The 60,948-nt window shown below is 38.2% G+C and overlaps 2 protein-coding genes across 4 annotated transcripts; one reads left to right on the top strand and one right to left on the bottom strand.

Annotated features, from left to right (window-relative positions):
- The first annotated feature begins 10,767 nt into the window (after positions 1–10,767).
- On the top strand, positions 10,768–43,370 carry LOC119782549 (phosphatidylinositol 4,5-bisphosphate 3-kinase catalytic subunit alpha isoform). 2 transcript variants are annotated; one of them, XM_038283559.1, is made up of 21 exons: positions 10,768–11,072; positions 17,934–18,338; positions 18,421–18,630; positions 20,153–20,403; positions 22,008–22,253; positions 22,607–22,692; positions 22,762–22,867; positions 27,608–27,760; positions 27,870–28,004; positions 28,079–28,203; positions 34,324–34,405; positions 34,489–34,653; positions 34,751–34,854; positions 35,067–35,238; positions 37,410–37,516; positions 37,733–37,854; positions 38,117–38,195; positions 38,342–38,512; positions 39,829–39,946; positions 40,029–40,180; positions 41,603–41,873. In XM_038283559.1, the coding sequence occupies exons 2-21, from the start codon at positions 17,987–17,989 to the stop codon at positions 41,871–41,873; spliced, it is 3,207 nt and encodes a 1,068-aa protein (XP_038139487.1). In that variant the 5' UTR covers positions 10,768–11,072; positions 17,934–17,986. The 2 variants fall into 2 exon arrangements, with proteins under 2 accessions (XP_038139487.1, XP_038139488.1); XM_038283560.1 differs by lacking the exon at positions 10,768–11,072 and having other exon boundaries at positions 17,987–18,338; positions 41,603–43,370.
- Positions 43,371–49,325: 5,955 nt separating this feature from the next.
- On the bottom strand, positions 49,326–58,183 carry LOC119782528 (calcium-activated potassium channel subunit beta-3). 2 transcript variants are annotated; one of them, XM_038283526.1, is made up of 4 exons: positions 57,963–58,183; positions 54,617–54,820; positions 50,561–50,732; positions 49,326–49,990 (listed from the first exon to the last, which is right to left on the bottom strand). In XM_038283526.1, exons 1-4 carry the CDS (start codon positions 58,046–58,048, stop codon positions 49,622–49,624), a joined length of 831 nt encoding a protein of 276 aa, XP_038139454.1. In that variant the 5' UTR covers positions 58,049–58,183; the 3' UTR covers positions 49,326–49,621. The 2 variants fall into 2 exon arrangements, with proteins under 2 accessions (XP_038139454.1, XP_038139455.1); XM_038283527.1 differs by having other exon boundaries at positions 54,617–54,828; positions 57,963–58,174.
- Between the last annotated feature and the right edge of the window lie 2,765 nt (positions 58,184–60,948).

Raw genomic sequence — 60,948 nt, forward strand, 5'->3', positions numbered from 1 at the left:
GACCAGACTGACACACTGAGGAAGAGGTAGGGAGAACATCTACAACAAATTAACAAAAAATAACTAAACAGTTAGCTTAAGGATTAAACTTAAATAACAATCAATATACAAATTAACAAAATGAGCAAATCACAAAAGTAAGAAGAAGAAATTATGCAACATATTTTAAAATGTGGAGTCCATGGTCTTCCCCCATAGTGGAACTCTAGATGGTACCACCCAATCAGTCCATGATCATGTCAGCCACATTCTCCCAGTTGATTGCACTCCCACAGCACCAGAAAAGAAAGCAGAAAATATATTAAGCATTTGACAAAATTAAATAAACAAAAGTTAACCAAATGTGCGCGCTACAATTGGAACTAATGTCTTCAAAATTGTCAAAAACAAACCAATATATTTATGCTACTGTGATTTAAAAAAAACTTATGAAAAAGTGGTGTTGTGTGGGGTTACTGACCATGTGACCATCACAGCCAGTAGCAGCTGATTAGAGGATCTCGGTGTTCTGGCCGGGGCATTGATTTGGAGAAGCTCAGTCAAATACTGGGGGGCTAGACCATTAAAAGCTTTAAAAACAAACAATAAAATTTTAAAATCTATCCTAAAAAGAACCGGGAGCCAGTGCAGTGAGGCTAGAACAGTTGATATGTTAGGAGACGGGCAGCTGCATTTTGTACCAACTGCAGACGGTGTAAAAGTGAGCGGTCCAAGCCAGCATATAAAGAGCTGCAGTAATCCAATCTTGTATTAATAAAAGCATGGATTACGGTCTCCAGATCTTTTTGTGGCAGGTACCCTTTCACTTTTGATACAATTCTTAACTGATAAAAGGTATTTTTCACGACCGAACTAACCTGGCGATCAAATTTCAACCTGTCATCAAATATTACACCAAGAGTTTTTACTGATGATCGAATGTTAGGTGTAAGAAGGCCCAAGAAGCCAGGGGGGAAAACTGCTGGACTACAAACAAACATTATAATTTCTGTCTTACTTTCATTCAGATTCAGAAACTTTGAGGCCATCCATGATTTAGTTCTGAACAGTTAAGGTCGGTACCCAACAGGGCTGCAAGATTATTCTGCATCGCAGCTGCTGACTTAAGAAAACATAATATGATGGTTTACTTTACATACATTTAAAGTTAAGGAATGGATTTGGAAGAAGGTTCTCTTGTTCTGATTGGCTCAGCAGAGCAGTAACTTCCTGGCACATGCGCATGTTGCCATGGCCAGAATCTTCTTCGTTGCGTTTGCTAAAAAAAAAAGGGTAGGATTTAATCTAATTAATCTGCTATCTAATATTTCAAAGTGATTATTGAATGATTTTCATGAACTGTATTTACCATCCGATGAATCATTTGTGCAGGTGCCTCCTGCTATCATCTACATAGAGTGTAGATGATTACTTTTTTTTCCAGGACAGAGGGGAATTGCTGCTCCGCTTATCTGGAACAAACTTCCAGAAAACTGTAAAAGTGCGGAAAGCCTGAGTTCCTTTATACGGAAGAGGATTAGGGCCACTGGAAGAAAAAAAAAGTTAACTGATTTTTTTAATTTTATTTCAGTATCAGTATAGTATGGGGAAAAAGTCAGAATTCTGACTTTAATCTCAGAATTCTGACTTTTTCTCAGAATTCTGACTTTAATCTCAGAATTCTGACTTTTTTTATTGTCAGAATTCCGTCAGAATTCTGAGATTAAAGTCAAAATTCTGAGAAAAAAGTCAGAATTCTGAGAAAAAAGTCAGAATTCTGACTTTAATCTCAGAATTCTGACTTTTTTCCCATGTTAAACTGAAATAAAATTTAAAAATCAGTTTACTTTTTTTTTTTTCAGTGGCCCTAATCCTCTTCTGTACCTTTAAATCAAGACTAAAATCACATTTGTTTAGGATTGCCTTCGACTGTTCTAGTTAAACAGTTCAACTAAATCATCATCAGTTTACCTTTTTTTTTTTCTTTAGTCCAACTTTTTTGTTTCTGCATTTTTCATTTTATTTTATTTTATTTATTTATTTTCCTACTTGCTTTGATTCTGTTTTATTTTCCTATATTCTAATCTTGTAAAGCACTTTGCATTGTCGTTGTACTGAATTGTGCTATACAAATACATTTGCCTTGCCTTGCCTTGCCTTCAAAGAGCAGAATTTATGAGGATTACTTACATTCAGGAATCAAACTAAATCCTTTTTGTGTGATTTTGATGAAGAATTAGCATTATAACAATGTTTAACCCTTTAAAGTCTGTACCATAAAATAATTATTATAATAATTTTAATCATAATAATAATTATTTTATAACAGTTGTCATTGAACTTGTATAAGTTAAATTAGATAATTTATTTCCATAAATTTTGATAAATTAGGCATTTCTGTATAATCTTTTATAGGCTTTCTGTTCACTACATGTGTCTGTTTGAGTAAGTAAATAAAATATATCAGACCTAAGATGCAAAGGTCTCAAAAACCATGTATTAAATATGAAACATTTGCCTCTAAAGGGTTAAAGCACAAAAAGGTCACCTGTGCATGACATAAGCGCTTTAGGCTTACTTTCAACTTTTCTGCAGGAAATATATTTGCACTTTTTAGTACAAAAAAAACATGTGGGTCAGTTTGTTTTAGTTTGTTTCTCACAGAGGCCTGCTCCAAAGCAGGGCTGAACCAACTCTACGTCTTTAAGAACAGCCACAGTCGGTTCCAAGAGCCTGGCCTTCCTCCCCCACATTCAGCCTGAATGAAGCACTGAAACCTTTTGCTTGACAGAACAGCAAACACTATGGAGGGAAGCAGCGCTCCTCAAAATAAAGTGTGTGTATAGTTGTTATCAATACGGCTGTGTGAGGAACTGAAAGAACCCCGGCTGTAACCAGAAGGAGCAGCTCACTAGTCAGATGGTGGAAAACTGTCGTGAGCAGGGCTGTTTGTTGTGGGTGTGCATCCAAATTCTTGTGGATTGTTTTAGCAAAGCGTGGGTTTGGAGCTAAAGGCCCCTGCTTTGGCTCAGACCTACATAAGGGTCGTCCCTCATTTTTCTTCTCACTCCTGCAGCTGGATGTGTGATGTAATAAGGAAATTACTCATCTAAAAAGAACTTGTTTTTTCATTATTATTATTCTCTCGTCAGCACTTTCTGCAACAGAAAAAAGGAAGGGAGCCTGTTTATTCAGCTTGTCACTCAGTTTTTCCTAAAATAAATGGATTTTGCTTTGATTTGAGCTATAAGTAAAACAATTTACCAATGGAATAAGATGGTTTACATTCAGAATGATTTGATTTCAAGTGGATAATGTCTTAGTTTAAGGGGAAAAATACTCATCTTCTTGGCAGATTATCTTATTTACCAGCTCAAATTAACAGCAGAAATGCTTATTTTGAGAAATGTTTACATTTTTTAAGAGCAGGCTTTGCAGCGGTGATCCAGATCTAAGCACACACTGCAAAAAACATCTAGAAATAAGTAAAAATGTCTTAAATTAAGTCTATTTACCCTTAATTTCAGCATGTAAATAAGATAATCTGCCAATGGAATAAGTATTTTTACTCCTAAAATAAGATAAATAGGTAATATACACTTGAAATAAGACAAAGCAATTGTTTTTTTCTTATTTTAAATGTAAATTGTCTTGTTCCATCGGCAAAGTGTCTCATATACCTACTCAATTCAAGAAAAAAATGCACTTAATTTGAGCTTATTTAGATTTCCATTTTTTTTGCAGTGCAGACACTGGATGTTGAGCCGTTGCTGTTTTACACTGCAAAAATACAATCTCATAGCCAAAAAGTATTTTTTCATGGTACTTTTTTAGATTCATATACTAAGGAAAAGCAGACTCTATTGGATTTAATCAAAAATGACAATGCAATAAAATACGGATAAGACCATTGCACTTGATAAGACTTCTTGAAATCATTGTACATTCTACAAACAGCAAGTCTCAAAACTGGCAGATTATTGCAGTTATTTCTCAGAAGAATTTTCTCAAAATGTTAATAATTTAACAGAATCTGCTCTTGCTTAGTGAATTCATCTCAAAGCAAGATCAAGAACACCTTTGGGGTTTAATCTAAGGTTATAAAATTTGGTTAGATGGACACTTGCAGAGAACTTTTTAGGATTCACACATTTTCCTCGCTCAAGGACTGAATTTTGCAAGCAAATATCATGTTTTTCAAATGAAAATAAAAAAAGATGTAATCCAGAAATACAACTTTGTAAACTTCCTAGGCTATGAGAGTTACTTTTTTTTTAGTTTTTTCCATTTATTTATTATTTATTACATTTTTTTATTCAATTTTCTCTTTTTCAGATTGAATTTTGTACAAATTGCATTCTTTTCTGATTGGATTTCATGAATTACATTCTCTACACTTCAAGCTGTTGTTGCTACACTGCAAAAAATCTAAATCTAGATAAGTCATTTTTTCTTAAAATCAGTGCATTTGTTGTTGAATTGAGGAGGTAAAAGAGACTTTTTGCCAATGGAACAAGACAATTTACGCTAAAAATAAGAAAACACAATTGCATTGTCTTATTTCAAGTGCATATTATCTAATTATCTTATTTCAAGAGTAAAAATACTCATTCCATTGGCAAACTATCTCATTTACCTACTCAAATTAAGGGTGAATACACTTAATTTAATAAATCTTTACTTATTTCTAGATCGTTTTTGCGGTGTAGCATCCATACAGACCAATAGAAATACATCTTACTCCAGAGGAACACTGCAAAAATGATCTCAAAATGAGTAAAAATGTATTAAATTAAGGCTATTTACCCTTAATTTGAGCAGATAAATAAGATGTTTTGCCAATGGAATTAGTATTTTTACTCTTAAAATAAGGTATCTAGATATTATGCACTTGAAATAAGACAATGCAATTGTTTTTTCTTATTTTAAGTGTAAATTGTCTTGTTCCATTGGCAAAGTGTCTCACTTAAATCCTTAATTCAAGAAAAAACGCACTTATTATAAGAAGAAATGACTTATTTAGATTTCATTTTTTTGCAGTGAAAGCATGCCCCCAGAAGTGAAGAATAAGTGGTCCAGAAATAGGAAATTTAAGAATAATAAAATATAAATTGTTTTGAAAAAAAATAAACTAGCTACTTTTCTCTCAAAACTTCCAAAAGTTTGGAATCCTAGATTGCATTTTTTCTCATTTACTTAATGTGTTCTTTGCTAAGAACAAAATTTTCTAGATAATTTTTCCTGCTGAGGGAAATGAAAAAATGGGAAGAAATACAGTTTTATGGAAAAAAAAAATGTAATGGAATTTAATTGATTTGAGTTCTTGCTGATCCAAAAACTTTAACTGACAACAGTTTGAAGAGAAACCCTTTCTGCTGATACAATAAAGGGTTTCCCAAAGCTAAAAGTCGGCAAAGCAGGAAACAAACATCCAAAGAAAAACAAATGGCTCAAAATAGACGTTGAAGCTGCTGAGCAAACGGAAAAGAAATGTGCCCCTCGACTATTATCAACAGCTAGATAGAGGAAAACATGGCTGCAGTGGGTTGAGTCTGAGCACGGTTTGCCTTTGAAACGGCGGGAAAAAACAATCCACCCATCAATTCATCCATTGTCTTCTGCAAAACGGTAAATGGTCCAGGATGGAAACCCAGACATCCCCTTCAGGAAGCATACAGAAGTTCCTCCTGCAAAATCTGGGTCTTCCCTGATTTTTCATCTTTTTTTTTTTTTTTTTTTTTTAAACCTTTATTTACTGTAACCAGGAGGTCCCATTGAGATTGAGAATCTCTTTTTCAAGAGAGACCTGGCCAAGGTAGCAGCCAAACCACAGAAAGTTCATACATATTTACAACATATTACATTTTGCAAAATAAAAAATAAAGAATAAAAAAAACAAAAAAAAAACAAACATAAAAAAATAAAATCAGAGCAGTATGTTAAAACACATTGAGCATCTCAAGAAAAACAAGCACATATCTCCATCACTACATTCTTCATGGTTGCTATTCATTTTTTTCCATTCAACATTTACTCTATAAGCTCTGACAATAAAGGCCATTTTTATAAATTGGGTGAACCTGCTGTGATCTGTAGCAGACTTCCCTGACCGGCAGAGACTTTCAAAACTTCCACTGAACAGTCAGGATGTGTTTGTTTATAAAAGTGGACTGAATGTTCCTGGCCGGAAACTGACAGACATGGAACCGGCTGAAAACGGGGAGTTTTTTCCCCCTCCTTGGTTTGAGACATCATTAAGCTTCTGAGAGTAATGAGAATAAACGTGTCTTAAACAAACAAAGTTTCCTGCAGCTGTATAAAATATTCAAGTTAAAATTCAATGTTCATTCAGACGTCTGCGGTCGTTCAACCAAGGACAGCCGGACTGTGCTCCAGTATGACTTTATCCCTGTACAGAGACTTTTTACCCCTGGGATAATTTGCAGAGCTTAAATCACTGTTGGAGTATGGAGTGAATGTTGTACCATTATTGCTGCAAGCAAAGAACAAGTTATGTAAGTTGAAATAAAAAAAAAAATAAAATAAAAAAAAACTTTTGTAAACTGAAATGTTGAAAAAATTCAATCATTCAATTGAATTCAAATTCTTTATCAAAAATTGGACATGAGAGAAACTTTGTTGTTTTCTCAGATTTAATGTTTTAAAATCCTTTTCATTTTTTTTCAAAAATGTTGCTCCCTCTCTAAAAAAAAAAGATACATTTTTTTTTTTTTTTAGAAAAGGCGAATATTTGGAAAAATATTAGAAAATTTAAAATCTATAAAGAAAATATTTTAGAAGAAACTTGAAAGATTTTTAAATCTGAATGATTATTTCTAAAAAGTAAACATGGAAAAGCTAAACTGAAAGAAAAAGATCTTAGAAAAAAACAAAGTTAAACCCTCTATTTATAATCAAAAGGTTTTTCAAAGTTTTTATTTATGGTTTACATTTTGTTGCATTTTCACTCATAAAACATGTTCTTGGCTTCAAACAATAATGGAATAAATTTGCTCCATATATTCCCTGAGTATAACTTATTTAGGGTGTTTCTACAAAGTTATAAAAAGCAAACAAAAACACATGACTGGTAGAAATTCAGAAATCGCCTCCATAACATTTGCTCTTTGATGCCATTTAGTGCGCGGTTAAAAACCTGTTACTTGAAGAGGGATGAACCGTTTAAACATAATGGAACAATTGTCTCACTTTTCTCTGAAGGATCAATTCACTCGTATGATTCAGGGATGACTCGATTTGCTTTGGGCCTTGCAATGATGTATGTTGACGGTTTCTTCTCTCTAATGCTGCCATTTATTAAAAAAAAATACAGGCTATGTTGTCCTCTCTCAAAAACACACAATATAATTTTGGTCTAATTTCGCCTGTTTCTTCATGTCATGAGGAGCAGCTGCTCTAGCTGCAAAATTGTGATTTTCCACTCATGATCTATAATAGATAGGGATAGATCAAGGCATATTTACTGGTTAGACCGGTGCAGACAGATACAGCTGTTTCATCAACATTATTATTATTTTTGAAATTATACATATATGACAGATGTCTAGAGTGGTGCAGATCAATTCATTTTACTATAGAAAGTATATAAATAATATACTGACGGAACCTAATATATAAATATTTACTACTGGTTGCACTGTTAATGTTGACACAATTGACACTGACTGTAACTATAGGATTAGTAGGTTAATGTGAAGTGAGATGGATAGATCAGGGGTTGAAGCTCCGTGACAGAGCTGAGAAATGGCTTCTTATCTGTGTCACATTTCTCAGATCCAAGAAATAAAAAAACAAGACGAAGCAAAACGAGGCTGAACATCATTCAAGCTTTCAAACAGTCTGGTTCATTGTATCCAACTCATCGCATTAGGAGTTTATAGATTGATTTTATAAAACCAGATCACTTTGAAAAATTATAAAAGGATGAAATGCTTGAAAATAAATCTATTGTTATTATTTGTTTTTCCTAAGTTTGGCTCTTTCATATATATATATATATAAATATATATATATATATATATATATATATAAATATATATATATATATATATATATATATATATATATATATATATATATATATATATATATATATATATATATATATATATATATATATATATATATATATATATATATATATATATATATATCCTCATGCAATTCTTAATTAAATAACGTCAGGAGCCTGTGCATCAAAACACAGCGAAGACAGGATAAAATATTCAAGCCTCACAACGTAAAGTCTAGGAAATGGACCAGATAAAATTCAATTCAATTTATTTCTATAGCGCAAATTTACAACACTGGTCATCTCCAAGCACTTTACAGTTCAACCAGATCATACAGTTAAATTGATTCAAAGTTTTCTATCTAAGGAAAACCAGTTGACTGCATCGACTCATTGACTCGAATGAAATCCCTTACACTAAGCATACTTGTAGCGACAGTGGAGAGGAAAACCTCCCTTTTAACAGGAAGAAAGCCAGCTCCCATGTCAGAGGATGAAGAGAGCACATCCAGCCTGTCACAGTCAGAGAAACAGGACTACACTGAAAAACAGGCCGATCTCCAGCATCTAGAAACAAAGGTGTTGATGGCAGCAGCTCAGCTGATATTTCTCTCCAGGATGGAGTCACAGCCAAACAGGAACAGACCAGATGAAGCTACTATGAGAAAAAGCAGGAAGTGCAGAACGTTAGAGACTGAACTAACAGATTCTGCAGAGTGGGAGAATAGAGATAGAATGAAGCAGAATGATGAAATAGGGGTCCCTATGTCCTCCAGCAGTCTAAGCCTATAGCAGCATAATTATAGAGATAACTCAGGATAAAATGAGCCACTCTAACTATAAGACTATAAAACAAAATCAAACATTAAACAGGAGAAAGAAAACCCCCCCGCTGTTCTTCAGTTAACAATATAACAACAATTTAATGACCAATTGTTGCAATAGTTTAACGTTTACCTTACAAGCAAGATTGATTGTCACAAGATTTTTAAATTCACAAAATCACATATAGATCTTATGCCAGGTTAGTATAAATCTACTGACAGGTATTTAAAAATTCTGTTATTTCTTTGTCCCACTGACTTATGTCCTTATTTCATCAGAAAATAGTTTCTCTACATTTTCGATAGTATGGAGATAGAAAATGCCAAATAATGACAGACATTCAAAATTATGTTTATTAACATGAAAAACTTTCCATTAGTCAAATAAGTGTGCAGATAGATGCCTATATATAGGGGAGTGTTGGCCTAGTGGTTAGAGCACGTGTGTTAGTGCGCTTGTGCTCTGAGAAAGTTGCGAGTTCCCGGTTCGACCCCCACAGCCTCCCGAGAGAGAATTTCCCCATTGTGGGACAATAAGGGATTTTTTTTAAATAACTGAAATATACCACAATTTACAAAACATTTTAATATATATATATATATATATATATATATATATATATATATATATATATATATATATATATATATATATATATATATATATATATATATATATCTATCTAGAGAGAAGCGACTATAACTATATCTTACATCTAACAGCTGACAATATAAAGTGGCATTATAAAAAAATATAATTTTTTAATTCTTTCATCTTCTTTGATATTTATCCAAAAACCCAGCCTATGTATTATTTAGTTCAAAACCTACTGACATTAATTACGTTATAAACAAATATAACTACAGTATTTAAGTTGGGCTAATATACCCAGATCCTGGCTTTGGTAATAATAATAACCCAGTGAAGAATCGTTCCGCTTCGGAATGTTTCGGCTCTTTTTAGATAAGTCGAGTCAAATGATCCGGATCTCAAAAAGGAACTGAAATTCCCATCAGTCCAGGCTATATATATATATATATATCTATATCTATATATATATATCTATATATATATATCTATATATATATAGATATATATATTTATAGATATAGATAGATTGATTGATGGCTACATAGATTGATAATTAAATAGATAGAAAGATGATAGTTCTACTCCAGTTCTACTGGTGGTTCCTTCTTGTTAAAAGGGAGTTTTTCCTCTCCACTGTCACTACAAGCATGCTTAGTGTGAGGGATTGCATTGGAGTCAATTAGTGGTTTTCCTTAGTTAGAAAACTTTGAGTCAATTTGACTGTATGATGTGGTGAACTGTAAAGTGCCTTGAAATGACACGTGTTGTAAAGTGGCGCTATAGAAATAAACTGAATTGAAATTGAATATATAGGCATTTATTTGCACACTTATTTGACTTATGGTAAAATTTTCATTTTAATAAACATAATATTGTACGCCTTTAGTTATTATGCCAACTTCCCTAAGCAGTATATATGTATAGTATATAAATATGTCATATCTATCTATCTATCTATCTATCTATCTATCTATCTATCTATCTATCTATCTATCTATCTATCTATCTATCTATCTATCTATCTATCTATCTATCTATCTATCTATCTATCTATCTATCTATCTATCTATCTATCTATCTATCTATCTATCTATCTAGAGAGAAGCGACTATAACTATATCTTACATTTAACAGCTGACAATATAAAGTGGCATTATAAAATTTTTTTTTTTTAATTCTTCATTAATTACGTTATAAACAAATTTAACTACAGTATTTAAGTTGGGCTAATATACCCAGATCCTGGCTTTGGTAATAATAACCCAGCGCAGAGTCGTTCCGCTCCGGAATGTTTCGGCTCTTTTTAGATAAGTCGAGTCAAATGATCCGGATCTCAAAAAGGAACTGAAATTCCCATCAGTCCAGGCTAGCTGTGTGTGGAGATAGCGCGCTATCAAACACAGCCGTTTGTTTTCAGGACAGCACAATGACCAAAATAACGAAGCTTGGGAAATGAATATAGGAACAAGATGTTGTTAGCATCGCCCGGAGCTAACAGGGGTTCCTCCTTCGTCTACATGGACAGAGGATAACGCTAACGCCGCAGTGTGAGGCTGGGCACGGATGGGATTAACTGGGTTAGCCGCAGCTAATGACGGCTGACTAGCTTCGCGGCTAACCGGTTTGCTTTTACTATCTAACTCAGGTTAGTTTGACATTTCTGTCCCCATTTTTCTCGCTTTTATCATCCACTAAACCAGCTATGGAGTTGTAAACAACCCCTAGAGTTTGAGCTCGTGGACATAAAATATTAACGTTAGACTAAAATTAGCTCACGTATGAGGCGAGGTTATCATATCACCAATGACATTGATTTGCTTAGTGAACTTGGCTAGCATGGTTCATCTGGCTCCCGGTGAAACAACAACCTTCTAAAGTCCGGAATGACAGCAGCAGATCTACAGAAAGCTTTTCATCCAGCTGCCAGAGCTAAAACCATGTTAGCCTTCCTAACAGCATGCAGCTACACTGAGGGAGCTACTCACTTTGTTTACATGTTGACTCAGCTCCACTAAACCGACTTTACTGGACATTTTCCGAGGTTCCTTAAATTAAAGCTCGATACAGTCATCTAATATCTGTAACACAACTTTCTGCTGTCCTTTATTAAAATCTCTTCCAAACTATTTTATGTTTTATCTATAGGAGTTCATGTAAATAAAGAACTACATCAGTTTTAACTGGAAAGAGAAGAATGAAGGCTTCATAGATTTCCATTCTATACATTATCTTTATTGATTTTTAACAGTACTTAAACAGAAAGTAAGTGCAGAGGTGTCAAGTAACAAAGTAAAAATACTTCATTACTGTAATTAATTCCACTTTTTAGGTATCTATACTTTACTCCATTACTTTTTTTTCTTCCTACTTCTGACTTCTACTCATTACATTTTCACACAAGTATCTGTACTTTCTATTCCTTACATTTTTATAACAATCGTTACTTTTTACTTATGTACGGAAGAGGATTAGGGCCATTAGGAGTAGTGATTAGTTTACCATTAGTTTACTGATTTTAAAATTATATTTCAATTTAGTTTTGGAAGATTAAAGATTAAATTCTGACTTTAATTCTGAGATTAAAGTCATAATCTCAGAATTCTGACTTTTTTCCTCAGAATTCTGACAGAATTCTGCAACAACTGCAACTATAGTTCCATTCTATTAAATCAAAATCTTTTGGACTATTTTATGTAATTCAGATTGATTTTATAACCAATAATCAAAGAGACAAGTCATATAATTGTGTGATGGTGTGCAGGCGGCACTTTTTTCTGGAGTTTTGTAAGTAAAAATAATGAATCTGTAAACAAAATCACATGATCTCAACAGGCCGAGTCATTCATAGCTTCCAGTACAAAGTTAATGTGCTCCAAAACATCAGAATACAGTTTGTCAGCTTTAGTTTGAGACTATATTTACCTTTGGTGAAGTACAGCGTGTCACATCAGGTGTATAGTTTACATTAGGGAAGCAACGGCTAATCTCTGAAACTGGTTTTTCTACTTATAGCAATGTTATATTCTTGTTTTTATTTAAGAATTTTAAATATATACTTTTCCTAATCTGTTGGGAAAAGTTGTATTTAACTGTAATTATCAAGTGTTCATTGTGAACACATTGAAATCTTTTTGTATGATTGGAAAGCAAAAATATTTTGTAACAGGTATTATTCTGTTTCCTATCCGGATTTGTTTTTGGCTGCTGTTTTGAGGCGACTTCAACACGTGCGTTAGGAGAGGCCGTCTGTGTTGCATAACTTTGCAGAAGTGGTGTGACTCAATTAAAATTTTTGATGGAGTTAATTACGGGATCTGTAATTTATTAATCTTAATTAGACTTAGACTCAACTTTATTTATCCCTTGGGATTACTGATTCAGGGAAATTCTGGTTCCAGTTGTTTATATAGAGCACAAAAAGTTAAAGCAAGATCTCATTAAAGATAGAAATAGGACAGCCAATATAAAAAGAGTGTATATAGTTAAAAAAAAAACCCATAAAAAGTTGTAATGTTCTGGAATATGTTTCCCTTAAGCCAGGCATACACTGTACGATTTTTTTTGCCCTTTTTTCTGTACAGTAGAGCAGCGGTCCCCAACCTTTTTTTGCACCACGGACCGCTATATGTCAGGGAGAGGGGGGATACGATCCAGTAAAATGATACGACTGGCATAAAATCAAATACAAACAGCATAAAAATAAAACAACAAGCCGGTCCCATCTAGGTGTAATCGGAGACAATGACAGACGAAGTGTGCTCCTGAAATCCAGTCTGCTCCGTAGCTTTGTTTTGGTCGCTGTAACCGCGGAAAATCCCGCTTCACAAAGATAGGATGTTATAGATAGGATGAGTCTTGAACTGAATTAATCTGCGTCAAGAGGCACAGATGCACCGACTGATGTAATTGGGAGAGAATACCGCAATTTTTTATATTTTTCAAAATAAAACATTACTCAGACTCTGATCGTTGATAAATTATATATATACTTTTTTCTGTGCGGCCCGGTGGTTGGGGACCGCTGCAGTAGAGAGCTGAGGGAAGACTACCTAGTAGTTGAGTTTGATTATTTCACTTGCTCTGCAAAAATGTACAGATAAATAACTGAAAATTAAACGGACTACACAGTAGCTGACTTGGATTATTGCATGGTACTGCAGAGATGTACTGATTTCATAAATATGTAAAAAAAAAAAAAAAAAAATGTTAAAATTACACAGGCTACACAGTAGCCTCGTGAGACCATCCTGATCTCGCAAGCTTTCAAGGTTTTACTCCCAGATCAGTCTGGAGACTCTCCGTTAAAGAAAATTTGGAGCCGTTCACCAAACGAACGTCCAATCAGCGTTGGCTTTGAGGCGGGTTGAGGTGTGACGCAACGAGAAGCACGACAGTTCAGTCTAAAGAACATGGCGGCTTCAGCCGATGAAACTAGCGTTAGTGTGGCTATCGAGCAAGTTTTATCGGAATTACAGAGTATTTCTTCACTGAAAGAAGAGCAAAACACTGCTCTGGAGGCTTTTCTCAGAGGAAAAGATGTTTTTGCTCTTCTCCCGACTGGTTTCGGCAAGAGTTTGATCTATCAATTGGCTCCTCTTCGTCGTCGCTCTGTTACGTCATATGCTTCGTTGATCTGATTGGTTTATTTGGCCCGTCTATCACCAACATAGGCCAATCAGCTAACCAGTATTTTCGCTCCTTCCCAAAATTACTTCAACGGAAGGTTTCCAGATGGATATGCGGAGCTACACAGTAGTTGGCATGTGTTATTGCACTGTGAGGTAATGTTTTGTATAAGATGTCCAAGGTGGGCGGTGCTGACCCTTGTCCCTTTAATTACGCATATTTAATCAAAAACTATAACAAAAAACATTTTCTATTAAAAAAAAACCTGTTTACTCCTAATCTATTGAATAAATAAACATGTTCAAAGAAACACACGTATATCTATTTTATTAATCCATAATTTAGGTTATTCAACCACCATATTGGCTGAAAATTAGAATCATTTAGCTTTTTTTTCTTTTTTTTGAAACCCCTGATAATTTATCCAACTGCTTTCAAAAGTTAGTCCTTTAAAATTTTGAACAGTAAAGGGACTTTATAGCACAATTCCTTCGATTGAATATGAACAATATAGATCATTAAGTCATACAATAGTTCACTTAACAGTTAAGTTAAAGCTCTATTTCTAATACTGTCAACAGAACTATGATAATAGAGCTGTGCTCTATGAACCGATACGCTCAGACCAGATATCGGGTTGGATCAGGGGAAAAACTGGATTGGTGCATTTCTACTTGTGTTGCTGCTTGTGCGTCAGATTTCTGGGTGTACATAAATCGGCAAATACAAAAGTTTCCCATTTGGGACTTAAATATGCATAAAATAAAAAGTAAATTGTTTCATTATTTTTAACACATTAAAATGTATTACATTAATTAATAAAACAAATGAATGTGTTAAATTTCCCGCCCTGCTTTGCAGCAAAATTAACTCAATATCGAGGGATTATTTTAACTATGTTACCAATATTTAATCCAGATTAAATATTGCTCTGATACGACCAAAAACTAAACAGTTATTTGAATATATATCTACCTAAATATAAAATCTGCACTATAAAGTAAAGCTAACAGAAACACTCTGCTTCTATTAGGGGTGTCCCAATACATTGTTTCCATTTCCGATCACATACCAATATTATAGCTTTGAGTGCTGATGAAGGTTCTCAGTCATCCAGGTCATAGTCATTCCGTAAAAATTCAAAAAATATCCACTGGACTTGGTTTTCAAGATTTGAAGACGTTTCGCCACCTCTCCAGGAAGCTTTCTCAATTCAATTGAGAAAGCTTCCTGGAGAGGTGGCGAAACGTCTTCAAATCTTGAAAACCAAGTCCAGTGGATATAGCTTTGAGTATTTACCGATATCAGGGGTTGATGTTAAGGATTTTTACCCTTCGGGCAATTGACTTTCACATTTCATTAGCCAAGAAACAATTTTTACTTGCCCAGTATAATGTTTGATAAATGTAGTTCCTAATATTCATTTTTTGTATTTACCGGTATATTGTTTTTTAAATGTTTTTTTGTAATTCAGTAAGTTTCCAGGTTCCTGGTGTGTATATGCATGCGTCAGATAATGAACTCAAGCCTACATTACCGTGTTAACATGCTTTTCAATCCTTCCTGCACATTCTTTTCAAACTAAACTTTGCTTTAAACTGTTGTGTGCTTGGAAAAATATAAATTGTAATGTTAAAAATCTAAAAAAAACTTGACAGGTTAAAAACGTACACTACTACTACGAGGGGTGTAAATCACACCCATCATGGCGATTCGATTCAGTATCGATTTCCTGACCCAATGATGCGATTATTTTCGATACTCAAGAATACACCACGATTTGATACGATTCAATTAATTGATTAATTTTTTTTTTTTTTTTAGACCTTACAGGCTTAGCAAAGTTTCAAGTTTGAAATAAATCAATGAAAGCTGTAATATCGTTATGCATTTTTTTTTTAGAAACAACAGCAAATAACAGAAGTAGAAAAGTTGCATCAAAAAAATACTGCAAAAATGCTGCACAAAATCAGTGCAATGAGTGCAATGAAATACCTTGGCTCCAGATGTCCCGCCCCCTCCACAGACGCTCCGCTGCACCTCTCCCAAATTGTAGCTGACCGCAGACAGGAGGCCGGCCTGTTTTGTTTTTATGACCGAAATTGCGGAAAAATACTCATGAAGTTTGACCCGCTAGAAGAGCAAGGTGCGCAAGAACGCTGGGACCCTTTTTCCACCTAGCTATCCGCTCTTTTTGGCCCTCATGTCCCTCCGTCGTCGGACTAAACTCGCTCCCGCTTCCTCGCCGCCTTGGCCGTATCTAGACCCACAGTGTGTAGCGCAGACCACGCTTCAATATTGAGCATAAATCAAAAATGTCTGCATCAAGCTCACTGCAACACACTGCTGTAAGAATATAACCAGGAAGCGGGGTAGGAGGGCAAAATAGGTTTAGCGCCACCGCAGCACGGGAGGGAGAATTACACCCAGGAGCAAAATGGATAAAAATAGACCGGAGGGAAATAAAAAACATGAATCAATTCTGTTGCGGACGTATCGATGCATCGGATCGTCGGCTGTTGGATCGATGCATCAACACAAAACGATTATTATTTACACCCCTTACTACTACTCACCAATTTAACATGTTTAGCTCTTTCAAATTACGCGAGAATGTGTACAAAACAACAAAAATGGCGCCGGCAACGCTTGTGGGTTGGTTTCCGCGAATGTCGCTGTTTTTAAAGTAATTTTCAGTGATAAATAATTTTTTTTTGCGATCATTGCACTTGCCCTGCGGGCAAATGCTAAAAACTACTTGCCCCGGGCGATGGTTACCATCGAGCCCTGGATATGTTATTGGAGCAAATCATATCTATTTTTACTACTTAGTTGGTTGTGTGTAACCTAAACAGAAACAGAATGTTTCAGTTAGCATGCTCTTATTGGAAATGATTGATTCAGGCCAACATTATACGATATTTGCTATTTTTCTGATATCAAACAGATTTCCAAAATCAGTATTGAATAGGACATCCTTAGCTTCCATTAGATTTTGTTTGAAGTTTCTGTAACCCATTGAGTATAAATAAATGGGTCCGTTTTTCTCATGCATGCTGTTTTTGTCGATTATTTCTGTTTAAGAAATATCACTTGACCAAACCTCCAAAAATGCCACACCACAAAAAAACACAAAAAAGGTTTGTGTGATCAGTGCTGAAATGGTATCTGGTTGGTATCCAGTATGTCATTATCAGGACACCCCTAGTTTTAACTTATTTAAAATCTTTTATTAATGATCAGCAGGATTAGCGGGGTTAGCGCTGTTAGCCGCCTCGCCGTCCTGAAATTGATGCCTTCTTGTGTGCGTTCCCTGCAGACTAAAATGATCTTTGAAAGGATAAAGCTGAATATTTTCCTGTAATATTTCCACCTTCCTGTTGAAGTCAATCAGTAACTCTGTCATTCTTGTCAGTGTGACCTTTGATGCTGAAGGAGGAAATTGAATCTCTTGAATTCAGAGCAAAGATTCCTGGATCATTTTATGCAGACACCTTTCCCGGCAGACGCTCGTTTATGCTTCGAATGAAGCAAGAGGGCAAAACTAAAGCCAGGAACTCTTCTTTGACTCAATTATGCTTTTCTCCAAGCAATTAGTCCTTTATTTTATTTTAATTTGGCCATTTTGAGAAGAAGGATTTTGATTTGTGTTTTGGATTTAACAGGAAGCCAATGAAGGGAAGCTAAAATATGAGAAATGAGAAATCTATTTAAAATTTTCATTAGAACTCTCGCTGCAACATTTTGGATCAACTGAAGGCTTCCTGATATTAAAGAATCAGAAACATTTAACTCAGATATTCACTTGAAGTGTTTTCTATCATTTATTTCCACTACAGCAACAGCTTGTTGCATAATTCTGTTTCCTTCTTCCTCACAGTCGGCTGATATCACGCATCTGGAAAGCACCAGGTAGGATTCGCTGCGACAGCCATGCCTCCCAGGCCCTCTTCAGGAGAACTATGGGGGATGCACTTGATGCCCCCCAGCATCTTAGTGGACTGCTTGCTGCCAAATGGCATGATTCTCACATTGGAGTGCCTCCGGGAAGCAACGCTCGTCACGATCAAGCATGAGCTCTTCAAAGAAGCCAGGAAGTACCCTCTCTACCATCTGCTGCAGGAGGAGAGCTCGTACATCTTCGTCAGCGTCACGCAGGAGGCTGAGCGGGAGGAGTTTTATGACGAGACCAGGAGGCTCTGCGATCTCAGACTGTTTCAAGCTTTCCTGAAAGTTATCGAACCAGTGGGCAACAGAGAGGAGAAAATCCTGAACAGAGAAATCGGTATTCCTCTGAGCTCATGGTTGAAGCTGGCCGTATCCTTTGTGACATCTCTTTATACCTTTTCTTCTCGCTTCGTTTTCAGGTTTTGCTATTGGGATGCCCATATGCGAGTTTGATTTGGTGAAGGACTCAGAAGTACAGGACTTCAGAAGAAACATTTTAAATGTTTGCAAAGAAGCAGTGGACCTCAGAGACAGCAACGGATCCCACAGCAGAGCGTTGTACGTCTACCCTCCTAACGTTGAATCTTCTGCAGAACTTCCCAGGCACATCTATAATAAACTCGATAAAGGTAAGAGCCTCTACCCGAGTTACGACACTGATTGCTCATCGTAACCTCGAGAATCTGGTTACAAATTTGTCCCCTCTTTTTGGCTTTGTCTTGTTAAATTTGCTGTTGTAGCTAATAAAGCTGCCCTAAACAGTCATCAATCATTTATAACAGGAGCTAACTGTAACCACAATGCTAGCTAGCAGTGGCAGTCTTCCTAGTACTATAAAACCAAAGTTCCCCAACATTTCAGCTTGCTAAACGCTAGGGGTGGAACGGTTCACAAAATCTACGGTTCGTTTTCGTGGTCGCGGTTTTCGGTTCGGTATATGTTGATTGTTAGCCTGACATGTTGGTCGTGTTGCTGTTAGCATAAACAAAAAGTGTTGCACAATGCTTTGTAGCTTCTGTAACGAGCTAAACTGTTTTCAGATGTGTCAACATGATTGGCCAAGGGTTTTCTATTCATCAATTAGCCTTCTGAGCCAATGAGCAAACACATTGTACCATTAGAACACTGGAGTGATAGTTGCTGGAAATGGGCCTCTATACACCTATGTAGATATTGCACCAAAAACCAGACATTTGCAGCTAGAATAGTTATTTACCACATTAGCAATGTATAGAGTGTATTTCTTTAAAGTTAAGACTAGTTTAAAGTTATCTTCATTGAAAAGTACATAGCTTTTCCTTCAAAAATAAGGACATTTCAATGTGACCCCAAACTTTTGAATGATAGTGTAACTATTTAATGGTTCATTTAAAAAAAGTTATTGGTGTATTTAGTGTTTACATGATTTATTAGATGAATCTATATATTGCTGTTACATCTACTTATTTCGTGGTCCATGTTTAAGTATATCTCATGGTATGGTGTGGCCGTCCATTTACCTCCGGGATCACATCACAATGATTATGATAATCATTTCATCAAAGATTAGAACAAACGTCTGTATAGAGTTGATGTTTTCATCCAGTTTTATCATCCTTAATCAGTTATTGGTGTGTTTAGCATGAGCTCAGCATGGCTAACAGGACTAAAGAAACATTTCCAACTTCGGTGTGTCACATGACTGCCAAAGGTTGAAGTTCAGAAGGAAATAGTTTGGTGTCTATGCTGTTATCTGTTCAGCCTTCCTGTTATCTGCTGAAAGTCCAGCTCTCTCTCGCACTCTGACAGCCTGAACAAATCCAGCTGACAATAAATACCTTTTTAAATCTTTATTTTAAACTCCTCACTGACTCTGCAGATGGGGAACCAGGGGTTTTTCTTCACTCAGCAAGAATTTCCACACATGAGCCGCAAATGGAGGCTGAAAATATCTGTCATGAGCTGATTAATTGAGCTTCTTGGAATCTTAAACTGTTCAATCTTTAAAAAAAAAACTTTTTTTCATTTCCTCTGAAAATACTTAAAGTTCCTCTTGGTTTTGTGGTCTTTATGTTTTTAAAAACCATTTTCAGCCTTAGAAGGAAGCACTGAGGTAATTTCTTTTCTCACTTCCTCTGTGTTTATAAAACAGCTTTTGTTTTTGTTTTTCAGGTCAGATCATTGTGGTGATTTGGGTCATCGTTTCACCCAGCAATGACAAACAGAAGTACACCCTGAAGATCAACCACGACTGTGTGCCGGAGCAGGTGATAGCCGAAGCCATCCGTAAGAAGACGCGGAGCATGCTGCTCACCCAGGAGCAGCTAAAGATGTGCGTCCAGGAGTACCAGGGGAAGTACATCCTCAAAGTCTGTGGCTGTGATGAGTATCTGCTGGAGAAATACCCCCTGAGTCAGTACAAGGTATTGCCCTCTTTGCTTTGCTAACCCTGTCATCAAAATGCTCCTGTAGGACAATTTTGGGGAAAATTTATCAGTTAAAGGAAAAGTCCGGTCAACAAGGAATGATCAATGGATCATTATCTGTACCTAAAACTAATATGTTTGTGATGATTTAATGAATTGAGCGTTAATCTGTAAAAAAAATAAAAATAACTTTTCTTGCGATCACTGAGTCTGGGAATGGCCATTTTTGCCCAAATATAGTAAAGGGCAGATTATACTTCTGCAGCCGCACACATCAAATGTCGCTTGTTTCTGGTCGCGAACCAGTTTTGCTGGTATGCCTCTGCACCGTCGGTCTAGAATTTCTAGGGACACACAGCTGTTTCCCGCCAAAGCGCAAGGGGGGGGGCTATTGGAGAACTCGCAAGAACTTTGGGGGATGGTCGTGTTTATCTTCCAAAACAACAATGGCGCCTCTGCAAGATGTCACGGTCACAGAGATGGATTTAGAGTTGCTAGACATAGAGGAGGAACAGGTTCTGTTAATGGAGTTGGCAAAAACACAGATTAACCTCTCATTATAGTTGTCCGTTGTAGTTGTTCCCCGGTTTTTAAAAATGGCACGTCCCGGCACCAAATCAAGAAGGACGACCACAAAAACAGCCGGGAAAGGCATATCAAGGATCAATTACAGCTGATTTTTGTCTGCGCACTTCCGCTTGAGGTCTGAGTGGGTTTGCGATATTCCAGCGCGTAGTCAGGATGTTTTTGAGGTACGCAACGTCGGTTGCAAAACCTCAAGCGGGGGGACATGGTCGCGCACAGAGACAAATTTGACAGTTGCAGAGGCTATGCATCAGAAGACTAAATTGGCCACCTCACTCCTGACATCTTCAGGCAGTGACGTCATGGTGCGGTAAACCTAATGCCATTCAAGCTTAATCAATGGGAACTACTAGACACATCTGCAATCAATGACAATTATTTAAGATTTCCAGAGGACTTCACCTTTGAAATTCACCAGAGCTATAGTGAAACTGACAATGCCCACGTGCATGGAGGGTGGATGATGGAATACATCGAGTAAAAGTGAAAAAACATCAGTTATTTCACCTTTCCAAATCCTGATCCTCCACGGACGGGTTGGTCTTTGGATCGCCAACTTGAAGAGGGAGGATTTGCCATCGAACTTCTGGCCAGAGAAAAAACCCGTAATATGTAGCCAACATTTGGAAGAAGAATGTTTTCAAGATGACTTGGATAATAGCGCGTTGTGACAAACACCAGATACAGCACTGGGACTTGATCAACAGCCGATACCGCACCGTGACGTCACAAACCAGTAGGTGGCAGTAGTGTTCTTTGACAAACATGGATGCCTCCAGTAAAACATATTCACATGAAAATTACTCTGAATTAAAAACACTGATCATTTATTGAACAGTATGTAATAATTTAATATTTAAAGTACTTTCAGAAGTTTGAACTCTAATTATAACCGGACTTTTCCTTTAATCGTTCTTTGAGTTATTGATTTATTTGTAATTTAAAGGATTATTTATCACAGCAGTACATGTGAATTAGTTGGATCTAAGCTTTTGGTCTCACTTTGTGTTCAACAGTACATCCGGAGCTGCATCATGCTGGGAAGGATGCCCAACTTGATGCTGATGTCCAAAGACAGCCTTTATTCCCAGCTGCCCACAGACACCTTCACCATGCCGTCCTACGCCAGGCGAATTTCCACGGCGACGCCTTACATGAACGGGGAAACGGCCACCAAGTGTCTTTGGACGATCAGCGGGACGCTGAGGATCAGGATCCTCTGCGCTACCTACGTCAATGTAAACATCAGAGACATAGACAAGGTAGATATGCAGGGCGTTATCTGTGTTTATGTTTTTAGTGGTGTTTGTTTGTCTGTCCGTCTGTCTGTGTACAGGATAACTTGAAAAGTTATGAATGGATTTTAATTACATTTTTACCAAAGATGCACCTCAGTCCAAGGAACAATTAATTAAAACGTGGTAATGATCCAGATCAAATGTGAATCACAATATGGGGGAGAATTTGTTGTTTGGCAGAGGTCTGTGCTCTCACAGTGCTTTGCTAGTTTTAATGTAACTTGAGCAATAGAAACCTGTCTCTATCCTTTTCATTTTATTTTCTGTATTATTACCTGTAAGGAAGCCTTTAGGTTCATTCTTGTTTCCTGCTCTAGATCTACGTGAGGACCGGGATATACCACGGTGGGGAGCAGATGTGTGACAATGTCAACACTCAACGTGTGCCCTGCTCAAATCCACGGTAGGGAGGTGTGAAGAAGAGCAGCAACGTGATGGGGAATGTCGCGGGCTAATTAGCTTCTGCTTTCAGGTGGAACGAGTGGCTGAACTACGACATGTTCGTTACGGAAATCCCCAGAGCTGCTCGACTCTGCCTCTCCATCTGCTCCGTGAAAGGAAGGAAGGGAGCTAAAGAGGTTAGCAAAGACACACCAAATCCTAACGTCATCACTCGGTGACAAATGATTTGATTTAAAGTCTTTTTGTTGTATATTCTGAAAAAACAAAATATATATAGCTCTGCAATGAAAGACGATGCAAATGAGGATTTAAAAAAAAAGAAGTGCTTTACGCAGTTTTGCAGTTATCATCAAGGTCCTGCTTTTCTTTAAACTTTAATGTCACCTATTAGCAAATGTATAATAAAATAATCCTTCAGAACTACATTGGTAGGAAATATAGTAGAGATTGACACATACTGTGTTTTAAAGGGAAAGTCCGATCAGCAAGGAATAATCAATGGATCATTATTTATTAGGGATGGGACGATTTATGAAAACCGTCCGAACTGTCCGGTTCGACTGTCTCGGTTCGGTTCGCGTGTGTTTCGTTCGGTTCATGCGCTGCCCCTTTTTCTCATAGGTGAAGCGTTTACACTCCCGAGCAGAAGGTGGCGGTACTGCGACCAAAGCCAACCACCAGTAGTAAACAAGAAGAAGAAGCGAAGCAGCGTAGCCGTGTAGCAGGGAAAAAAATCAGTTGTTGTGGAGAATTGTGTAGGTATGGCGAGTGGGAAAGAACAGGAGTTGGAAGACGCGCCAGCAGCACTTTATAGGTCTGCTGTATGGGACCACTTTGCATTTAGAGTGACCTACGATGACGGCGGAAAGAAAGTTGTGGATAAAAGTGCAACACGTTTTGTTTATGCTAACAGCAACACGACCAACATGTCAGGCTAACCCCGAAATCCCACATACTCCGTCAGCGCTCCGCCCCACTGCGCTCCAGACCGGCTGAACAAAGCAAAGCCTACAGCCTCCACTGTGGCTTCGTCCGCTCCCCTCTGAGTCCCTTGGAGATGGTAGAGAGCATGCACGAGATGATTAAATTCTAAGCAGCAAAACATACAGAAATGATCCAGGGTTTCTGCGGATCATTTAAAATAATTACAATCCATTATTTTTTGGGGGATTTTTTCATTAATTTCATAAGTTTTTATGGGATTTCGGTGTAACAATCAACATATATCGAATCGAACCAAACCGAAAACCGTGACCAGAAACCGTGAATCGAACCGAACCGTGGATTTTGTGAGCCGTTCCACCCCTAATATATATATATAAAACTTATACTTTGCATTGATTTAATGAAATTAGCATTAAATGTTTTCCGTTGCGATCACTGAGTCAGGGAGCGGCCATTTTTGCCCAAATATAGTAACCCCTCCCTCCTGCCATCTTCCAGCAGTGACGTCTCGGTGCGGTAAGCCTAGCGCCATTCTCCCCGCTTTACAAGCAAAGTCAATGGGAACTACTAGACACATCTGCAATCAACAACAATTATTGAAGATTTCCAGAGGACTTCACCATTGAAATTCACCAGAGCTATAGTGAAACTGACTATGCCCACGTGCATGGCAGCTGGATGTGTAATACATCGGGTAAAAGTGAAAAACAAAAATAAGAGTTTTTTCACCTTTCTGATTCCTGATCCTCCACGGACGGGTTGGTCGTTGGATCGCCAACTTGAAGAGGGAGGATTTGCCATCGAACTTCCGGCCAGAGAAAAAACACGTAATATGTAGCCAACATTTGGAAGAAGAATGTTTTCAAGATGACTTGGATAATAGCGCGTTGCGACAAACACCAGATACAGCACTTGGACTTGATCAACAGCCAATATAGAAGTATGTATTCTGAATGTGGCTGGACTCTTTCTTTAACGCCTGTATGGTTATTTTCAATTTAATTAAATTCAGTTTATTTCTATAGCGCCAATTCACAACACATGTCATCTTAACGCACTTTACAGTTCACCAGATCATACAGTCAAGCTGATTCTTGATAGTTTTCTATCTAAGTAAAAAACCATCGACTCATTGACTAAAGTACAATCCCTCACACTAATCATGCTTGTAGCGACAGTGGAGAGGAAAAACTCCCTTTTAACAGGAAGAAACCTCCAGCAGAACCAGGCTCAGTGTGAGCGGCCATCTGCTGAGGCCCACTGGGGTTCAAGGAGACAATTTTAACATCATTGTAACACATATCCTGTTACACAATGTAAATATATCCTTTCCATATTTTTCGTCCGATTCTTTTTTTTGTCTCCTTTTTCATACTTAAAATATTACAGTTTATTTTTTTCCCATTATTCTTGCAAACAATGGACACATTTTGCTGAAGGAAATCTGGAAAAAAGGCAATTCAGAGATTAAACTGAAAATCGTCTTTATCATAAAAATAAAGCTTTATTTTATCGTTTCAAATTTATGTTTTTACATATTGAGTTTTAGGAATTTCACTCTTTTCAAATTGTATTTAACAAAACTGATTGGCTTCACTTTAGGGGGCTGGTTTTCCTCTGGAGGTTTTCAGTTGGTCTGCTTGAAAGTCACACTGTAAAAACAATCTAGAAATGAGTAAAAATGTCTTAAATTAAATTTATTTAACCTTATTTTGAGTAAGTAAATGAGACAGTTTGCCAATGGAATGAGTATCTTTACTCTTAAAATAAGATAATTGGATAATATGCACTTGAAATAAGGCAGTGCAATTGTGTTTTCTTATTTCAAATGTAAATTACCTTCTCCTATTGGCAAAATGTCTCTTTTACTTCCTTAATCCAAGAACAAATGCACTTATTTTAAGAAAAAATTACTTCTCTAGATTTTGATTTTTTTCCAGTGCAGCAACAACATTTTCTTGGTGAAGAGCGAGAATTTTGGACTTGAAGTGAATTTGGTCTGGAAATTAAAAGTCGAAAAGAATCAAATTTGAAAACAAAAAACAAAAAAGAGAAATTGGAAAAGATCAAATCTGAAGAAAACAAAATGAAATAAAAATTCAATAAAATTTGTTTTGGGGGATATAAAATCTATAATTAAAAAGCAATATATATATAGAAAATTAAAAAGCAATAATGATTAAATGTCAGCAAAACAGCAAAGTTGCTCTCAAAAGGGGAGATTTAAAATTTTTAAATATTTTATTCCTTTTTTTTCTTTTCACTAAATTTCTATTTACAAATGTGTTTGTCTCCGATTTTCCGATCTAGAACTTCCTTTTTTCTTTTAACATCAGAATGGATTACTATATTAAAGGAGGAATGCCTCCCTGCAGCATCATACTGCCATCACTATGTTTAACACCTGAGGATGGTGATATTTTTATTAAGCCCAGAAAATTATTCTCTTCCTTCATCTGAGCAGAAAATGTTCCTTTCTGCTGAGCCCCACATGGCTCTATGGAAAAACTACCACAGCTTTATTACCCCTGTTCCAAAAAGGCCAGATTAACGACGTACGTCTGTAATGGTTCTCCCAGCTCAGCCGTAGATCTCTGCGGCCCCTCCAGGGAACCGTGTATCTCTTTAACGCTGTCGTTTCCCAGAAAGCATGTGTAGGGAGATGGATTTGTTATATATTTGTTCTTTATAGGGTTCCAGGCTGTCGTCGTCATTGTTCTGTTTCTATTTTTGGAAGATAGAAACTAAACTAAGGCATATGAAATGTAAAAAGAAACTTTAAATAAATATATTTTAAACATAAATTATCCTATTACATAATTATCCTACACACTTTTCAAGAAAAAAAATGAAGTCACTTATAAATAACTTCATGCAGGTTAAAGGTATACTATGCAACTGGTGTTGATTTTCCAGCGAGGCTCCCCCCAGAGGGCGAAAGCAAAAGTGCACTGTCGTAAATATGCTCAGCTGTTCTCCTGGTTTCTCCGTCAAGCCAGGCGCGGTTGTTTTGAGCTTAGCAGACAGGCGAATGCAACGAATCACCATGTCTACTGCGGTAAGTGACTATTTTGTTCCACTTTTCGAGTTTGAAAATTCTCGCTGGTTCCGCCATGATAACTGCACAAATATCGCTACTGCGCTAGCAACGAGCGTGCCTTTCACTGGGGGCGTGTAGCAGTTCTCGCCGTTAAGCAAGACCGACTCTCGCGATGCACGAGACTTCTGAGCCTGTAGGTGCGGGCCGAGGGCTCCTGCAATTGCAAGTGCGGTATTTCCCCTACAGACCACCAGGGCGGCCGAGAAAACCTTTGTTCCACCTGAAATGACTCATTTAATCATCCAAAACATTATGGAACACTGTAATTAACTGAAAAATGTTGCATAGTATGCCTTTAAATAAAATCTCAATGAAAACTAAAAAGGAGAAAAAACTCCTGAAATAAACATATTTGCTCTCCATTCAAACCGATAAGTTAAACGATCGACTAATGGAATGTTTAGCATCTATAATAAGAAAATTAAGGGAGATTTTCCTTTTTATTATATTCCTAAATCCCTATCCATTCACGGATCACTTACACTAATTTCAAGAACTTACTGTTCATTAACCTTTGACAGTAAAAGTGAATAAATCGCTCAGTCAGATGGAAAGAGGCTAAAGATCCGCTGCCTGTTATCTGTAGCTCCTCTGTCAGGATGTAGAGATGCATTAAAAACAACCTTCCTCTGTTTTGTAATCCTGCTTTTATTATTGAAAAAGATGTTTTGACAAAAAAAGAAAAAACGGTATGCTTTGCATAAGTTGGTCCTCATATGTGGTGTTTCTGCTAGAATCAAAGGGAAAAGAAAACCGTTTGTTTGAAAGTTCAAACAAGGATGTGGCGCAGTGGTCTGCTCCAAAGCTGCTAGCTTTTCCAAGCATTTTCCTCTTCAGCCTCTCATCTGTTGTTGTTCGTCTCCCCCTTTAGGAGCATTGTCCTCTGGCCTGGGGCAACATCAACCTTTTTGATTACACTCACACGCTAGTAGCAGGAAAGATGGCTCTCAACCTGTGGCCGGTCCCACACGGCCTGGAGGACCTGCTCAATCCCATCGGGGTCACAGGCTCCAACCCCAACAAGGTGAGCACTCCGGGGGTCGGCCCGTCAGCCCCGTGGGATTCCGCCTGGATAGAAAAGCTGTTCAGAACCTGAACAACCAGCATCACCTCTCTCTCTCTCACCCACACAGGAAACGCCTTGCTTGGAGCTGGAGTTCGACCATTTCAGCTGCCCTGTGAAGTTCCCCAATATGAGCCAGATCGAGGAACACGCCAACTGGAATATATCTACAGAGCTGGGCTTTAACTACAGTCACAACGGATCGGTAAGAGCGGGGGAAAAAAGAAACGCAGCTCCGTTTCTCTGAAGGGTTTGACGTGTTTTTTTTTTTTTTCCCAGAGTAACAGATTTGCGCGGGACAACCCTCTGACTGAGAGCGATAATGAGCAGCTGAGACAGGTGTGCAACCGAGACCCGCTGTCTGAGATCACTGAGCAGGAGAAGGACTTCCTGTGGAGGCACAGGTACATTTATCTATGTCTGCTTTAAATGGCCAGAGGGGAAACTTGGTGATTTCATATCAGGTCTGATTAGTTAGCTGATAAAACTAGTCTAAAAACAAGTTAAGAATTTGCCTAAATTAAAATGAATTGATATCATGCACTCGGAATAAGATAATAGAGCCAACTTTTCTTATTTTAATTAAAAATCATATTATTGCATTGATAAAGTCTTACCTGCTTAACCTGTTCGCCAAGGGATTTTTTAACGTTTTTAAATGACGTTTAAATGCCTAAAGGCTTCCTTGGAGCTCACACTGTACGTCTAAAAACCACATTGGACTGAGCTCCGCAGTGAGATGGCGCTACTCGGACTCGTCTATCCGGAAGCCAAACGTGTAGAAGAGGAATATGAGGCTCATTACAGTGAAACAAGCTGCCTTGGAAATTTGTGCAATTTTGTGCTGTAAGCAGGGTTTCGCTAACCTGACTCCCCGCCAGATGGATTTGCTCCGCGTATCCATCTGGAAACCTTCCGATGCAGTAATTTTGGGAAGGGGCGAAAATACTGGTTAGCTGATTGGCCTATGTTGGTGATAGACGGGCCAAATAAACCAATCAGATCAACGAAGCATACAGGTGCTGGTCATAAAATTAGAATATCATGAAAAAGTAGATTGATTTCAGTAATTCCATTTAAAAAGTGAAACTTGTATATTATATTCATACATTACATACAAACTCATATATTTCAGATGTTTATTTTGTTTAATTTTGATGATTACAAATGACAACAAATGAAAATCTCAAATTCATCATATCAGAAAATTAGAATATTACTGAAGACCAATAAAAACAAAGGATTTATAGAAATGTTGGCCAACTGAAAAGTATGAACATGAAAAGTATGAGCATGTACAGCACTCAGTATTTAGTTGGGCCTCCTTTGGCCTGTATTACTGCAGCAATGCGGCGTGGCATGGAGTCGATCAGTCTGTGGCACTGCTCAGGTGTTATGATAGCCCAGGTTGCTCTAATAGTGGCTTTTAGCTCTTCTGAATTGTTGGGTCTGGTGTATTGCATCTTCTTCTTCACAATACCCCATAGATTTTCTATGGGGTTAAGGTCAGGAGAGTTTGCTGGCCAATTAAGAACAGGGATACCATGGTCCTTCAACCAGGTACTGGTAGCTTTGGCACTGTGTGCAGGTGCCAAGTCCTGTTGGAAAATGAAATCTGCATCTCCAAAAAGTTGGTCAGCTGCAGGAAGCATGAAGTGCTCTAAAACTTCCTGGTATGTGGCTGCGTTGACCCTGGACCTCAGAAAACACAATGGACCAACACCAGCAGATGACATGGCACCCCAAACCATCACTGACTGTGGAAACTTTACACTGGACTTCAAGCAACGTGGATGAAGTGCCTCTCTTCTTTTCCTCCAGACTCTGGGACCTTGATTTCCAAAGGAAATGCAAAATTTACTTTCATCAGAGAACATGACTTTGGACCACTCACCAGCAGTCCAGTCCTGTTTCTCTTTAGCCCAGGCAAGACGCTTCTGACGCTGTCTGTGGTTCAAGAGTGGCTTGACACAAGGAATGCGACAGCAGAAACCCATGTCTTTCATACGTCTGTGTGTGATGGTTCTTGAAGCACTCACTCCAGCTGCAGTCCACTCTTTGTGAATCTCCCCCACATTTTTGAATGGGTTTTGTTTCACAATCCTCTCCAGGGTGCGGTTATCTCTCTTGCTTGTACACTTTTTTCGACCACATCTTTTCCTTCCCTTCGCCTCTCTATTAATGTGCTTGGACACTGAGCTCTGTGAACAGCCAGCCTCTTTAGCGATGACCTTTTGTGTCTTGCCCTCCTTGTGCAAGGTGTCGATGGTCGTCTTTTGGACAACTGTCAAGTCAGCAGTCTTCCCCATGATTGTGTAGCCTATAGAACTAGACTGAAAGACCATTTAAAGGCTTTTGCAGGTGGTTTGAGTTAATTAGCTGATTAGAGTGTGGCACCAGGGGCCATCAATTTTGAACCTTTTCACAATATTCTAATTTTCTGATATGATGAATTTGAGATTTTCATTTGTTGTCATTTGTAATCATCAAAATTAAACAAAATGAACATCTGAAATATATGAGTTTGTATGTAATGTATGAATATAATATACAAGTTTCACTTTTTAAATGGAATTACTGAAATCAATCTACTTTTTCATGATATTCTAATTTTATGACCAGCACCTGTATGTCGTAACAGAACGACGACGAAGAGGAGCCAATTGATAGATCAAACTCTTGCCGAAACCAGTCGGGAGAAGAGCAAAAACATCTTTTCCTCTGAGAAAAGCCTCCAGAGCAGTGTTTTGCTCTTCTTTCAGTGAAGAAATACCCTGTAATTCCGATAAAACTTGCTCGATAGCCACGCTAACGCTAGTTTCATCGGCTGAAGCCGCCATGTTCTTTAGACTGAACTGTCGCGCTTCTCGTTGCGTCACACCTCAACCCGCCTCAAAGCCAACGCTGATTGGACGTTCGTTTGGTGAACGGCTCCAAATTTTCTTCAACGGAGAGACTCCAGACTGATCTGTGAGTAAAACCTTGAAAGCTCGCGAGATCAGGATGGTGTCACGAGGCTAGGGTTCCCGCGGGTTTTTAAAAAGTCTTAAAAGGCATTGAATTCTTCAAAATAAAACTAAGGTCTTAATTGGTATTAAAATGTCTTAAATCTTTCGTAGGTCTTAATTTTTAAAACATCATAAATAGGATTATTTTTATTACAATTTATTTTTGTAATCTAAATAAAACATTAAAATTTACCTTTTTTTTTTATATATAAAAAAAAAATAACGGCTCCCCATTATTGGTTCCGTCCCGATAGCGGAACCAATAAAAGCGTTGTTTCGGCCGGGACATTTGGGAGATGCACCATTAACTTTTTGTCTGGAAAATATGAGCAAGTGTAAATGTAACGAAAATTGTCTCCAGCCAAGAGTTTTCTCCATGCCTAAAACCAGGGAACATACATGAGGCTCAGTGGATTTAGTGCAAGAAGTCATTCAAGCTCAGAACGATTGGAATTAAGGCAGTGGAGTCGCACATGCGAAGCACGAAACATAAGGCGTCAAAATGGAGTTACAGAGAAACAGCTGGTATTTCTCAGTTTAGTTCCACCCTTGTCTCTGCAACGCCGCCACTTATCACCAAATCAAACATACTAAGAAAACCATACAAAGAAAAATAGCTGCAAAAAGACTTAGCACTGGTTATGTTGTGGCTTTAAAACTGATTTGTTTTGTTCCCTGCTAAAACAAAGTTTGTGAATTCAGTTAAATAGTTGTTCAAATATATCTGTCATTTGTGTGTTTTTAGCTTTCTTCCTGTATGGGAAGCTTTTCAAAATTTGAAACATTAGTGCAGTGGTTTATGTAAAAATAAACCTTTGGGTTAAGTTGTCGCAAGCAGGTTTTTCTTGTGTTTCTTGTGAATATGGTCTTAAATTTTTATTTCAAGTGGCATTAAAAAGTCTTGAATTTAACTTGCCTTATGCTGTAGGACCCTGCTAACTAATACACCGATACAGAATAAAGATCAGCTTTTGATCTGATCAGAGGAGCAGTGATGCCCACTATCACACACAGGGATTTTACACACCTCACACATGAAGCGAGCGCATTTCCCCAAACACCCTGCATTTCCCGCATGTGGCTTTCTTGGAATACTGATGTTGCTGCAGCAATGGCTGCAGGGATGTGCTGACAGGCCTGTGGAACCTGTTGTGGACTGCTCCTCAGAGCCTGGTGTTTCAGCAGCTGCTGATCCAGTCTGCCGCACAGCTTCCTGTTCAACAGGTAGCTGTTTATCACAGCAACAAGTCACAAAGTGATGCAAACCTGTCAGAAACAACTTCCTGCTCTTTCTACATGAGGAAAAAGATCCAATCAGCTGGTTAAAAAAGTCCAACTTCCCCCATGAAGCTTGTAGTCCTTCACAGATAACTCCTTCCTCTCCGCCTCAGGGAGTAGGAGGTCAAATCTTCTTCATCCTCAACATCATCAACACTGCACACGGAAAAATGTTACACAATGTGTTAGATGCTTTTTATATCAAGAATATCATATAGTGATTCAGAACATAATAACAGTGGATAATGATGAAGTGTAACAGGTTTAGCATCGTTTTTATGGATTCTATTTTATTTTGAAAAGCTATGGAAGAAAACGGTCTCATTGGAATCTGCCTTTTTTTTAACACCGGATTTTAAACACAGAAATTTTTTAGACATTGAATTCCTTACACTCAATTTTTATCTGGTAAAAATTCACCTGAAAAAAATTCAGCTGCAATAAAATTATGCCACAAAAGTGTTGACCTTTTGGTGAACTCAAGCTAAAGCAATCTACACACGATAGAGTCGAGCCGCTTCTAGCCAATGAAATTAGCTCGTTTGGTCACGTGACACAATGGCTGCGCTCAGTGCTGTTCCAGGCTGAATGAGGAATTTTACTAACAGACAGCTATTAGAGTTTTTCCTCTTATCAGACTGGGTGAAACAACTGAGCCGATCACAGCTAGTGCGGCACCCCTGTCTGCCAAGGCTCTTGGTTTGATCCGAAAGAAGCGGCCGGCGGCAAACCGGTGTGATCGGCTCAGCTGTTTCACCCAGTCTGATAAGAGGAAAAACTCTTAATAGTTGTCTGTTTGTAGCTAACTGACATTTTGTAATTCTGCCTGGAACAGCGCTGAGCGCAGCCATTGTGTCACGTGACCAAATGAGCTAATTTCATTGGCTAGAAGCTGCTCGACTCTATCGAGTGTAGATTGCTTTGGCTTGAGTTCACCAAAAGGTCAACACATTTGTGGCTGAATTTTTTGCAGCAGAATTTTTTTCTGGTGGATTTTTACCAGATAAAAATTGAGTGTAAGGAATTCAATGTCTAAAAAAATTCAGTGTTTAAAATTCGGTGTTAAAAAAAAAGGCAGATTCCAATGAGACTTTTTTTCTTCCATAAAAAACGCTCCCTGGATGAGGATTTTCATCACTATTGCTATATGTTTCAGTGTATATGTCCACCATGTTGGCTAGCTTATCTCCCGGGATGACATCACACTTACGGATTTGGTATGGACAAAAAAAGTAACAGAACCAGAAGAGCGTTTTTCCTAAAAAAAAAAAAAACTTTATTTTTAATCATTAGTATTTGAATATCGCAAGACTTTAGAATTTACGGTAATATATTACAGTAAAGTACTTTTAATTCAACACTTTATCCCAGCTTTAAATCAAGGGAAATTACTCTTATTTCTAGAAAAATTGACCTTTCCTTAGATTTCAGGTTTTGCTGCGGGATCAGAGGTTACACTGAAAAAAATCCAAATCTAGATAAATATTTTTTCTTAAAGTTAGTGTATTTCTTCTTGGATTGAGGAGGTTAAAGACACATTTTACCAAAGGAACAAGAAAATCTACATTTAAAATAAGAAAACACAATTGCATCGTCTTATTTCAAGTGTATTTTATTTAATTATCTTATTTAAAAGTAAAAATACTCATTCCATTGGCAAACTATCACATTTACCTACTCAAATTAAGGGTAAAGACAATTAATTTAAGACATTTTTACTTATTTTGTAGATCTTTTTTCCAGTGTAGAAATCACCAAATCTGAACAGTCTTCGGTGTTGAAGCCGATACTGAGAGAAGATTCAGTTATTTTCAGTCCAAGTTAGATGTTTAAAGGTTTGGATCTCACCGGTTCTGTTTTATTCTGCTGAAAAGCCCAGTTCTTTTTATCATGGAAAAGACTCCAAAATCAAAATCAGGTCAATTTGTTCTTAACAGATTGATCTGAGCGCGTAAGAAAGACAATTCGCCACTGGAATAAGATGATTAATGTTTAAAATAAAATAAAAAAAACTCCCATTAATTTATTACAAGTACATAAAATGATCTAATTTTAGGAGTAAACATACAAATTCTTATATGCTTATTTTTAAGAAATTTGTTCTTATTTTTACATCAGGTTTTGCAGTGTTTCTGCAAAAACTGGTCTAAAAATACAGCTGCAAAAAGTCTCTTATATCAGCCTGGGTTGGATGTTTGCCAAACTCATAATACAACTTCTTTTCTCCCTGATTTTCAGACATCACTGCATCAACATCCCGGATATTCTTCCCAAGATCCTCCTGGCTGTGAAGTGGAACTCCAGGGATGAGGTTGCACAAGTGAGTTGAGATTCTCCGAAGCGTAAAACAACTTTCTCCTAAGGGAGCGCATCACTTAAACCGTTCCCGCTTTGTTCTTCCAGATGTATTGCCTTCTAAAAGACTGGCCTGCAATTAGGCCAGAGCAAGCCATGGAGTTGCTGGATTGCAACTTCCCCGACCCCATGATCAGAGAGTTTGCTGTGAAGTGCCTTGAGAAATACCTGACGGATGACAAACTCTCGCAGTACCTCATCCAGCTGGTCCAGGTGAGCGCCGCCGATGGAGGAGGGGACGCCTCCTCTGTGTAACCTTCTCAGCGTGGCATGGAGAGCTGAAGTTGTTTTTCACACCGTCTGTGCCCAGGTTCTAAAGTATGAGCAGTATCTCGATAACCCGCTTGCACGCTTCCTGCTGAAAAAGGCATTAACCAATCAGAGGATAGGACATTTCTTCTTCTGGCATTTGAAGTGAGTTAATTAAAAAAGAACAAAAAGGTGTTTTTGTTTTTTTTCCCGACAGATCGAGCCGTTGGTTTGTTGAAAGGTTAAGCTATTGTTTGAATGTCACCTTAGCAGTCTGGTGTTTTCTTTATTTTTTATTTTTTTAATGATGTCTTGACAGATTAGCCATTAGCGTACAGCCTGCTAACGCTTACTTCTTTTCTCATGTGTGCGTGAAGATCAGAGATGCACAACAAGACGGTGAGCCAACGGTTCGGCCTCCTGCTGGAGTCGTACTGCCGGGCGTGCGGCGTGTATCTGAAGCACCTGAGCAGGCAGGTGGAAGCCATGGAGAAACTCATCAACCTCACCGACCTGCTCAAAAAAGAGAAAAAAGATGAGGCGCAGAAGGTAATCCGACAGCTGCCAGCTGTTTGCTCTGATCCGGGGAGGGCTGCGGGTTTAATCTAGCCGACATCTGGACCGGTCTGCAGACGGATCCGCGCGCTCTGGACGTTTAGCTTTCTGCTTACAGGAGAGCAGACAGTTAGTTAACGGGAGCGACTCTGGCTGTAACGTTTGTCAGCATCTTTGGGCGTAAAGAAAAGTATCTCGTTTGAGGTGCTGAATCAGCCATCATTACAGGATGACTCGTATTTAGACTCTCTGACGTGGTCTGGTAGCTTTTATTTAATAGGGAAGACAATCCTTTATGTTATGGTTACATTTGTTCCAGTTTGGATTTGATCTGTGAATTTAAGCCAAACTATTTCATTGTTGTAAAAAAAAAAAAAAGAATTTTTAAATAGAATTGTGACAAAAATGAAGCTTTAAAAACTTTATAATCAGAAGAACTTGGCTGATTTCTCAGATTTTTATTTCAGATTGAAATGTATCTCTCCTATGCTGAAACCAGTCGCTACGCTCATTTTTTTTAGTGAATCAGGGTTCTGCCCAGCACATGAAGCCGAAATGCTGTTTTAATGAGCCGAGAAAACAGTTTTTAAACACATTTAGCTCTTTATTTGCACCTATAAGTAAGAAAGGTGCTGTAGCAGGTGAACCCCACAGCCTTCAGGCTGTCATCGACTCACTCTGAGCGCTCAGCGGCAGGAGAGCACGTATGCTGCTGCCCCTTCAGCAGAGAGGAAGCTTCGAAGGCAGGGGTGAAGTTAGCGGGTCAAGGAGGATTCCTGAGAGGCCGCTCTGTTAACGCTCTCATAAAAGAATGACTCGTACTATTTAGAGACTCTCTGACGTGGTCTGGTAGCTTTTATTTAAAAGGAAAAACAATCCTTTATGTTATGGTTACATTTGTTCCAGTTTGGATTTTATCTGTGAATTTAAGCCAAACTATTATGAAGTTAACTTTATTTCATCGTTGTTAAAACAAAACAAAAAAACTACATATTTTGTAAATAGAATTGTGACAAAAATGAAGGTTTAAAAACTTTATAATCAGACAAAGTTGCCTAATTTCTCAGATTTTTATTTCAGATTTAGTTTCATTTTCTAAATGTTTTCATTCATTTTTAGATCTTATTTGTTCAAATATTCATATTTTTTCAAATGTCTGTTTTTTTTCAATATATTTAAATTTTGCAATTATTTTATTTCGTTTTCTTTAAAAAAATAAATTATTCAATTTAATTTTGTTTATCTCTATAGCGCCAATTCCCATCACATCATCTTAAGGCACTTTACAATTTAACCAGATCATGCAGTCAAATTGATTCAAAGTTTTCTATCTAAGCATTATTAACTAGAAGGCAATCCCTCACACTAAGCAAGCTTTTAGCGACAGTGGAGAGGGAAAACTCCCTTTTAACAGGAAGAAACCTCCAGCAGAACCAGGCTCAGTGTGAGCGGCCATCTGCTGAGGCCCACTGGGGTTCAAGGAGACAGAAAAAGACATGGATTCCGATTTTACTTTTACAAATTTCATTGTTTTGAAAATACTTTTTTCAGATTACATTCTCTTCACTTCCGGGGGCGCGCTTTCCTCTGGAGAGGGGAGCAAAGAAGCATTTGTATTGGTCTTCTGACCGTTAGCAACATTAACTTTGTCAAGAGTGAGCTTTTGTATTGGGCTTGAAGTGAAGAGAATGCAATAAAATAAACAATAATAATGCAAAAACAAAAATGGAGTAAACAGATAAGTTTACTGTGCTTAAAAAAATAGTGGAACAAATTTCACTCCATACTGTTCTGCTTACGGTTGGTTTTTACTCCCATCCAAACTCAGTACTTGTATCAAAAGCCAAATGTTTCCCAACCAATTAAGCTCTATAAAATGAAGATCTTTTTTATTTCTAGATGTTTTCACTATAGGTGATGTTTTTTTTCTTTTTTGCATGTTTGTAGATTAAAATCTTTCACATCGGTGCAAAAACTGTAATGCTCACAAATAGCCACCAGGGGGAGCATGTTAATAAAAAAAATAACCTTGCAAAGCTGCATGTTGTTTAGAATGGTAGATGTTGCGGATGAGTTGGAGCTGTAGTGTTTGCATCTGTGCTGCAGCAGCTCAGCAGCAGGTTATCAGGCGGAAATGACAGTTTACTGTTTTTATCTCTTAAAAGGTTCAAATGAAGTTTCTGGTCGAGCAGATGAAGAGGCCTGACTACATGGATGCACTACAAAGCTTTACCTCTCCGCTGAATCCTGCACATCAGCTGGGAAACCTCCGGTATACCCCCCACCCACCCACAATCATGTTTGAAATGGGAGCTGTTAAGTATTCCTGCATAGTCCTGCCTGCCATGCCTAGAAAGAACTTAGAAAGCTCTGCTGCATGACTCAGCGGAGTGACAGCGACAGTTTGATCCGTCCCAACGAGCACAGATGCAGTGAAGAAGAGCCGACTGTCTGCTAAATTATTATTATTTTTTTGCTTCTGTTTCAGCCTGGAGGAATGCAGGATGATGTCATCTGCAAAGCGACCTCTTTGGTTAAACTGGGAAAACCCAGATATGATGTCAGAGCTGCTTTTTCAGAACAATGAAATCATCTTCAAAAACGGAGACGGTGAGTTGTGCCTTCCAAACGCTGTTCCTCTCTGACTCCACTCAAATGCAGCATCCGGCTGAAGGCTGCAGGGCGTGTCACGGCGCAGACACTCATCTATCCTCCTGCTCTTTACACAGAATTCACAAACGTGTTGTTTTAGATTCTCGCTCTGGTCGCAGCTCATTTCGGCTCGACTTTGACGCAGCTGCTCCACAAAAAACGCGGCGGAGCTGATCAAAGCAGCTAATATTCACAGTTATTCACCTTGATGCTTCTGCAGATCTGAGGCAGGACATGCTGACGCTGCAGATCATTAGGATAATGGAGAACATCTGGCAGAACCAGGGCCTTGATCTCAGGTAGGCTGCTCACTTCCTCATGACAGCAGGAATGCAGGTGGGCTTTTAGAGTGGAAGCCCCCTCCCCTCTCTGCTCATCTTTTTATAAACTAATCCATCATTTCTGTTCCTTTATATATTTTTTTTATCTCTCCTCTCCCTCCCAGGATGCTGCCGTACGGCTGCCTGTCTATCGGCGACTGTGTGGGTTTGATCGAAGTGGTGAGGAATTCTCACACCATCATGCAGATCCAGTGCAAAGGAGGCCTGAAGGGGGCGCTGCAGTTCAACAGCCACGCACTGCATCAGTGGCTCAAAGATAAGAACAAGGGAGAAATGTGAGCATTTTCATACAGCTTTTTCAAAAGTATTAACATCCCTCTACATTTTATTTATTTACTGGTGAAATCTGAAGCTATTTTATTGCTTTTTTAATACGATAGAACAGAAAGTTCCAAAAATCTGAACTGACAACCCCCTAAAAATACATAGAAATTTGAAAAATAAATTTGAATCTTTAATGATTTATTGTATTTAATTATTTAAAGTTATATTTAATATTACAGTTAATGCATGTTACATCTACCTACTTCAGGACAAAAATATTTCAGTTAGTTGGTGTTTTTCTTCCTTTATCACAGGAATACTTTATCTAATCCCTTCTAGCTCCATTTCTATGGTGGTTCTCATGCAGCCATCTTCTCAGCTCCTCCATCCCCGCGTTTAATCGTCTAATTGGTGCTTTCACCATGATAGACAGTCATATCTACTAATAACATTTTCTATTTTGGTTTTTGTTTTGTTTTTTTCTGGAGCATGTAAGGTCATTTATGTGATATTTGACTTCACTGTGAGTTGTTTTTACTACAAAAAGCTGCTATGCTTAAACTTCAGGGTATCGGTTCTTCTTAGGTAGGCTGCCGATCGAATTACAGAACGCGCTGCACCCTCTGTGTTCGCCATTTCTAGACTGCTTTTCGGAGGGAAAGTCCACAGGAACTGAGCGCTGCAGTTGCATCTAACCAACCAATAGGCTGCCATTGTAGCCTGAAGACACCGCCCCTCATTATCATATGTTAAATGATAAATTAAAAAATAAGGAACTACTTAATGAATAAGGGAAATTGGAAAAATGGGAAAATTAAATTTTTTTCAAACAAATGGTAAATGAAAAATAGATAAAAGAAAAATTGGTAAATAAAAAAGGGATATATGAGAAATTGATTAATGAAACCAGGAAATTGAACAGTGGTTAAATTAAAAGATAGATTAATGAAAAATGGGTAAATAGATAAAGAGATTAATGAAAAATGGGTAAATGAAAAATAGACAAATGAAAAATAGATAAATGAAAAATAGATAAAACAGAAATTGAGAAATAGATAATCTGAAAAATAAATAAATAAAAAAATTGGCTTAATGAAAAAGGGAAATTGAAAAGTGGTTAAATGAAAATTAGATTAATGAAAAATGGGTAAATGGATAAAGGGATAAATGACAAATAGATAAATGAAAAAGAGAAATTGGGAAACTTCTTTTGTTAGTTTGACAACTGAAACCTTAAACATTAAAGAGGTGAACGGGTGTGATTACTTCTGGATCACACCCGTTTGGGTCACAGAGACACCAGCTGATCCTTTTGTCCGTCCTCCAGGTACGACCAGGCCATAGATCTGTTCACCCGCTCCTGTGCCGGCTACTGCGTGGCCACCTTCATCCTCGGCATCGGTGACCGACACAACAGCAACATCATGGTGAAAGATGACGGACAGGTAGGAGGCGACTGCGTCTGACTCACCCGCTTCCTGTTTCCAAACGCTTTCTTGTTGTTTTTTCTTTGCTGTGTTTTCTTAGCTGTTCCACATAGATTTTGGGCATTTCCTCGACCACAAGAAGAAGAAGTTTGGGTACAAGAGAGAGCGGGTCCCGTTTGTGCTCACGCAGGACTTTCTGATCGTCATCAGCAAAGGAACCCAGGAGTGCACAAAAACCAGAGAATTTGAAAGGTGAGGTCGCCGCAGTAAAACCAACTTTAGTCCAAACTGAGCTTTTTGAATCAGAGAAAATTTAAAGCTTTATTTTCGACCAACGCCTCAGTTGACATAATTATTATCTTTGAGAACACAGCGAGACGGATCAGCTCTGCTAATGCTACGTTCACACCACAAGCAGCTAGAGCAATTTTGGGGAAGATTTATCAGTTAAAGGAAAAGTCCGGTCAGCAAGGAATAATCAGTGGATCATTATTTATACCTATAACTAATACTTTTGCAGTGATTTAATGAATTTAGTGTTAAAACTAGGGATGCACGATATTGGGATTTTGGCCGATATCCGATATGCCGATATTTTAAAACTCGTGTAGCCGATAACCGATATCGATACCGATGTTAAAGCTGGACAAAAATAAGTAGTCATTGAAAATAGCAGTTTTGTTATCCATTTCTGACACTTTGAAAAATAATATACTCACATATATATTTTCATATGCTGATATCAAATTGATTTTTAAAAACGCGGTATCGATCTATTTTACTTTCAAAATCTGGTGAAATTTCATCGTTCTGTTACAAACTCTCGTGATATTTTGCAAATTCTTGTGAGATTTTGTTAGTAAAATAGATCGATACCGCGTCAATATATCAACATATAAAAATATGGCAAAATTTCGTGAATTTTCGGGGGATTTCGTAGCATAACGATGACATATAGCAATATTTCATTAGTAAAAGAGATTGATATGGTGTTTTTAAATGGCAATATATAGTATATTTAATAATATATTTTTCTAAGCACACAACAGTTTAAAGCAAAGTTTAGTTTGAAAAGAATGTGCAGGAAGGATAGAAAAGCATGTTAACACGGTAATGTAGGCTTGAGTTTATTATCTGACGCATGCAGATACACACCAGGAACCTGGAAACTTAAAAAATACTGAATTACAAAAAAACATTTAAAAAACAAACATGTTTCATTGATATATACAAAAATGAATATTAGGAACTATATTTATCAAACATTATACTGGGCAAGTAAAAATTGTTTCTCGGCAAATGAAAAGTGAAAGCCACTTGCCCTTTGCTGTTAGCATCATTTTTGTGTTTGCAGGTCATTTGTACTTCTCATCCACCTTACAAAATCTCCCTGTTGACGATCCAAAATATTTTATCTCCCCTCTATTGCATCAAATTTGATTCCTATGCCTTAAAGAGCTCCTTTCTGTTTATAAAATGATTGATTGGCTCGGATATTATGGGGTTTATTTTCCCCATAGTATAAAGATTTTTCACTACTGTAATAAAGCATACCTTTTACCTTTACTCGGAGGCAAAACGGATGTTTTTCTGTAATTTGATGGCAAATATAAACATTTTTGGTTAGAAACTTGAGCCCAGATCAAGAATCTCTTGATCTCTTTCGCCCCTCAGGTTCCAGGAGATGTGTTACAAGGCCTACCTGGCAATCCGGCAGCACGCCAACCTCTTCATCAACCTCTTCTCCATGATGCTGGGCTCGGGGATGCCTGAGCTGCAGTCGTTCGACGACATCGCGTACATCAGGAAGACCCTGGCGCTAGACAAGTCTGAGCAGGAGGCCCTGGACTACTTCATGAAGCAGATGAACGACGCCCATCACGGCGGCTGGACCACCAAGATGGACTGGATCTTCCACACAATCCGCCAGCACGCCATGAACTGAGAGGAGGGGGGGGAGCCGTTCCGAACAGCTTAACCTCCCCCGTTAGAGACATTGAAAAGGACTTGGAGAACCATTGAAGTTTTACTTCACATGAACCTAATTAGTATAAAAGAAAAAAACCTCAATGAACACTAATCTTTATAAAAACTCTAAAAAAATATATTATTTTCTTACTTTTTAATCCCTTCCATACGTCCCCAACCATCAGCATCAGGAGCGAAACACGACAAACGCTGCAGCACAAGACGGAAGATGAGCCCAACCAGCCCAAAGTTTACACGGTGGTTTAATAAACACTGAGTGCCCCAGTAAGGCGGCGCCCCCCCGCATCATTAACAGACTTTTCTACAGCAGTATCTCTATTTGCCTATACGCATTTGGTGCACATGTTCCTTTTTAACAGAGTTTTCTACTGAGCCAAAGTTCCCTGTATATTTGTGTGTATGCGTGTGTTTAAAACCCGACTACATGGCAGTCTTATTTTAAACCAACCCAAAAAAAAAAAGAATTCCCCTCTATTCCACGGCTTGTGTTCACATTAGCACTGATCTCTGCAGTATTTGTTTAGTCTGTCAGTATTACTGTCACCTGTAAAGAAACCATCATCCAGACCCGACCTCACAGGACGACAAAGCTCCTCTTTTTGGTTCTTTTTTTTCTCCAGGATTCGAAAAATGAGGAGGGAAAAAAAAAGCGGATTTGAATGTTCCTAAAGCATCACGTTCTGTTCTACTATGCAAGTTGTGGCTCTAAAAATGTACTGTATGCTAGAAAAAGACTGAAACCTCCCTGAGGATACTCGGAAATGTGTCGGTGAAGGAGAGACGGCTGCCTTGAGGGGGGAAAAACAAAATAGATGCCAGACTGCTTCCATTGGAGGAGTACGGTCTGCTTCCTCCCTGCAGAATGAGATCTGTTTGGGAAAACACTTCAAATCCTGCCTGGTTTTTTTTGTTTGTTTTTTTATTTTGGGTGGGAACGGGTCCTGAAGCATCAACCCAAGCTGTGCTCCTCATACTAATCCTTCATTTTGACATGTGGGAAAAGAAAACGGGATATTCCTCCGCCTTCAAAGTAGACCCGGGTTACTCCCCCTCTGTTCTCTAAGAAGTTTGTTTCAGAACCTCTTAAATTTTTCTATCATCCACATTTCCACAGTTAAAGTCCCGCTAATGAGACGATTGACAGGATGGAAAACAAACAGCAGGCTACCTCCCCTACATATAGCCATTTATTGCATGATTTAACTTGGTTAGATCAGACCAACATGGCAGTTTGGAGATGTATTCATAAGGTGTAAAACGAAGTAAGCCTTGCTTATCATTAGCTAGCTAATAAAACAGGAATCTAAACTACAAGCAGCGTTTCTATAAAGCAGCAGGCTAGCTAGCGCAGCGGGAAACGGCTAACCAGCTAATATAATGTAAGTTAGGGGGTTAATGTTGTTCAGATACTGTTTAAAGCAAAGAACAAGTTTTGGAAAAGAAAAAAAAATAAGTTAAAGAGAAAAGGAATTCTGATAATGAAACTTTGAAAAATCTTTTTCATAAAAAAAAAAGTTTTTTTTCAGTTTTTGTTAAATTTTTTTCCCTATTTTTTTTCCAAAAAGTATATTTTTGAAATGCAAAAAAAAAATGTGATTTAAATTTTTTTTTCCATCCAAATTTCATATATATACTTTTATTTACAGATTTTTTTTTTTTCATTTCAAATTGCAGATTTTCAGGTAGAATTTTATCAATTTCCTTCTTTTCAAACCTCCTGTTCCAGATAATTTTCTCTTTGTCAGCGACTCATTTCGACTGGATGTTAGCAACAACATTTTACCGTCGAAAAGGGATTGTTTATATTCTGCTGGAAGTGAAGAGAATGTGATCTGGAAAATTCAAACTGAAAAGAATGAAATTAGTAAAAATATTGGATAGAAATTTGCCCCCGAAAAAGGAAAATCTAAAATCTGTAATCTAAAATCTTTGTCATGCAAAAAAAACTGATTTACATTTTTTTTCCACATCCAATTTTCATATATATATATTAACAGATTTTTTTTCATTTTCAAATTGCAGATTTTCAGGTAGAATTTTATCACTTTCCTTCTTTTCAAACCTCATGTTCCAGATAAATTTCTCTTTGTCAGCGACTCATTTCTACTGGAATTTAGCAACAACATTTTACCGTTGAAAGCGGATTGTTTATATTCTGCTGATTGTCATCTGGAAAATGCAAATTGAAAAGAATGAAATTAGTAAAAATATCGCGATAGAAATTTGCCGAAAAAAAGGAAAATCTGTAATCTAAAATGTTTGACATGCAAAAAAAAGTCATTTAAATGTTTTTCCCCATCCAATTTTCATATATATATATATATATATATATATATATATATATATATATATATATATATATATATATATATATATATATATATTACAGATTTTTTCATTTTCAAATTGCAGATTTTCAGGTAGAATTTTATCACTTTCCTTCTTTTCAAACCTCATGTTCCAGATAATTTTTTCTCTTCGTCAGCGACTCATTTCTACTGGACGTTAGCAACAACATTTTACCGTTGAAAACGGATTGTTTATATTCTGCTGAATGTGATCTGGAAAATGCAAATTGAAAAGAATGAAATTAGTAAAAATATTGCGATTGAAATTTGCACAAAAAAGGAAAATCTAAAATCTGTAATCTAAAATCTTTGACATGCAAAAAAAAAGTGATTTACTTTTTTTTTCCCCCACCAAATTTTCATACATACCGGTGTATATATATTTACAGATTTTTTTCATTTTCAAATTGCAGATTTTCAGGTAGAATTGTATCAATTTCCTTCTTTTCAAACCTCCTGTTCCAGATAATTTTCACTTTGTCAGCGACTCATTTCTACGGGATGTTAGCAACAACATTTTACCGTTGAAAACGGATCGTTTATATTCTGGTGATTGTCATCTGGAAAATGCAAATTGAAAAGAATGAAATTAGTAAAAATATTGGATAGAAATTTGCCCCCAAAAAAGGAAAATCTAAAATCTGTAATCTAAAATCTTTGACATGAAAAAAAAAGTGATTTACATTTTTTTCCCCATCCAATTTTCATATATATACATATTTATTTATATACAGATTTTTTTCATTTTCAAATTGCAGATTTTCAGGTAGAATTTTATCAATTTCCTTCTTTTCAAACCTCCTGTTCCAGATAATTTTGACTTCGTCAGCGACTCATTTCTACTGGACGTTAGCAACAATATTTTACCGTCGAAAAGGGATTGTTTATATTCTGCTGGAAGTGAAGAGAATGTGATCTGGAAAACGCAAATTGAAAAGAATGAAATTATTAAAAATATCGCGATAGAAATTTGCCCAAAAAAAAGAAAATCTAAAATCTGTAATCTAAAATCTTTGACATGCAAAAAAAGGGATTTAAATTTTTTTCCCCATCCAATTTTCATATATATGTATATATATATATATTTACAGATTTTTTCATTTTCAAATTGCAGATTTTCAGGTAGAATCTCATCGATTTCCTTCTTTTCAAACCTCATGTTCCAGATCATTTTCTCTTCGTCAGCGACTCATTTCTACTGGATGTTCGCAACAACATTTTACTGTTGAAAACGGATTGCTTATATTCTGCTGATTTTGATCTGGAAAATGCAAATTGAAAAGAATGAAATTTGTGAAAATATCGCGATAGAAATTTGCCCAAAAAAAGGAAAATCTAAAATCTGTAAGAAAACGAAAAAGAATCTCACTTCTCTAGGAAAAAGGAACATTTTAGAAAAGAAAACAACTCTGGAAAAAAACCTCAAAACCTTTTATTGACTCATTTCTGGATTGCTTTATTTTTTTAATTGAAATTAGCAAAATATCTTCTTTGCATTCAGTTGTAATGAAACCAAATTCCTTACATAATAAGTCATGATCATACATCTGCTTCATTTATGCATCTGATTAAAAAATAGATGACTTTTTTTTTTCTTTTTAAGTCGACCTGAAACAGAAATAGTCTCTTTAATCAATCATTTTAACATTTAACTCGTGTTTATCTACAGTAGGCTACATTGTTTCCCCTTTGGTGCAAAAACTCATGGATCCACCTTGAGCTGCTGCTCAGCAAACCAAACCCAACGAGGGGCTTAGCAAACCCCTCGCTCTATTCAACCGTCTCCTTTCGTACTGCTTATGTTGTGCATGAGGTCCTCGTATATCAAACCCTATCGTCCGATGTTTACTTGAATATCATGTACAGAACCGATCTCGTTACTCCTCGAGGTACAGTCCGAATGAAGGTAACAGATACTATTACATGTGCAAATGCTTTCCTTGAATAACTACAGAGGTAATATATATTTTTGTATTTTTTAGATGTAAAAACAAACGCGTATGTAACCTGTTAAAAAGAAGAATAAAAGAAAAAAAAAAGTGGCAACGCGTTGATACCAAGTCCAGCAGCAATCCTGCGTGTGTCGTAGAGGAGGGGGGTGAATGACGGACAGGTCGTCGTGTCGTTTACCCTTCCTGTCGAACCGAGGCCTCCTGCCCTGAAGTGGAACTCTAAGCACAAAATGTTTTTTGAAGAACCATACCTTGCATGTTTGAAAGCAAACCTGTTTTTAATTTTCTGTCATGTATTCACCTGTCTATAAACCATGCAGCTTCTTCAGATAACTTGTTTTATTCATCCTCATGTGACCATGTCTGTTTAAGCAAACTATACATTCATTAATTGTGCTGTTGAATAAAAACAAAAATGTTTCCCTCATTAGATTTTTCTCTGCAATTCAATCAGAATCCATCAAGAGGTTTTCATTGATGAACATCATGCTGTGGATTTTCAGAAGTTTTTCCTCTGACCTCAAGATCAACTTTTAAATAAAAAAGTCCAACATTTTGAGTGAACCTCAGATCAAATGTTAAAAGGAACCGGTTAGTTTTTGTCATTAATGTAAAGCTGACTCCAGCTGGGTTAAAAACGTTCAGCTCTCTGATCTGGAAGGCATTTTCTCCATCGTACTGGTTGTTCCTGGATGGCTGGAAGAAGCTGCGTTTGGATCCAACTCTGTTCTTGTACAGAGTGGAAGGCAAAGCATTGGCTCATCAATGGACTCGTCTTTTCTTTCTGCTGATTTTTATTTTTTGTTTTTCTGGGGGTGGAAATATCTTCGTCCCGAGTAGCAGACTGACTCACTCATTTCTGGCGCATCGTTTAGAGGAGCTGCTATGCTGTCATGTAGACCCGGGTTTCTTAACCCTGATCCTCAGAGCCAACTTAGATGCCTCCCTGCCTTCACAAACCTGACCTGAATGAAAAAGTGATCTGCAGGCTTTTGCAGCATTTGATGGCTACAGAGGAGGTAATGCAACCATTTGAATCCGGTTTACTTGAGTGGAAAAGCATCTAAAACATGAAGGACAGAAAAGAAACTTATTTTGAACATGCATGGGTTATCTGAAGCTCTCAGCTGTCCTAAAGTGTTTCTCACTGCAACTAAACCTCCAAGGATTGGAGTGTACAGGTGGCAAGCGTGCCAGATTGTAGACCTGGAACCGGTTGTGCCACCGACTCTATTTTGTTACTGCCACATCAGAAAAATGTTGTATAAACATATATTAGATATCTCAGTTTTCATCTGCTATATCTGGAGTTTCCAGAGCTACAAGTGGCTCTTTTGGTTTAATTAATGCTTAAATGAATGCTCTGTTCCTCTATTCAAAAAACCACAGAAATAGCCCACCCTGAACTAAAAGTGTCTTAGATATGGTGTTTCAATGTTCAACTAAATATGATAATTTGCTAAGACGAAGTTCTCTTGCTAGCAGTATAATGATTGAATGTCTTAAACTTAATTTTAATATTAATATATTAATAAATTAATATATCAATGTCTAATCCATGGTGAGTCAACTATTGGCTGAACCGTACCAGTGTAACAAGTTCAGTATGTTTCAGTTCTTTGGTTTGATAACAGTTTTGTTTTTAAGACTTTTTTTTAAAGCTAAATGCAAAAATGTAATGTTATAGTCATTAAAAATCCAATGTTTCTTCTTTTAGCTCTCTGAACAAAATATTTTTTTGTTTTCATGTATAGATTCCAGAAAATGATTAGTGAAAAAGCTGCAGGTTAAAATTGATCAAAAAAACATTTAATTGAGGCCTTTTTAGGGTTTTGGCCTTTTAAGTTAAATAAAAGGCAGACATAGGGTTAGGTAAAGAATATTTATGAAAATAAACAAAAACACTGTTTCAGGGTTATAACTCTTAACAAGAGTAAAAAAAAAAAACAACGATAAATTTAAAGTCGTAGGGAAGCGGCTGTTCCAGCGGTTGCATTTCCGAATTCTCCCGAGTGGTGCCCGACTTTACACGGGTGAATAAAGCGAATGTGATTGGTCAATTATCAAGGGGGCGGGATCGTTGTAGCAAAAGGTTCGCAAGCTTTTTAGTTGTGGCCGGTTTGTCGGAAGCATCTTGCTAACCAGTTAGCAACTTAGCCACTTTTGTTGAAATTTGCATTTTCTTATTCTCTAGCACTTTCTTTGCCTCGTGTTTCTTTTCCGAACATACATCTTTACGATAAACCGGAAGCAGTTCCATGCAAACATGCGGAACCAGTTATATCTGACGAAATTGTTTTTATAATTATTTTTTTTTAAATAAAGCATTTTAAAAGCCATGATAATGATGTTTAATAAATGTTAATGCCAATTAAGGCATTACACAAGTGAATAAAGCAAATGTGATTGGTCGTTTATCAAGAGGGTGGGATTGTTGTGGCGAAAGGTTTGCAAGCATGTTTGGTTGTGACCGGTTTGTCGGAAGCATCTTGCTAACCAGTTAGCAACTTAGTGCTAGCAGGTTCCAAATGGGAAATTCCATTGGGACCAAGTAGCACTAAATTGGTGACTTAGAAACGACGCTGTCAAGGAACGCTATGGACAGAGGAAACATGCAAGAGGAGGAGAGTTTAGTGTCGGAGGTCGTGGATGAGTCTCCTCCGTCATCCATTTTTTATTTGGAGGAGGAAAGCGGGGACGAAGATGTTGTGGAAGAGGACGCCAGGGCGGCAGAAGCTTGGTTTGGTGTAGAAGGCTTCGAGCCGTACATGTTTGAGCCCTTGCCTCGCAACGCTGCCAGTTCTGTTAGCTCTACGCCTGCCGAAGACACAGACGTCCATCCCCGGGAACACTGGGACGGAACTCAATGGGAAAGGAAATTATTCTGATTTGTTATTTCAACCGTTGCGTATCTTAGCTGCGACTATAAATCATGATGCTATGACTGAAAACATTTGACAGATAACCATTGATATATGATTGGCCAAATTTAGGTGAACAGGCTGACGTATAACTTATTGGCCTGCATAAGATAAGGAGAAAAACCCCCACTGATTTTAAGACAAGATTTTTTTAAACAGAAGTTTTCAAAATTTTGGGACCATATGGTCTGATAAAGAACACATTTATATACATGTTTAAGCCAGAATGATTTGACATTTAAATATGATTTCCCTACGACTTTAAACAAAAGGGATCGGCACTTTTATCTTCCTTTTATTTCTCACCATTGGCTCAGGCTAAGTAGAGATGAGAATGACCTTACGAGATAGGGCTGTAAGGAAATAAACAGCTCTTCAAACAGAAATATGTGGATATTTAGACATATCAATGGTGATGTGTCATGATTTAGCTCATGAAGGAATTCCAAGTGGTGTTTGTCTCTGGCTGCAGGGTTTAATAAGTCATGAAGGGGATTGCAGGCTTGAGCTCTGAATAAGTCTGTAGAATTTACCCTGAGTGTTTCTAGAAGTCCAATGTCCTCCTGTTGAATAACGGTTCATGTCCGTGGACAGGCGGGCCAGGCACTGAGTCAGCTTCACAAGTCCCACCAGCAAAGATCCACCACCCAGCATCAGACTGGGCCACAGCAGTCCAAACAGCGCCCTCTGCAGGGTGTACTTCCTGTTCAAGATGGCATGGTTGGGCTGGCCCTTTTGGTCCATGAAACACAGCGAGTCGTTCTGCAGCTTAGTGTCCACCCACTTTTTTACTTTCTGCGCTTCTTCTTGAAGGGCCTTTCGGTCCATTTGACATTTGGGGAGGTAAAAACACTGGAAATGAAGAAAAAAAGTCAATTTAATCTTTCATTTTATAGATCGCCAAAGTAGGAGGACAAAGGCAAGGGAGGAAGGAGGCTCAAAGATTTGATTGTAATGACAATACTTTGACCTCAACTCTTCAGTTCCCTATGTACCCCCATCAGGGGCAGCATGACTCTTCATTCAAGGATATTATTGTCACAATGTTGGTTCTGTTAAGTTTTTTGTGAGTTTTCAGTTTCACATTGATCCATGTTTTTCTTTGTTTTCTAGCTTTATTGGCGTTTTCTTGATATATTTCAGTTCTTAGCTTTTTCTTTGCTTGTCCTACGTTGCTCTCTGGTGTTTGTCTCCTTTTCCCTAGCTCCTTGTCGAAGCCTCTGTTCACACCTGCTCCCAATCAGCTCATTAGTCCTGTCTTTGTTCAGTCTCCCATAAATACCCTCTGTTGCCTGTGAGAACTCAATTAAAACTACAAGAACTCACCTCTGCCTCCTCACCTCTCCCTTTGGGTCCTCAAAACCTCAACCAAACCTCGACAATTATGAACAGGACATTGTTTGAACAAGTAAGAATTCTTACCTCATTTGGAAGAAAGACTGAGTCCTCATCCAGCTGGAGAAAGGCAGACTGATTGGAGCCGGCGATGCTGACTGTCACCGTCAGGCAGGGCACAGTGCTCACCCCTCTGCAGTCCACCCACTCCTCCAGAATATTACTCTGAGGCAGGACACAGCTAGACTCCTCCCAACGACTGAAGGGCAATCAGAAGGAAGGTTTAATGTTAGGTTGGCCGAAGACTCTGGGGTCCATTTCAATGATTAGGTTTAACAAACTCAGATTCAATTCCTGGACCCACTACTCAGAAGTAAAAAAAAAAAATGGAGAATGGATTTAAAAGACGGAGCAAAAGTGCTACAACTGCAAAGGAGAGGAAGTGTGCGACCGGTCTAAATAGGTAGTACCAATATGGCAGCCGATGGCTTCACTTTAACCCCGTACTACTAATGGGCAATCCAGTGAAGAAATAGAGATCAGTGGGAGGAACCCCATGACATGATGACCAGGTCCTATCTATTAGATCAATATTTTTAGGCTTAATTTTTACCTGCTGCCAAGTGATTTTAAAACACACAACCCTTCTCCCCACTTCATCCTTTGTCAAGATTATTTTCTCTTTTTTCTATTTTGATTGAAAAAAAGCCTTGTCTCTGCTGTCTCCTTCACTAAAACTGTGGTAAATTCATGATACTTCCTCATCACCTAATTTTTAGACTTAAAAACACAATATATATATGCTACGCTTGTAGATCCATTTGACTTTGGATGCTAGGTTTTGCTATTTTTCGCTGATCCTTAGTAAACATTTCACCCAAGCCAATAAAAATGGTTTATCTAACTCCCAAATATGAGCAACAAAAGACTTTGGCATCAGGATGAATTTTACAGTAGACCTATCTATACACAGTTGGAACTAGTCGCTACTGCACAGTTGCTTACCCCTCCTGTAATGGCGGTGAGGACGTCAGGTGTGATACCCTGAATGTATGATGTGACTTATTCATCTATAGCATTGTTTGCTATAGATAAATTAGCAAACAATGCTCCATGATTTAATTGGTAAGCCTTTGAAGGCAACCAGAATAAGTTAAGTCATAGTAAAGGTCTAATCCCCTTCAAAGAGCTACCCTACATATTGGATTAATTCAAACCAGGTTTTAGGTTGGGGTTGCCTCCTGTTCAACATGAACTTTCAGTTTTTTTCCATTATCAATCGACTTTGCTTTTAAAGAGTAAGTTATCGTATTATCAACTTTTTCTGCAGTTAAACTGATTCTGTGGGTGGTAATGCGTATCTTAAAACCTGCTCAATGCTCTCCTAATGACCTAACGGTCAACATGGAGGTTGCTAAATGATTTTCTGAACCGAGCGCCTTACATTGAGGAGTCTTTGACCCACTGGGTTCCATAAAGCCTCTCAACCTCCAGTGATGAAGGGGATGCAAAATCCTCCACTTTAAATATCTGAGAGTAAAATGGTAAATGGCATGTACTTATATAGCGCCTTTATTCAAGTTAGGAGACTTGACCAAAGCACTTTACATTCATTCACCCAAACACTGATGGTGGCAAGCTACATTGTAGCTACAGCTGCCCTGGGGCTCACTGACAGAAGTGGGGCTGCCGTACACTGGCGCCACCAGGCCCTCTGACCACCATCAGTAGAGGTGAAGTGTCTTGCCCAAGGACACAACGACACTGAAAGTCAGAGTCAGGGCTTGAACCGTCAACCCTTCGATTTCAGGGCAAACTCCTACATCCAACGCCACTGTCGCCCCATGATAGTGGGGTGACAACCAGCATCTCTTTGCTACCTGTCTGTAGTTTACTAAGGCGAAGCTAAACTGGGCTAGGTAAAGCCCCTGTAGGGTCTCTTAGGTCAATTTGATGCCTTTTTTCAAATTTTGTTTTGGGGACCATGTCTTTTTATTTTTATATAAGGGTGGGTTACACTTTAAACACTTCCCTGCCAGGAAGCGGGGGTTCTACTTGTAGTTTGCATGTTTTATCTCTAACTCCATGGGTTATTTTCCTGTGGTCCAGTAAAGCAGGTATAGAAACCCAAATGACAAAAATTAGCCCAGGTTTTGGATATTTTCTACAGAGTAAATATTGGCATGTTGATGTAAAATCTCAAAGAGTTGCAAGCTCTAATAAGCCTTAGTTTTGATTCTATACAGGGGCTGGTCATAAAATTAGAATATCATAAAAAAGTAGATTGATTTCAGTAATTCCATTTAAAAAGTGAAACTTGTATATTATATTCATACATTACATACAAACTCATATATTTCAGATGTTTATTTTGTTTAATTTTGATGATTACAAATGACAACAAATGAAAATCTCAAATTCATCATATCAGAAAATTAGAATATTACTGAAGACCAATAAAAACAAAGGATTTATAGAAATGTTGGCCAACTGAAAAGTATGAACATGAAAAGTATGAGCATGTACAGCACTCAGTATTTAGTTGGGCCTCCTTTGGCCTGTATTACTGCAGCAATGCGGCGTGGCATGGAGTCGATCAGTCTGTGGCACTGCTCAGGTGTTATGATAGCCCAGGTTGCTCTAATAGTGGCTTTTAGCTCTTCTGAATTGTTGGGTCTGGTGTATTGCATCTTCTTCTTCACAATACCCCATAGATTTTCTATGGGGTTAAGGTCAGGAGAGTTTGCTGGCCAATTAAGAACAGGGATACCATGGTCCTTCAACCAGGTACTGGTAGCTTTGGCACTGTGTGCAGGTGCCAAGTCCTGTTGGAAAATGAAATCTGCATCTCCAAAAAGTTGGTCAGCTGCAGGAAGCATGAAGTGCTCTAAAACTTCCTGGTATGTGGCTGCGTTGACCCTGGACCTCAGAAAACACAATGGACCAACACCAGCAGATGACATGGCACCCCAAACCATCACTGACTGTGGAAACTTTACACTGGACTTCAAGCAACGTGGATGAAGTGCCTCTCTTCTTTTCCTCCAGACTCTGGGACCTTGATTTCCAAAGGAAATGCAAAATTTACTTTCATCAGAGAACATGACTTTGGACCACTCACCAGCAGTCCAGTCCTGTTTCTCTTTAGCCCAGGCAAGACGCTTCTGACGCTGTCTGTGGTTCAAGAGTGGCTTGACACAAGGAATGCGACAGCAGAAACCCATGTCTTTCATACGTCTGTGTGTGATGGTTCTTGAAGCACTCACTCCAGCTGCAGTCCACTCTTTGTGAATCTCCCCCACATTTTTGAATGGGTTTTGTTTCACAATCCTCTCCAGGGTGCGGTTATCTCTCTTGCTTGTACACTTTTTTCGACCACATCTTTTCCTTCCCTTCGCCTCTCTATTAATGTGCTTGGACACTGAGCTCTGTGAACAGCCAGCCTCTTTAGCGATGACCTTTTGTGTCTTGCCCTCCTTGTGCAAGGTGTCGATGGTCGTCTTTTGGACAACTGTCAAGTCAGCAGTCTTCCCCATGATTGTGTAGCCTATAGAACTAGACTGAAAGACCATTTAAAGGCTTTTGCAGGTGGTTTGAGTTAATTAGCTGATTAGAGTGTGGCACCAGGGGCCATCAATTTTGAACCTTTTCACAATATTCTAATTTTCTGATATGATGAATTTGAGATTTTCATTTGTTGTCATTTGTAATCATCAAAATTAAACAAAATAAACATCTGAAATATATGAGTTTGTATGTAATGTATGAATATAATATACAAGTTTCACTTTTTAAATGGAATTACTGAAATCAATCTACTTTTTCATGATATTCTAATTTTATGACCAGCACCTGTAAGTAAGGCCCGGACACTTTGCAGGAAAACCTTATATCTAAACTGAAAGTATTCCAGCTATTAGTGCTTTGCTATTTAGTTTAAAGTTAGATTCCACAGTTTGACAGCATCGTATTTCATCATAAAGCAAACAAAGCATAAAAGACAATGGATAAAGCAGAGTATTATTAGGCTTTATTTTTACTCCAGCAGAAGAGCAGAGAAAGGCCCACACCGGCGGCGCATGTTTAAAAAAAAGATGTAATTTTTCAGCCCTACTGACAGCTCGGATGTGTATACCAGGGTACCTGTCAATGTAAGGCTTGACTGTGGTAATGCCGACTACGAAGAACATGAGCACAGAGAAAGCCATCATGGTGAAACCCAACAAGATAGCTCTGTCCTCTCCGACGCTAGAAACAGGCATCTGACTCCGGGCTCCCTCTGCACCGCCTCCATCTCCTCTCGGGCTCCTTTCCTGCTCCTGCATCACAGATGTGTGGTGGATCTCTCTGTTTCTCTCACACATGCCAAACATAAAAGACATATATTAAAAAACACAGTTTAATAAGACTAATCCTCAGTTTTTATGGTATATTGCTTTATGCACTAAAACAATCTGTTTGCTTAATATTTTTTGACACTTTGACATGGGTGGTTCTAGACAGGGGTCTGGTGTCCTGTGCTGATGATATACTAAATCGGTTTTATATGAGAATTGGCACTGGTACAAATTCCGCTAAGAATTGCTTTCTGACAACAATTTCATTTGTTTGCCTAAGAAAATATTTCAAAGTTCAGGTATTGGACATTTAGTTTAAGCCATGTTGATGCAGAGTTAAATATTGTTGCAAGCAAAAAACTATTTCTAAATAGATTTTTTTTTAAAGAAATAAATAAAAAAATTACTAAAAAAAAAACCCATTTGTGTCATGACCTTAGCCCTGGTAGCTTCTCTGATTACTCACTTCATTCACCTGCCATTTCCTCCTTGTTTTCTAATGATCGGTCACCTTATTCACCTGCTTCCTCTGTTATATATAGCTATCGGCCCAGCTATCAGGGCCAGAACATTATTTGTGTATTCTTAGTTTATTAATGTTAGTTATTCATGTTTGTGTCATGAGCTTTAGTCAAGTTTCTGGTTCATGAGCTGATTCTGGAAAGCCAGTGGATTGAGAGGGTTTAATTTTTGTCTCCTGTCTCCTGTCCGTGTCCTGGCTCTTCTCCGAGCCCTTAGGGTTTTGGCTTGCCGTGCGGGGGGAGTGCGGGTTCTGGTCCTTCTCCGCTGAGCCCTCAGGGTTTTGACTCGGAACGCGGGGGAGGTCAGTTTTGATCCCCATAAGCCTGGCTCCTAGGAGGAAACCAGTTTAAAGTTTGGCATTTATCCTGGAACAATGTCTTGTCTTAGTTCCACTCTACCACTGAGCCAGCTTGTCTTGGCATCTGAACCTGCCTTCACACTCTGAAGATTCCCAGAAGCCTGGATCCCTCTGTTCCTGTTTGGATTGGAATCTCTGATCAGGCTGGGAACTCCTGGATTCCTGAACTGTTCCTGCCTGATCTGTTTTCCCCTGACCTGTATCGGCTTCCTGCATGTTCTCCGGGGCTGCAGCATCTGGGACACTCTGGGCGGCGCACGCTGCATCTCGTTGGCAGCCCATCAGCTGGATTGCACCTCTTTAAAAGGTCATGGTTGACCTTTTAAGCCAGGTAAGTGACTCACTCTGATAATCATCTCCTGTCAGATGATCATGGTCACTTACCTGTGCTTCTCTAACATCCAGAGTGCCAGTGATGGGTTGTTGAACTCCTGTTTAAAACAGTGTTATAAAAGCTCTGCTTCCCACTCGGGAGAAATTGGACAGATTTCCAGAATTGCTTTGAGGCGAACTGATGGTCCTTCTTAATGGCCTCTCCAAACTTGCAAGCAGAGGCACAATTGGCCTAACAATACCTGCTTGCTGCTCATGAGTCCAACAGGCCAACTGGAGACAATAGGACTCCGTCTTCAGCTTGACTGCATCCCTTACTAACAGTGTCCACCACCAGGTTTGGCCATATCTCTCACCAAAGGCACCACAGACATTATAGCCACAGCTATGGGCAGCCACATGTGTATAGAGGCAGAGAATATGGTTCACTTAGACTCCATGTGTTCGGCCTCCTTTGGAAACTGGGAAAAGCTGACTTGGTGGTGGGAGTTAAATACATCCCTGACAAAGGACTCCACAACACATTCACAGCAGACCCTAACTACTTGCTTGGTCCTGTCGAGTCTGTCTGGCTTCCTCTTCTTCCAGTGTATCCAACACACCCCATTGCGGTGTTGATTGGTGGACAGCTCCACCCTTCTCTTTACCTGAGTGTCCATGATATGTGGCCATAAGTCGGAGGATACTACTGCTAAGTCGGTCATCAATCTCCGGCCTACGTTGTCCTGCTATGGACATCCTGAATACTGTTTATTATGGACAATCCATGACTTGGACAGAAGTCCAATAATAAAACACCTCTTGGGTTCAGTGTTGGCCTGGTACTCCATACTCCATCCATACAGCCATTTGGCCCGTTGGTCGAAACAACCATGAGAGACCCCCCCTTCCCGAAGGCAAAAGGACCAACATGGTAAATTGCAACACTTGGTGGCTGAGACAAGCAAACCCAACCCCAGCCCTATGCCCCCTCCCCAGAGTAGAAGAAAATCTGCTGTGTCTCTAGGAGCTGGGTTCCAGAGCTTAGGCAATGTTTGGAAGCGACCCCGACTATTTCCAACCTCTTGGTTGTTAAGGGCTTCATATGGGAGAAGAATGTATAGATTGTATAACTGGTTCATCAAGCACTCAATAATGAGACGATAGAGAAGGAGAACCACAGTCTCTACTTATCAGAGTTTATTAGTCTCATTAGTGTATAGTTGTTGTTTTTTTGCTAAAATAGTGACATTTTTTTTTACATATCCTGATGTTGAAACAGTCCTCATCTCACCTACTGATACATTTAGCTGTGTAAAAGGCTAATACTTATCTGACTAATTAGAGTTTTGGAAAACTGTACATGAGTAGGTTAGTGACATTACAGAAAAGGCCATTTTCCTGCATGTAGATAGCATCTCCTGGTTGTTATGGAGACAGGATTAACTAAGGATCCATCTATTTGCTGCAGATCTCAGGGAAACATTTTATTGAAAACTCATTAGAAGTCTCTGGAAATCAACTTCAAATCAAGGTCAAGAACAATTTCTACAAATGCTTCAGTTGCATGTGTATTAAGAAAGATTTAGAGGTACCGGTAATGGTGCTACTGGTGATTTAGTTGAAATATGGGGATTGCTTCACCAAATAAATGTATACAGATAAAAAAGTTATCATTATTGGTGTGAGATTCAGCTGCTGGAATAAAGGTGGATTGATTGTAAGACTTTCTGTGCATCATTACCAAGACATATAAGCCTAAATTTGGTATTCTAAACAGTTTCACTTCATGGAAACTTGGGGCATTCATGTTTCTGTTTTCACATGCACACTAACAGTGTTTGTTTTGTAAAGCTCTGCTTACATTTCAAAGTTTAGCTTAGTTTTTTCCGCCATAATGAACTCCCTGCAGCGTTTTCTGAAGCCTCGCTGACCAGCCCAGTCGATCATTTGCTCTTACCGTGTCTGCCGCCTGCGAGCCCCATGCAGGTTGATGTTAATGGGGATGCTAAATGACCTCCGGGGAGAAGCCGTGTTCAAGAACATGCCCAGTCCTATCTCAGCCACCTCCGGGCCCTCCTGTACGTGTCTCCTCCTAACAAGCCTTTTTCTCTATCTGAAAGTCAAATGTCCTGCGCCCAAAAGATCATCTCATGTCTCCAGCAGGCTGGAGCGCAGCGAGGGGATTAATGCACCAGGTTGCAGTTTATTCACCAGGGAACTTCCTGTTGTTTACCAAAGCTCAAAGGTGAGTGCAAAATCTTCCACCCTCATGTGTGTTTCTATAGAAACTGCCACAGGTGAGGCAGGTAGCATGTTAATGTACTCTCACTTGGCTTGTGACACTCAGCTGTGGCTGTTAATGATGAAAACAGGCTGAGCTTTCTTTATGCGAGGCCAATATTGATAATCTTCTCGACATATCTGACAGTTTTAGAAAGCATAAAAGGTGCGAGAAAAATACCAAATAATTCATAATTACATTTTTATTTTAACAGCAGCGACTCACCTGAGAAGATGAGTCCTCATCTTGATTCCTCGGATTATCTGGATTTGTCCAGGAGGCTGAGCGTGTTTATATGTGTTATTCAAACAATCAGGCTACCTTATATTATTTATGAATTGGTGAAAAACAGATGGAGGCATTAACCTGTAGACAGCTGGGTTTAGTAAAACAAGCCCAAGGCTAAAAGCAGCATAGCAGGCTGAAAACAGAGCGAGCTCTCATCAAAACGAGCAGCCATGTCACACCCCCTTCACTCTTTATTGAATACAGTTAAGCTTTTTCCTTTCTAAACTGTATTATGTAGACAGCCTGAGGCACACTTCATTACTTTGTATTTTGTTTCCTATAAATTTTAGAGTAGATCAGATCAATAGTCCACCAGGCTTTCTGAAGGTTGCTAAAACTTTTCCGTTTAATATTAGTTTCTGTTTTGACTTGTTTTCCAGCAGGTGTTTATAACCACCCGGGCAGAGAAAACGTTATTTTTTTTTTTCCTAATGTGAAAAACAAATATTTCTTCTAATAAAGAAGGCTGCATACAGTTTTCCTGCAAAAGTATTCACACCGTTTTACCTTTTCTTTTACATTTTGTTACTTACATTCCCAAAAAAAAAAAAAAAAAAAAAACTCCAGTGAATTTTAATATGTACGGAAGAGGATTAGGGCCAGTGGGGGAAAAAAAAAAAAGTTAACTGATTTTTAAATTTTATTTCAGTTTAGTATGAGAAAAAAAGTCAGAATTTTGACTTTAATCTCAGAATTCTGACTTTTTTCTCAGAATTCTGACTTTAATCTCAGCTTTAATCTCAGAATTCTGACTTTTTTCTAAGAATTCTGACTTTAATCTCAGCTTTAATCTCAGAATTTTGACTTTTTTCTCAGAATTCTGACTTTAATCTCAGCTTTAATCTCAGAATTCTGACTTTTTTCTCAGAATTCTGACTTTAATCTCAGCTTTAATCTCAGAATTCTGACCATTTTCTCAGAATTCTGACTTTTTTCTCAGAATTCTGACTTTAATCTCAGCTTTAATCTCAGAATTCTGACTTTAATCTCAGCTTTAATCTCAGAATTCTGACTTTTTTCTCGGAATTCTGACTTTAATCTCAGCTTTAATCTCAGAATTCTGACTTTAAGTTCAGAATTCTAACTGAATTCTGACAATAAAAAAAGTCAAATCCATCTGGCGGAGTCAGGTTACTAATCCTCTTCCGTAAATATGCTTTTTGAAAAACAGTGGAGAAAAAAAAATAATTTTCTAAGGCTCTGATTGAGTCAATTCGAACAGGACTATAGAGAGGAGGTGGAGCAGCTGGTGGGATGATGCAGAGATAACGTCCTGATTCTGAATGTGGAGAAAATGAAGGAGTTCATCGTCGACCTCAGGAGCCTAACCACGCTCCACTTGTCATCAAAAGCTCAGCAGTAGAGGTGGAAAACACCCTCAAATTCCTGTGGGTGCACATCACAGACACCCTCACGTTACTTAATGAAATTTCTTTTTGTGTAAACCTGTGTGTACAAAATAACAAAATAAAATCTGTCTAAGTTTATTCATGACTCCTGTTTGATCTCATCTTTGTAAAAGACACCTGTCCACAGCCTCAAACAGTCAGACTCAAAACATGGCTGTTTAAGGGCTATTAAAAAACATCAGGAAGAAGATTTTAGACCTGCACCTGCAGAAAATAGAAGACATACAAGACCATTGATGGTCTCTTATGATCTGGGAAGATCTCATCCTCTGGGGTCAAAATGAGAACAATGAGCAAAAATCCCAGAACTAGATGGAGGGACCAGATGAATGAGCTGCAGAGAGCTTGGACCAAAGGCTTCCGTCAGTAACACACTACGACCAGAGGGACTCACATCCTGCAGAGCCAGGTGTGTCACTCTGCTGAAGACACTACATATCCAGGCCTGTGTGAAGTTAGTCAGAGAGCTGATGGATGATCCAGAGGAGAAAGAATACCTACTGTGAAGCATGGGAGTGGAAGCATCATGCTTTGGGGCTGTTTTTCTGCAAAGGGGAGAGGGCGACCGATCTGTGTTAAAGTTAAGAATGATTTTAAGATTTTAAGCCTAAACCTTCCATCAGTGAGAGCATTGAGGATGGATCATAGCTGGCTCTTCTAGCAGGACTACGATCCTAAACAAAATACTCAGGACACTAAGGACTGGATCCATAAAAAGCATTTCAAGGTCCTGGAATGACCTGGTCAGTTTGCAGACCTTAACCCCATAGAAAAATAAGTGGAGTGAGTTGAAAGTCTTCTTCCCAGTTACAGAAACATCATATCTGGTGGAGGAAACCTGGAGAAGACGGAAAGGAAACGTCTGACTTTTCATTGCCAACAAAGGTGATGCTATAAAAAAATTGATCTGAACTTTTTTTTTTTTTTTACCATAAGTTACAAATAGATGCTTTAGAAATCCTACA

Source organism: Cyprinodon tularosa, unplaced genomic scaffold (assembly GCF_016077235.1).
Source record: "Cyprinodon tularosa strain WSP-4 unplaced genomic scaffold, ASM1607723v1 ctg195, whole genome shotgun sequence".
Lineage (NCBI taxonomy): Eukaryota > Metazoa > Chordata > Actinopteri > Cyprinodontiformes > Cyprinodontidae > Cyprinodon > Cyprinodon tularosa.

What these genes read in the sequence shown, in the direction of transcription:
- LOC119782549 (XM_038283559.1), top strand. Translation starts at nt 17,987, where the DNA reads ATGCCTCCCAGGCCCTCTTCAGGAGAACTATGGGGGATGCACTTGATG. An exon ending in ACCCCCTGAGTCAGTACAAG is followed by an intron (nt 20,404 to 22,007) that starts GTATTGCCCTCT and finishes TGTGTTCAACAG; the next exon opens with TACATCCGGAGCTGCATCAT. An exon ending in ACTACAGTCACAACGGATCG is followed by an intron (nt 28,005 to 28,078) that starts GTAAGAGCGGGG and finishes TTTTTTTCCCAG; the next exon opens with AGTAACAGATTTGCGCGGGA.
- LOC119782528 (XM_038283526.1), bottom strand. Translation starts at nt 58,048, where the DNA reads ATGTTCTTGAACACGGCTTCTCCCCGGAGGTCATTTAGCATCCCCATT. An exon ending in GCTCGCAGGCGGCAGACACG is followed by an intron (nt 54,821 to 57,962) that starts GTAAGAGCAAAT and finishes TGAGAGAAACAG; the next exon opens with AGAGATCCACCACACATCTG. An exon ending in GTCAAGCCTTACATTGACAG is followed by an intron (nt 50,733 to 54,616) that starts GTACCCTGGTAT and finishes ATTGCCCTTCAG; the next exon opens with TCGTTGGGAGGAGTCTAGCT.